This window comes from Triticum dicoccoides, chromosome 4A (genome assembly GCF_002162155.2).
Source record: "Triticum dicoccoides isolate Atlit2015 ecotype Zavitan chromosome 4A, WEW_v2.0, whole genome shotgun sequence".
Taxonomy (NCBI): Eukaryota; Viridiplantae; Streptophyta; class Magnoliopsida; order Poales; family Poaceae; genus Triticum; species Triticum dicoccoides.
The window spans coordinates 220316257-220384164 of NC_041386.1; the positions used below are offsets into that span (position 1 = coordinate 220316257).

The following is a 67908-nucleotide window of genomic DNA, read 5'->3' on the forward strand; positions in this document are numbered from 1 at the left end:
TCCGCCCTGGTGGCGATGCGCTCCATCTCTTGCTCAGTGGTGTCGCGGGTGAGGAGTTTCTTCTCGTCAGCATTGACCGCCACCTCCACTAGGCTGTCAAAGAACTGCTGCACGACGTCATCGGTGGGCTCTTGCCAAGTTGGAGCGATCCCGTGCGAGTCGCACAACGGCATCATTGCGCAGATGCGGTCGCGCGAGGAATTGTTGCACAGAGGAACGACGCCTGCCGGCAACCTGAACCACTCGGGATGCTGTGGGTCGTGCTTGAATATCTCCTTGAGTATCCCGTCCAACTCTAGGACGGTGAAGTTGAAGTTGAGGCCTGGGCGCACCCTCATGATATCTGCCGGGCCTCCAAATTCCCAGGCAGGTCTTCCCCTCGCCTGCAGAGGGGCGATGCGCCGGCGAAGGAAATCTGCGCCGACAGCTCCTACAGTCAGCCCGGCAAGCCTGAGACGCAAGATCCGAGTGGTGGCGATCGTCAGCTTGTCGTTGTCCACGGACAGAGCACTCCAGTCATTGCCACGCACTGCTGGGGCTTGGCGCAGGGCGGTGAACGGCTGTGGGCTCTCTTCTACAACCCAGCACCACTCTGCTCTCCACTCGTCCCACTTGCTGCGGAGCTCCCCCTCCAGATAGGTCTCCTTCTTGCCGGCCCGCGAGATCCAGGCGATCCCGCCGGCAAGAGGTTCCCCTCTCTCGACACGAGGCATAAAGAAATGGCGGAAGAGAGCTACGTTGGGGTGGACTCCGACAAAGTTTTTGCATAGATGGGCGAAAACTGCCATGGTCAGAACGGCGTTGGGGGTGAAGTCAAGGAGGTGGAGTCCGTAGGTGTTCATGATATCACAGAAGAAATCAGAGAATGGCGGGCAGAGCCCGCAATAGAAGAACACGGCAAAGAAAGGATATCCGCCAACTGGAGCTGCTTGTGAGGCGACGGCGGAGAGTACCTTTGTGCGCGGATGCGCCCGCATCTCCGTCGACCAGAAGAGATAGTACCACTCCCTCAGATCCTCCGTGGAGAGCTCGGGGGGGGAAAGTGGCCCGCTCCTTCCGTAGCGCCTCAAGCCGCTGCGCTTCGGTCGACTTCACAGCTTTCGCGGTCGCGGCCTTCGTGGCCTTCCCCTTCCCGGGCTTCGGAGGCATGGCGGAGACGGTGGGGGAGATCGATGGCGCTGGTGGTGGCGACGGCGACAGGAGCGGAGCGCTGCTCTCTTTCGACTTTGGAAGCGGAGGAGGGCGGCGGAGGTTTCTGAGATTGCAACAGCGAATGACGAAGATGGAGGAGGTGCCCATGTTTCCTCTGTTTATAAAGAGGGACGGGGCGGACGTTTCGACCTTCCAAGTAAACAACCTCCCACGATCTCTCCCACGACGCCGCGTTTGGCGCGTGCCGTTCTGGGCGTGCGCGGTGGGAGCGGAGTTAGATTCGGCGTGACCTAGGCCACGCGTGCCCGTGCACTGTTTTGGGCCTGGCCCAACAGCGCTCAGCACCGTGTATGGCCCAGGCCCGGGGGCTCCTATCGGTGTACTAGAGTAGGGGTACCCTAGTATCCCGAACTCGTGCACGGGCAGTTGCAGCGCCCCGCGGCAAGGCTTGCCGGGTGACCGCCAAGACCCTCCGTGGTTCCCTTGAAGACCATTCAAGAACAAAGTACTCAAACCAAGACCCCAGCAAGAGGAGCTTGCCGGGAAGGCCAACCAAGGCCCCGGCAAGAGGAGCTTGCCGGGAAGGCCAACCAAGGCCCCGGCAAGAGGATCTTGCCGGGAAGAGACAAGACCTCGGCAAGAGGAGCTTGCCGGGAAGACCACTCAAGGCATACCAAGAAAGCTTGCCGTGACGCGCCCTGCGTCCCGGCAAGATCCGGCGAGCGACAAGCTTCCGGACGCGACCAGACGATGGCCGCGGCAAGGAGCTTGCCGCGGGAAACCCCCACTTCGTGCCCGCGCTCCAGCACACCTGCTAACGTGTCGCTTTGGGACTCTCCCAAGCACACGTGGCAGGAGGCCGTGCAGCTAGGGGTACGTGGTGGCAAGCGGAGATGAAGAGAAGCCCATCGTGGCAAACGGTGGCGCTCCTAACGGTCACCTTTTGCACTGTTTAGGAGACTCTGACAGGCATTTAATGCCCTTGTCCCCTGCCGTCAGAGTTAGGTAGGGTGCACTGTATCCACAGTAGCGGTAGCTGCACCTACCGCATCCTTTTCCATTTCTACCCTTTTAGTCTACGTTGCCACCTGTGGGTAACCCCTTGAAAGTATAAAAGGAGACCCAAGCGCAACGTAGAGGAGGGTTGGCCAGTTCGGCTCATTCAACACCAGGAACACTCTCACGCTCAGTCTGGCAGCGTCTATCGCTCCTGAGCAAGAATCCAATACAATCAAACAAGCAGCAGTAGGGTTTTACGCATCCGTGCGGCCCGAAGCTGGGTAAAAATCGCCCGCGTGTACCTCCTCGATCCACTCTTTGTGCGCTCTCCGCCCCCCACCGAACCAAAAGGGGCCCTGTCCCCATAGGTGTCGGCGGAATCAGCATCACCCCCGACACAAAACTTCTACATCAGGAGGACTCACCAGAGCGACGAAGGGACTGAGGAGTAAAAAGAATCCTACTCTCCGATATATAAATCCTAAGACTCAAAACATTTTGTTCTAGACTCAACAACGTCAGCGATTCGATCAAGCAAGGGGCTCCTAAGTCGGGGATGGCTCTGGTTACCAACTTGTAACACCCACAATGCGGCTATATCTCCCACGTGTCGGGGCACAACTTAGAGGCATAGCCGCATGGTAGGTTTGTAGCAAGAGGGGTAATCTTCACACAATCCCATGTACTGAATAAGAAAGGGATAAAGAGTTGGCTTACAATCGCCACTTCACACAAATAACAAGTTAAACATACATCATCCAGAATACAAACAAGGTTCGACTACGGAACCAAAATAAAGGAAGACAACCCCAAATGCTAGATCCCCGGTCGTCCCAACTGGGCTCCACTACTGATCATCAGGAAAGGAAACAAAACAACGACCAAGATCTTCATCGAGCTCCCACTTGAGCTTGGTTGCGTCACCTGCACTGGTATCATCGACACCTGCAACTGTTTGGAAGTATCCGTGAGTCACGAGGACTCAGCAATCTCACACCTGCGAGATCAAGACTATTTAAGCTTATGGGTAGGGTAAGGTAGTGAGGTGGAGCTGCAGCAAGCACTAAGCAAATAACGAGGCTAACATACGCAAATAAGAGCGAGAAGAGAAGCAACGCAACGGTCGAGAAGCTAGAAGTGATCAAGAAGTGATCCTGAAACTACTTATGTTCAAGCATAACACAAGAACCATGTTCACTTCCCGGACTCCGCCGAAAAGAGACCATCACGGCTACACACGCGGTTGATGCATTTTAGTTAAGTCAAGTGTCAAGTTCTCTACAACCGGACATTAGCAAATTCCCATCTGCCACATAACCGCGGGCACGGCTCTCGAAAGTTTAAACCCTGCAGGGGTGTCCCAACTTAGCCCATCACAAGGGTCAACGAAGGGTATTCCTTCTCCTAGGAAGACCCGATCAGTCTTGAAATCCCGGTTACAAGACATTTCGACAATGGTAAAACAAGACCAGCGAAGCCACCCGATGTCCCGACAATCCCGATAGGAGTCGCATGTATCTCGTTCTCAGGGCAACACCGGATGAGACTAGCTACGAGTAAAACCAACCCTCAAGTTTCTCCGAGGTGGCCCCGCAGGCAGCTCGGTTCGGACCAACACTTAGAGAAGCACTGGCCCGGGAGGTTAAAATAAAGATGACCCTTGGGTTGGTCGACCCAAGGGAAAGGTATAGATTGTTAGGCAAATGTAAAACTAAGGTTGGGCCTTGCTGGAGGAGTTTTATTCAAAGCGAACTGTCAAGGGGTTCCCATAACACCCAACCGCGTAAGGAATGCAAAATCAAGCAACATAACACCGGTATGACGGAAACTAGGGTGGCAAGAGTGGAACAAAACACCAGGCATAAGGCCGAGACTCCCGCCCTTTACCAAGTATATAGATGCATTAATTAAATAAGATATATTGTGATATCCCAACATATCCATGTTCCAACATGGAACAAACTTCAACTTCACCTGCAACTAGCAATGCTATAAGAGGGGTTGAGCAAAAGCGGTAACATAGCCAAACAATGGTTTGCTAGGAAGGAGGGTTAGAGGCTTGACATGGCAATATTGGAGGCATGATAAACAAGTGGTAGGATAGCGCGACATAACGGTAGACCGAACAACTAGCAAGCAAAGATAGAAGTGATTTAGAGGGTATGGTCATCTTGCCTGAGATCCCGCAAGGAAGAAGAACATGTCCATGAAGTAGACAAGTGGACGTAGTCGAACGGATCCTCACAACTACGGAACGAAACCGAAGCTAACGAGAGAAGCAACCCAGAAAGAAGCAAGCAACATAGTAAATAACCATCACATGAACATGGCATGATGCACAACCAAGTATGATGCATGTCCGGTTTAATGAGGCATGGCATGGCAAAGTGCATAAACAACACAACAAGTTAAGTGGAGCTCAATATGCAACGAGTTGCATATTGACGAAACACCACATGACTTGTTTAGTTCTCTCTCGGTTATGTACCCAACAACATTAAATGTTGTTAAACATGGCAAGAGGTGAAGCATATGAAAACTACCTATCTAGACAATATTAAAAGAGGCCAGAACAACAAACAACAATTCTGGAAAATCCTCATATGCAATTTATGGATTTGGTACTGTTCTACCCTATACACAATTTTAGAGTTATTAAACATGCAAAGTAAATCCACCATGTTAAACTGGGCATATTTCTACCCCATTTACATATAAAGTTTATTAAATTTGGAGCTACGGTTATTTAGTTATGAATTAAATCATTTTAGCATGGCATTTAAGCAAATTTAAACAAACATCATTATAAACATTTTTAACATGGATGAATGTGGCATATTATGAAACTAGATGAAATTCTAGTCATTTTCCATAGATGAAGTTTTTACATGCGATGCACAATTTGTGATTTATGAAATGCATGAACAACAGGGGTTTTTCTGCAAAAATTGCAGTCTGTGGATAAATGGTTAAATTCGCAACAGAGGGGAAAACATATATGGGCCGAATCTGGCCGGCCCAAAAGTGCACAAGGAGCGGGGGCTGCTCACCAGGCCTCATGGGCCGGTCGGTGGAGGAGGCCGGGCAGGCTGGGCGCTGGCTGGGCCATGGGGAAGGCGTGGCCCACATGGGCGGGGCCCGCGGTCAACGGCACTGGAGGCGTTCGTCCTCGTCTCGCACCCGCACGAGCAGAGGGGTCGGCGGCGTGGCTTGTTGCGGTGGAGCTCTGGTGAGGGTGCTGGAGGACGGGGGGGTGACCGGAAACGAGCGGATCCGGGCAAATCCAGCCCCGGGCATCTCGTTCCCGACGTCGGTGGTGAACACCGGCGACGGACGGCGCAACATGGGCAGCGGCAGCTCCCTGCGAAGGAAGAGGTTGACAGGGCGGTTAGCGATGGGGGGAGAGAGAGGAAGAGAGAGGGAGGCGAGGGCAGCACTAGCCTGTTGGCTCTGGCGCCGGCATGCATCTCTGGCGGCTCCGCCCGCCGGCGGTGGACGGAGGCAATGTACGGCGGCGGGGCGCGGGTTGCTCGGGGATGGGTGGACTTCCTGCGGGCGCGGCGGTGAGTTCGGGCTGAGATGGGCTTCCCAGGGCCCCATGCGGATCCTGGCGGGCCCGCGAGCTTCCCGGCGGCGCGAGGAGACCAGGGGGTGAGGTGGAGGCGCGAGAGTGGCCCTGGGCGGTGGCGCAGGTGGCGGTCGGCCCTGTGGGGCGGCGCCAAGTGGCAAGGAGGGGCTGGAGCGGCGCGGAAATTGAGGGGAGAGGGCTAGAGGTAGGTGGAGGGATAGGGGTGCCCAAAAATGGCAGGGGGACTGTTTAAATAGGCAAGTTTAGGGTTATGGAGATTTTGGAGCGTCTCGGAGCACCCGATCGCGATCCGACGGTTCTGACCGAGAGGAGGGGTTTAGTTGTGTTAGATGGGCTGTAGAGAGTGGGTTGGGCTGAGAGGAGAGAGATGGGAATGCAGCCCGGCAACCGTTTTCGGAGACCGAAAACGTCCGATGTTAGACCGGCTATAATGCCGCTATATGTTTAACGGTTGGGCTATCAAACGAGCTCTGAATGCGACGAAAATTGGCAGGCGGCCTACTGACAACATAATTACACCGCATGCCAACTTTCAACCCATTCCGAGAACATTTTCCGGCCACTTATAAAATACAATTACGGACGTGTCGCGGGCGCGTGCAAGTGTGTCTGGGCTCAGAACGGACAACAGATGGAACTGGGGAAACCCGGACGGATGCAAGTTTTGAAAACATGATGATGCAATGCACATGATGACATGGCAAAATGCAACACGCAAGCAAATGACAAGGCAACAACAGCAAAAAACTGGAAGACACCTGGCGCATCGGTCTCGGGGCGTCACATCTATCTCTACGTAGATAGATCTTGTCTACATCATGTCATCGTTCTTATTGGATTACTCTATTTCTCCATGAACTTAATACACTAGATGCATGCTGGATAGCAGTTGATGTGTGGAGTAATAGTAGTAGATGCAGGCTGGAGTCGGTCTACTAATCTTGGACGTGATGCCTATGTAATGATCATTGCCTGGATATCATCATGAGTATTTTAAGTTCTATCAATTGCCCAACAATAATTTGTTCACCCACCGTTTGTTATTTTCTCGAGAGAAGCCACTAGTGAAACCTACGGCCCCCTGGTCTCTTTCTCATATTATTTGCCTTTGCAATCTATTTTCCTTTGCTTTTATTTTCATATCTACTAAACCAAAAACTCAAAAATACCTTTCTGCAATTTATTCTTATTTATTTTATTTGGCATTCAATCTATCAATCTACTACAAATTTACCTTACGTCTGTTTGCCTATCTAGAGGCGTCGTACGCCGGAAGGGATTGACAACCCCTTTAACACGTCGGGTTGTGAGAAGTTGTTGTTTGTGTGCAGGTGTTGTTTATGTTGTGTTGCTTGGTTCTCCTACTGGTTCGATAACATTGGTTTCACATCTGAGGGAAATACCTACCACCGTTGTTCTGCATCATCCCTTCCTCTTTGGGGAAATACCGACGTAGCTTCAAGCAACATCAAAAGGAATTTCTGGTGCCGTTACCGAGGAGGATCTTCAACATATACCAGGTTCCTAATCACAAATCTCATCTCCTCGCAATTTACATTATTTTCCATTTGCCTCTCGTTTTCCACTCCCCTACTTCACAAAATTTTGTCGTTTTATTCGCCCTCTTTTTCGTTCGCCGTTTTCTCGTCAGATCTCATGTTTGCTAGTGTTTCCATGTGTCTTTTATTTACTTGCATCTTCACTTGCTAAAAATCAATTGATATGGATCCTCATCCACTTGCTAATCATTTCAAGAGATCCAATTATGATGAACCCATTGCTAGTGAATTGAGTTCACTAGATTATCTTTATGAAGTTTTGCTTGAGATTCATGAATCTGAAATTTGTGATGAAGTGTTAAAAGAATAAAATTTTAAAGTGATTCATGATAGCTCCTTGAATGAAAAGCATGATTGCAATAATTTTACTATAAATTCTATTAATGTAAATTGTGCTAATAATAGGCAAAACCTCGAGCTTGGGATGCTTGTTTTGTTATGTCCGCTACTTATTGCAATGATCATGATTGGGGTGATAATTGTTCGTATGATCTTGAAAATTTATTTAAGCCTCATGATGAATATGTTTGCGATAATATTGAAAGTGGATTTGGAAGAGTATCAACTTTAGCTAAAAATAATCCCACATATTTGGAGAGTGTTCAATCTTATGAATTTTTTTATGGAAGTGGGTTTCGAGAGGTCATGACTTTATTTGATAATCCCACTATTTTGGAAGAGAGTCAACTTTGCATGCATGTGGATCATAAAGAGAAAATTTTATATGATAGTTATATTATTGAATTTGATTATGATCCTACATATAATTATTATGAGAGAGGAAAATATGGTTGTAGAAATTTTTCATGTTATTAAATTTCCTCCCGTTGTGTTGAGATTTTCAGTGTTTTATTCCTCTCCTTTGCATATGCTACATATTTCTTGTCTTAATAATTTGTTTTCCTATAAAATTCCTATGCATAGAAAGTATGTTAGACTTAAATGTGTTTGTCACATGTTTCATGATGCTCACTTTGTGTTTCAATTCTTATCTGTTGTGTGAGCATTGTTGAAATATTATGCCTAGCTAGGGGCGTAAAACTATAGCGCTTGTTGGGAGGCAACCCAATGAATAAAATTTATTTTTGCTTTTTGCTTCCTGTTTTTGAGTGTTGGAACAATTATGCTACTGTTATGATTATGTTTTTCATGTTTAATTAGTGTTTCTACCAAGTAAAGCCTTTAGGATCTTCTTGGGTGATAGTTGTTTGATCTTGCTGGAAAAACAAAAACTTTTACGCTCACGAACATAATTCTCATTTTTTACCAGAGAGCGATAAAATACCCATTCCTTTTGCAGTAGATAAATATAAAAATTGCTCAGGTCTTCCTAATGTTTCAGAATTTTTGGAGTTACAGAAGTATTCGAAATAGTCAGATTGCTACAGACTATCTGTTTTGACAGATTCTGTTTTCTTTGTTTTATGTGCTTATTTTGATGGCTCTATGATTTTCTTTGATGAGTTTTTGCCATAGAAAAGTTGGAATACAGTATATATAATGCAAGAACAAAATATGAATTGGTTTGATACAACACTTATAGTAGTGATTTATTATTTTCTTATACTAACGGATTTCACGAAGGTTTTTGTTGAGTTTTGTGTGATTGAAGTTTTCAAGTTTTGGTTTATCTTATGATGGATGAAGGAATAAGGAGTAGAAAAGCCTAAGCTTGGGGATGACCCGGCATCCCAAGCTATTATCCAAAAATGAGTAACCAACTAAGCTTGGGGATGCCCCCAAGTGGCATCCCCTCTTTCTTCTAACAACCATCAGTATTTTACTCGAAGTTATATTTTTAATCGTCACATACTATGTGTTTTGCTTGGAGCGTCTTGTATGATATGAGTCTTTGCTTGTTTTATTTTGTGTTTTGAGTCTTGGTCCCTTGCTGGACAAACCTATTTGAGAGAGCCAAAATTATGTCATGACTTGTTAGAATTGCTCTATATGCTTCACTTAAATTTTTATGAGCTATGGACTTGCTCTAGTGCTTCACTTATATCTTTTTTAGCACGGTGTGCTTAGTATTTTTGAAGAAATGCTCTCTTGCTTCACTTAGATTTATTTGAGAGTTAGTAAAATTTTCAAGAAATTCTCTCTTGCTTCACTTAAATTAATTTGAGAGAAAGAAATATTATGCTCATGATCTTCACTTATATTTGTTTGAGTTTATGAAAAGCAACAATTGAAAATTAGTTTGAAAGTGATAGATATCCAAGAAGGATATAATAAAAACTATGAAGATCATTGGACAAAACAAACTTGATTCTTAGTAATAGTTTTGAGATATAATGATGTGATATGTGAGTCATCTTGATGAGTAATTATGCTTTAGTAAGAATGTTGGTGTTAAGGTTTGTGATTCCCTATGCAAGCACGAAAGCCAATAGTTGTGCAATGAAATTACATCCTACTTGTGATGCATTATTCGGTGTTAATTATGCTTAATGCTCGCTTATGAGATTATCTGTTTCTTGGTTGGTCGGTTCTCAATCTTTTGCTAGCCTTCATTTTGCACTAAGTATGATCTCTACTTGTGCATCCAAAATCCTTTAAACCAGTTTTGCCACATGAATCCACTATATCTACCTATATGTGGTATTCTTTTGCCGTTCTAAGCAAATTTGCATGTGCCATCTCTAATTTTCAAAATAAACTTCTCTTTTGTGTGTTTGTTTCGCTCGCAGAGTGGTGAGGGGTGGCTAATAGTTTCCATGCTAAATGTGTTATTCTCACGATGAGTGTTTATTCACTTGTCATTGCATGAGAGTAAGGCAAAGGTATTAGGGATGCCCAGTCCCGAAATGAAAAATGAATTTACTTTATGTTGTCAAATAATAAATTCCTTGGAAAGTGTTAGTATGGAGGGCAACCGTGGATACGGCTAGCCATGGAAAGTGAAAGTATGATGGAAAAAGGAATAAACTTTATTTTTTTTGTTTGGGAACCGCCTATGATATATCTAAGCATGGAAAGTATTGGGAACTCTAAGTCGTTTTCGTTGGTGGGATGGATACACCTCCCAAAATGTTTTTATCTCTAAGTTTTTCGCTTTGAGCTCTAGCACCTCTACAAATCCCTACTTCCCTCTGTGAAGAGCCTTTCTTTGACTTTATGCAATTTTTATTTTGAATTTGAGTCTCCATATTCTCTTATAAAAGCACAAACTAGGAGGCAATATGATTGTACTTGAGTATTGGGTGTAGCTAATATGCGAGTGTGTTTCATGAATGGATCAATGGTTGAGCATGATGGGCTAGGGATAACTTATTTTAGCGTTGATATTTTGAGAGACATGGTTGCTTGTTGATATGCTTGAGTATTTAAATTATCATGTCAAAACTAGACTATTGCTTTGAACGATATAAAAGTCCAAATGTCCATGCTATAAAGAAAGAATGTGATATGACATGTTAGGCAGCATTCCACATCAAAAATTCTGTTTTTATCACTTCCCTACTCGAGGACGAGTAGGAGTTAAGCTTGGGGATGCTGATACGTCTCCAACGTATCTATAATTTTTGATTGTTCCATGCTGTTATATTATCAATCTTGGATGTTTTATAATCATTTTATAGTCATTTTATATCATTTTTTGGTACTAACCTATTGACATAGTGCCAAGTGCCAGTTGTTGTTTTTTCCATGTTTTTTACATCACAGAAAATCAATATCAAATGGAGTCCAAATTCCACGAAACTTTACGGAGATTTTTATGGACCAGAAGGAACATAATGGGCCCTAGCTACGCTTGGGGGTGCCCAGAGGGGAGCACAACTCACCAGGGCGCGCCAGGAGGCCCAGGCGCGCCCTGGTGGGTTGTGCCCACCTCGGGTGCCCCCGGACCGCCTCTTTGCTCTATAAATACCCCAATATTCCCAAAACCCTAGGGGACTCGACAAAATATTGATCCAGCCGCCGCAGAGTCTAGAACCACCAGGTCCAATCTAGACACCATCTCAGATGGGGTTCACCACCTCCATTGGTGCCTCTCCGATGATGCGTGAGTAGTTCTTTGTAGACCTTCAGGTCCATAGTTAGTAGCTAGGTGGCTTCCTCTCTCTCTCTCTCTCTCTCTCTCTCTCTCTCTCTCTCTTGATTCTCAATACAATGGTCTCTTAGAGATCCATATGATGTAACTCTTTTGCAGTGTGTTTGTTGGGATCCGATGAACTTTGAGTTTATGATCAAATATATCTCTTTTTATATCCATGAAAGTATTTGAGTTTCTTTGATCTCTTTTATGCATGATTTCTTATAGCCTCGTATATCTTCTCTGATATTTGGGTTTTTTTTGGCCAACTTGATCTATTTATCTTGCAATGGGAAAAGGTGCCTTGTAGTGGGTTCGATCTTACGGTGCTTGATCCCAGTGACACAAGGGGAACCGACACGTATGTATTGTTGCTACTAAGGATAAAACGATGGGGTCTATCTCTACATAGATAGATCTTGTCTACATCATGTCATCGTTCTTAATGCTTTACTCCATTTCTCCATGAACTTAATACACTAGATGCATGCTGGATAGCGGTCGATGTGTGGAGTAATAGTAGTAAATGCAGGCAGGAGTCGGTCTACTAATGTTGGACGTGATGCCTATGTAATGATCATTGCCTGGATATTGTCATGAGTATTTGAAGTTTTATCAATTTCCCAATAGTAATTTGTTCACCCACTCTTCTGTGAAGTTTCGGGACTTTTGGAGCTGTGCAGAATAGGTCTCTAATATTTGCTCCTTTTCCAGCCCAGAATCCCAGCTGCCGGCATTCTCCCTCTTTATGTACCTTGTAAAATAAGAGAGAATAGGCATAAGTATTGTGACATAATGTGTAATAACAGCTCATAATGCAATAAATATCGATATAAAAGCATGATGCAAAATGGACGTATCAACTCCCCCAAGCTTAGACCTCGCTTGTCCTCAAGGGAAAGCCGAAATCGGAAAATATGTCCACATGTTTAGAGATAGAGGTGTCGATAAAAATAAAATACGGACATGAGGGCATCATGATCATTCTTAGAACAGCAACTTATATAGTTCTCGTGCTAGAGTAACAATTCAATCACAATTTCAAGTATGAATCATAAACTTCATTGAAAACTAACAAACTATAATCTCAGTCATTGGAGCAATTGCAATTTATCATAACATAGGAAAGAGTCAATATAAGAGCTTTTCAGCAAGTCCACATACTCAACTATCATATAGTCTTTCACAATTGCTAACACTCACGCAATACTTATGGGTATGGAGTTTTAATCGGACACAAAGAAAGATTGGGGCTTATAGTTTTGCCTCCCAATATTTTACCTCAAGGGTAATGTCAACAATAATAGTTCATGAAAAATCACATCTAATTAGCCATATATACCAGGATCCTTCCAACATGTTGTGCTTGCCAAAAGATAAAATGTAAAAGGAAGGGTGAAGATCACCATGACTCTTATGTAAGGTAGGAGATAAAGGTAAAAGATAGGCCCTTCGCAGAGGGAAGCAGAGGTTGTCATGCGCTTTTATGGTCGGTTGCACAAAATATTAATGCGAAAGAACGTCACTTTATATTGCCACTTGTGATATGGACCTTTATTATGCAGTCTGTCGCTTTTATTTCTTCCATATCACATGATCGTATAAAGCTTATTTCCTCCACACCAATCAATCATACATATTTAGAGAGCAATTTTTATTGCTTGCACCGATGACAACTTACTTGAAGGATCTTACTCAATCCATAGGTAGGTATGGTGGACTCTCATGGCAAAACTGGTTTAAGGGTGTTTGGAAGCACAAGTAGTATCTCTACTTGGTGCAAAGAATTTGGCTACATGAGGGGGAAAGGCAAGCTAACCATGTTGGATGATCCAAGACAATATAATTTATCTCAGATGTAAGAAAACATAACCCATTATGTTGTCTTCCTTGTCCAACGTCAACTCTTTTAGCATGTCATATTTTAATGAGTGCTCACAATCATAAAAGATGTCCAAGATAGTATATTTATATGTGAAGACCTATCTTTCTTTATTACTTCCTCTTAATTGCAACGATGACCAAAACTATGTTTGTCAACTCTCAAAAGCTTTTATTCATCATACTTTTTCTATGTGAGCTCATTACTCTCCATAAGATCCATATGATCTCTTTTATTTCTTTTTATTCTTTCTCTTTTCTTTTATTCATCCAAGATCATGGCAAAATAATCAAGCCCTTGACTCAAAACTAATCTTTATTATATAGCTCACGGACTCGATTACATAGAAGGATCATAAAGCAAAACTCACAACTAGATCATACTAGGAACTTTTATTCTGCTAGATCAAAATATTATCAAAAGGATCAAACTAAGAAAAACGGTAAAGATAAAAGTGATGGTGATATGATACCGGGGCACTCCCCCAAGCTTGGCAGTTTCCAAGGGGAGTGCCCATACCCATGTGATTATGTTTCCTTTTTTGGGGGTGGTGATGTGATATTCTTGGCGATGATGCCCCTCAGGATACGATTCTCCTCGTCGAGCTTATTGACTTGCTGCTTGAGGTCCATTATTACCTTTCGAAGTTTTCCTATAACAGCCAAAGCTCCCTGCACCCAAGGGTGTTGCATAGCTGTGGGAGAACCAGTGACACTCTTTTTCATATTCTCATAAGAAAGAAATCTAACATTGGAAGGGATAACCGAGTTTGGAATAGTCGAGCTCTGCAGTTCCCCCATTGTGAATCCAGCTCGGAAGCGGGAAGTGACTTCTTGATCCTCCTCCATGGCATCTATCCTCTTCAAATCAGCCTCCATCTCTTCCTCCGTTGCTGGTCCAAAGTGGTCAACATTGTTGTTTGTCATTGATCTCGGTGTCGGATGAGACACCCGGCTCTCCCCGACTGACTCTTGAAAAGACATCTTGCTCTAATCTGCATCAGGAACAGCTCGAAACACAAACAGAGGATAATTGCATGATACAGGAGTCAAAACATCCGGAAGATTAAATAATGAATTTTTACCGACCAAAATACGTGTCGTGTAAGAAAACAGAGTCCAGAGAGCACACGAGGTGCCCACGAGGTAGGGGGCGCGCCCTCCACCCTCGTGGAGCCCTCATGTCCTTCTCGGACTGCTTCTTATTTTTCTATTTTTCTAAATATTCCAAAACAGAAGAAAATTGCCATTAGAACTGTTTTGGAGTCGATTTACTTACCGTACCACATACCTATTCCTTTTCAGAGTCTGAAACGTTCCAGAAAGTGTCCCTTATGTATTCCTCCGGGGTTACAGTTTCAATAACATTGGTTTCAACATTTATAGGATTACCTGAGATATAATGTTTAATTCTTTAACCGTTCACCACCTTCGGATATGTGCCTTCGAAGTTGTTGATTTTTATGGCACCGGAACGATAGACCTCCTCGATAACGTAAGGACCTTCCCATTTAGAGAGAAGTTTTCCTGCAAAAAATCTTAAACGAGAGTTGTATAGCAATACATAATCACCTACATTAAAGTCACGCTTTTGTATCCTTTTGTCATGCCATCTTTTAACTTTTTCTTTAAATAATTTGGCATTCTCATAGGCTTGGGTTCTCCATTCATCAAGTGAGCTAATGTCAAATAACCTTTTCTCACCGGCAAGTTCGAAATCATAATTGAGCTCTTTAATATCCCAATAAGCCTTATGTTCTAGTTCGAGAGGTAAGTGACATGCTTTTCCATAGACCATTTTATACGGGGACATACCCATAGGATTTTTATATGCAGTTCTATAGGCCCATAATGCATCATCAAGTTTCTTGGACCAATTCTTTCTAGATCTATTAACAGTCTTTTGCAAAATTAATTTGAGTTCTCTATTACTCAATTCTACTTGACCACTAGACTGTGGGTGATAAGGAGATGCAATTCTATGATTAACATCATATTTAGCAAGCATTTTACGGAAAGTGCCATGAATAAAATGTGAACCATCATCAGTCATTAAATATCTAGGGACTCCAAACCTTGGAAAAATAACTTCTTTAAGCATTTTAATATAAGTGTTATGATCAGCACTACTAGTTGGAATAGCTTCTACCCACTTAGTAACGTAATCAACAGCAACTAAAATATGTGTATAACCATTAGAGGCAGGAAAAGGTCCCATATAATCAAAGCCCCAAACATCAAATGGTTCAATAACAAGTGAATAATTCATAGGCATTTCTTGACATCTACTAATATTACCAATTCTTTGACATTCATCACAAGACAAGACAAACTTACGGGCATCCTTGAAGAGAGTAGGCCAATAAAAACCGGATTGCAATAACTTGTGTGCAGTTCTATCTCTAGCATGGTGTCCTTCATAAGCCTCAGAGTGACACTTGTGTAGGATATATTCATGTTCATGCTCAGGTACACAACGTCTAATAACACCATCTACTCCTTATTTATAAAGATGTGGGTCATCCCAAAAGTAATGTCTCAAATCATAGAAGAACTTTTTGTTTTATTGGTATGTAAAGCTAGGTGGTATAAATTTAGCAACAATGTAATTAGCTTAATCAGCATACCATGGAGCGGCATGAGAAGCATTTATGACATTTAATTGTTCATCAGGAAAGTTATCATCAATAGGTAGTGGGTCATCAAGAACATTTTCTAACCTAGACAAGTTGTCTGCAACGGGGTTCTCAGCTCCATTTCTATCAATAATATGCAAATCAAATTCTTGTAGCAAGAGAACCCATCTAATAAGTCTAGGTTTAGCATCTTTATTTTCCATAAGGTATTTAATAGCAGCATGATCAGTGTGAATAGTTACTTTAGAATCAACAATATAAGGTCTGAACTTATCACAAGCAAATACAACTGCTAAGAATTCTTTTTCAGTAGTAGCATAATTTTTCTGAGCATTGTCTAGAGTTTTACTAGCATATTGAATAACATTTAATTTCTTATCAACTCTTTGCCCTAGAACAGCACCTACAGCATAATCACTAGCATCGCACATAATTTCAAAAGGTAAATTCCAATTAGGTGGTTGAACAATAGGTGCAGAGATTAATGCTTTCTTAAGTATTTCAAATGCTTCTACACAATCATCATCAAAAACAAATGGTATATATTTTTGTAATAAAGTAGTCAGAGGCCGAGAAATTTTGGAGAAGTCCTTAATGAACCTCCTATAAAGCCCGACATGACCAAGGAAACTTCTTATACCTTTGATGTCCTTGGGACATGGCATCTTTTCAATAGCATCAACCTTGGCTTTATCAACCTCAATACCTCTTTCAGAAACTTTATGCCCTAAGACAATACCTTCATTAACCATAAAGTGGCACTTTTCCCAATTCAAGACAAGATTAGTTTCTTCACATCTCTGCAAAACTCGGTCAAGGTTTCTTAAGCAATCATCAAAATAGGATCCATAAACGAAAAAATCGTCCATGAAAACCTCACAAATCTTTTCACAAAAGTCAGAGAATATAGCCATCATGCATCTTTGAAAGGTAGCAGGTGCAATACATAAACCAAAAGGCATATGTCTATAAGCAGAAGTACCAAAAGAGCAAGTAAAAGTAGTATTTGATTGATCATTGGCCGACACAGGTATTTGAGAGAAACCAGAATAACCATCTAGAAAGCAAAAATGTGTATGTTTGGATAATCTTTCTAGCATTTGATCGATAAAAGGTAAAGGGTAATGATATTTTTTAGTAGCTTTATTTAATTTGTGGAAATCAATTACCATCCTATAACCTGTAATAATTCTTTGCGAGATCAACTCATCTTTATCATTAGGAACGACAGTAATACCTCCCTTCTTAGGGACACAGTGGACAGGACTTACCCACTAACTATCACCAACGGGATAAATTATACCTGCCTCAAGAAGCTTTAGTATTTCCTTTCTTACCACTTCCTTCATCTTAGGATTCAGCCGTCGTTGATGATCACGAACTGGTTTGACATCTTCCTCCAAATTTATTTTGTGTTGACACAGAGTGGGACTAATGCCCTTAAGATCATCAAGAGTATATCCAATAGCAGCACGGTGCTTCTTCAGAGTTTTCAGTAATCTCTCTTCTTCATGCTCTGAAAGGTTAGCACTAATAATAACAGGATATATCTTTTTCTCATCAAGATAAGCATATTTAAGAGTATCGGGTAACGGTTTGAGCTCAAACACGGGATCACCCTTGGGTGGAGGAGGATCCCCTAGGATTTCAACAGGCAAATTGTGTTTCAAGATGGGTTCCTGTTTAAATAATACTTCATCTAATTCCCTTCTTTCATTCATAAACATATCATTTTCATGGTCTACCAAATATTGTTCTAAAGGATCACTAGGAGGTACGGCAATAGAAGCAAGACCAATAATTTCATCTTTACTAGGCAATTCCTCTTCACGGTGTTGTCTATGAAATTTAGAGAAATTAAATTCATGAGACATATCACCTGAACCAATAGTAATAACATCCTTTTTGCAATATATCTTAGCATTAACAGTGTTCAAGAAGGGTCTGCCAAATATAATGGGACAAAAGCTATCTTGTGGGGAACCAAGAACAAGAAAATCAGCAGGATATTTAGTTTTCCCACACAAGACTTCAACATCTCTAACAATTCCCATTGGTGAAATAGTATCTCTATTGGCAAGTTTAATTGTGACATCAATATCTTCTATCTTAGCGGGTGCAATATCATGCATAATTTCTTTGTATAAGTCAAAAGGTATAGCACTAGCACTGGCACCCATATCACATAAGCCATGATAACAATGATCTCCTATTTTAACAAAAATAACAGGCATGCCTACCAAAGATCTAGGTTTATCTTTAGCACAAGGTTTAGCAATTCTAGCAATCTCATCACGGAAATGAATAACTTGCCCATCAATATTATTAGACAAGAGATCTTTAACAATAGCAATATTAGGTTCAACTTTAATTTGCTCAGGAGGTGTATAAGTTCTAATATTGCTTTTACGAACCACAATTGAAGCTTTAGCATGATCTTTTATCCTAACAGGAAAAGGTGGTTTCTCAACATAAGAAGTAGGAACAATAGGATCATTATAAGTGATAGTATTTTCTTCAACTTTAATAGGTGCAGCTACTTTTACTTCTATGGGAGGATGATATTTAAACCACTTCTCCCTAGGGAGATCAACATGAGTAGCAAAAGATTCACAGAAAGAAGCTACTATCTCAGAGTCAAGTCCATATTTAGTGATAAATTTACGAAAAACATCCGTATCCATAAAAGATTTAACACAATCAAATTTAGGTGTCATACCTGACTCCTTACCTTCGTCGAGGTCCCAATCTTCATAGTTGCGTTTAATTCTTTCCAATAAATCCCATTTGAATTCAATAGTATTCATCATAAAAGATCCAGCACAAGAAGTATCGAGCATGGTGCGATTGTTATCAGAGAGCCGAGCATATAAATTTTGAATAATCATTTCTCTTGAGAGCTCATGATTGGGGCATGAATATAACATTGATTTAAGCCTCCCCCAAGCTTGAGCGATGCTTTCTCCTTCGCGAGGCCAAAAATTATATATATAATTGCGATCACGATGAACAAGATGCATAGGATAAAACTTCTGATGAAATTCCAATTTCAATCGTTTGTAGTTCCATGACCCCGTATCATCACATAACCTATACCATGTCAATGCATCTTCCTTCAAAGATAAAGGGAAGACCTTCTTCTTAATAACATCTCTGGGTACACCTGCAAGCTTAAATAATCCACAAACTTCATCCACATATATTAGGTGCTCATCAGGATGTGTTGTTCCGTCTCCTGCAAAAGGATTAGCTAGCAGTTTTTCTATCATACCCGAAGGAATTTCAAAGCAGACATTTTCATTTTCAGTAGGTTCAGTAGGTTGAGGAGAAACTCTTTGCTCTACTGGTCGGAGTGAAGATACCCCGAACAAGCCCCTCAAAGGATTACTTTCCATAGTAACAAGTGACAGTAAATTTCAGCACACTATATAAAATTTTCCTTACCAAATTCCACCTACCAAAGGCGCTTCACTCCTCGGCAACGGCGCCAGAAAAGAGTCTTGATGACCCACAAGTATAGGGGATCTATCGTAGTCCTTTCGATAAGTAAGAGTGTCGAACCCAACGAGGAGCAGAAGGAAATGATAAGCGGTTTTCAGCAAGGTATTCTCTGCAAGCACTGAAATAATAGGTAACATATAGTTTTGTGATAGGATAATTTGTAATGAGTAACAAGTAACAAAAGTAAATGAAGTGCAGCAAGGTGGCCCAATCCTTTTTGTAGCAAAGGACAAGCCTGGACAAACTCTTATATGATGTAAAGCGCTCCCGGGGACACATGGGAATATCGTCAAGCTAGTTTTCATCACGTTCATATGATTCGCGTTCGGTACTTTGATAATTTGGTATGTGGGTGGACCGGTGCTTGGGTACTGCCCTTACTTGGACAAGCATCCCACTTATGATTAACCTCTATTGCAAGCATCCGCAACTACAACAAAGGTATTAAGGTAAACCTAACCATAGCATGAAACATATGGATCCAAATCAGCCCCTTACAAAGCAACGCATAAACTAGGGTTTAAGCTTATGTCACTCTAGCAACCCATCATATACTTATTACTTCCCAATGCCTTCGTCTAGGCCCAAATAATGGTGAAGTGTCATGTAGTCGACGTTCACATAACACCACTAGAGGAGAGACAACATACATCTCATCAAAATATCGAACGAATACCAAATTCACATGACTACTAATAGCAAGACTTCTCACATGTCCTAAGGAACAAATGTAACTACTCACAAAGCATATTCATGTTCATAATCAGAGGGGTATTAATATGCATATAGGATCTGAACATATGATCGTCCACCAAATAAACCAACTAGCATCAACTACAAGGAGTAATTAACACTACTAGCAACCCACAGGTACCAATCCCAGACTTAGAGACAAGAATTGGATACAAGAGATGAACTAGGGTTTTGAGAGGAGATGGCGCTGGTGAAGATGTTGATGGAGATTTCCCTCTCCCGATGAGAGGAGCGTTGGTGATGACGATGGCGATGATTTCCCCCTCCCGGAGGGAAGTTTCCCCGGCAGAACAGCTCCGCCAGAGCCCTAGATTGGTTCCGCAAAGGTTCCGCCTCGTGGTGGCGGAGTCTCGTCCGGAAAGATGGCTTATGATTTTTTTTCCTCATCGAAAGACTCCATATAGCAGAAGATGGCCATCGGAGGGCCACCAGGGGGCCCACGAGGTAGGGGGCGCGCCCAGGGGGGTAGGGCGCGCCCCCACCCTCGTGGGCAGGGTGTGGCCCCCTGGTGAACCTCTTGCGCTCAGTATTTTTTATATATTCTGAAAACGTCTTCCGTGAAGTTTCAGGACTTTTGGAGCTGTGCAGAATAGGTATCTAATATTTGCTCCTTTTCCAGCCCAGAATCCCAGCTGTCGGCATTCTCCCTCTTTATGTAAACCTTGTAAAATAAGAGAGAATAGGCATAAGTATTGTGACATAATGTGTAATAACAGCCCATAATGCAATAAATATCGATATAAAAGCATGATGCAAAATGGACGTATCACCCAGCGTTTGCTATTTTTCTCGAGAGAAGCCACTAGTGAAACCTACGACCCCCGGGTCTCTTTCTCATATTATTTGCCTTTGCAATCTATTTTTCTTTGCTTTATTTTCAGATCTACTAAACCAAAAACCCAAAAATATCTTGCTTCCATTTATTCTTATTTATTGTATTTGGTGTTCGATCTATCAATCTACTACAAATTTACCTCACGTCCATTTGCCTATCTAGAGGCGTCGTACCCCGGAAGGGATTGAAAAGCCCTTTAACACGTTGGGTTGCGAGAAATTGTTATTTGTGTGTAGGTGATGTTTACGTTGTGTTGCTTGGTTCTCCTACCGGTTCGATAACCTTGGTCTCACATCTGAGGGAAATACCTACCGCGTTGTGTTGCATCATCCCTTCCTCTTTGGGGAAATACCGACGTGCTTCAAGCGACATCAATGATGCATTACAGAACGAATAAAGAGACTTGTCGGTAACGAGATTGAACTAGGTATGATGATACCGACGATCGAATCTCGGGCAAGTAACATACCAATGACAAAGGGAATAACGTATGTTGTTATTGCGGTTTGACCGATAAAGATCTTCGTAGAATATGTAGGAACCAATATGAGCATCCAGGTTCCGCTATTGGTTATTGACATGAGATGTGTCTCGGTCATGTCTACATAGTTCTCGAACCCGTAGGGCCCGCACGCTTAACGTTCAATGATGATCTGTATTATGAGTTATGTGTTTTGGTGACCGAAGTTTGTTCGGAGTCCCGGGTGAGATCACGAACATGATGAAGAGTCTTGAAATGGTCGAGAGGTAAAGATTCATATATTGTAAGGAAGTATTCGGACATTGGAATGGTTCCGAGTGATTCAGGTATTTTTTCGGAGTACCGAGGGGTTACCGGAACCCCCCGGGGAAGTGTTGGGCCTACATGGGACTAAGGGAGAGAGAGGGAATCCCGCGGGGGGGTGGCGCATGCCCCCCTCCTAGGGAGTCCGAATAGGACAAGGAGGAGGGGTCGCGGCCCCCCTTTCCTCTCCCTCTCCCTCTCCCTCTCCTCCCTTTTCCCTCCGGTGGAAGAAAGGAAAAGGGTGGCTGAATCCTACTAGGAGTTGAGTCCTAGTAGGATTCCCCCCCATGGTGCGCCCCCTCCTGGACGGCCGCCTCCTCCTACCCTCCTTTAGATACAGGCGTGGGGGCACCCCAAAGGCACATCAATTGTTCTCTTAGACATCTGCGGTGCCCCCCTCCACAGTTTACTCCTCCTGTCATAGTGTCATAGTGCTTATGTGAAGCCCTGCGCGGATCACATCACCACCACCGTCACCATGCCGTCGTGCTGATGGAACTCTCTCTTGACCCTCTACTGGATCAAGAGTTCGAGGGATGTCATCGAGCTGAATGTGTGCTGAACACGGAGGTGTCGTATGTTCGGTACTAAGATCGGTTGGATCGTGAAGACGCTCGACTATATCAACCGTGTTAGCCTAACGCTTCCGCTTTCGGCTACGAGGGTACATGGACACACTCTCCCCCTCTCAATTGAAATTGCATGCTACAATCCCCAACAGACATGCATGTCGCCGTCGAGCGGCACCGTGACGACCACTTCCGGACCAATGGGCGTGACGGCCCCGATGTCGACAAGCCAGCGCTCGATATTGGCGGGGGCCTACCTTTCGAGGTTGGGTGACCTGCCTTTACTCGTGAGCTGCGGCAAGTCTGTTGGTTGTCCGTTCGCACATTCAAGCCAGAGATACCCGAGAAGTACGATGGGAGGCTAAACCCGGCAGAGTTTCTAAGCATCTACACCATCGATGTTCAGGCTGCTCGGGGAAGAGATGAGAAGGTGTTTGCCAAATACTTCCCTTTGGCCCTCAAGTCCAATGTAAGGTCTTGGATGATGCACCTGCCGGAGAACTCCATTTCGTCGTGGGCCGACCTATGTCATGAGTTCATTGGCGCTTTCACTAGCGGCCATCAAGAGCCAGGCCAACCAAGCGACTTGCAGCTTCTCCAACAGAAGGAAGGAAAGTCCCTCCATAAGTATTTATAGAGATTCAGCAAGGTCCATAGGAACATCCCAAACATACATCTGGCAGCTGTGATAGCTACCTTCCAGTCCAATGTGTGCAACCGCCGGATCCATTCCAAGATGAACGTGTGGTTGCCAGGACTGTGAAGGAGCTTTACGCCTTGGTGGATAAGTTTGCTCGAATGGAGGAGGGGAGGAAGTTGCCCAGTGAATATGATTGCACCAACATTGATTCAGAGGATGATGATGAACCTACCAGTCAGAAGAAGAGCAAGAAGCGCAATAAGAAGTGGAAGGATAAGGCAGTGATGACTGTTGAAGGCTCGGGTGCACTTAGTACCGGCAAGAAGACTAAGGCTGAGGTCCCCGGCAAGGATGCTGCCGTGTGCGCTGACTGCTGGGAGGCCGCGGCTGCTGAGAAGGCTGGGAAGGTGATGGGCCGTATTGCAAGATTCATCGAACCAAAGGCCACAACCTTCAAGAGTGCTATCAGGTTGAGCAACTCATCAAGAGATAGAGAGCAGAGTATGAGAAGCATGACAAGGAAAAGGGTCAGAATGTTGCTGGCGGTAAGGGCCGAGGCGGTGAAGTAAATCGCCCCGGCAAACCCCTCAGGAGCAAAGGAAATCCCGCCAGAGGTCGAGAGCCTATGATGATGAGAGTGATGGAGGGATGAAGAGGAAACCAGTGAGCAGGAATTTCAGAAGGCCACTGACGCCCTATGCATTGACGGGGGTGCATCTTTGCACACCTCTCACCGCCAGCTCAAGCGATGGGCACATGAAGTCAATGTCGTGCAACCAGCGCAAGGGGCCCGGAAACCACTCAAATGGTCATGCACGCCCATTATCTTTGACGAAGAGGGTCATCCTGACCGTACCACTGTGATAGGATGTTTGCCATTGTTGGTCTCTCCAACAATTCGCAACCTCAAGGTCACAAAAATGTTGGTGGACGGCGGGGCCGGGTTGAATCTGATCTCCCCGGCAGTTATCAGCAAACTTTAGATAGCAGAGGAAGAGTTAAAGGTTACCGACACATTTCAAGGAGTTAATCCCGGCAGGAGCCATCTTAAGGGAAAGATCACGCTGCCGGTAATGTTTGGGGAGAGCTGAACTACCAGACCAAGAAGATTGTGTTTGATGTGGTCGACCTCCCCCTACCGTACAATGGGATCCTTGGACGCCCAACCCTAGCTAAATTCATGGCGGCATCCCACTATGCCTACAACACCTTGAAGATGCATGGGCATGTGGGAGTCATTACCATCCCATCAGACGAGAAGGATGCTATCATTTGCGTGCACAAGATGTATCAGGACGCAGTCACAGCAGAGGCAGCGACATCAGTAGTTCCCGCCAAGGAGGACAGAGGAAAGAAGAAGGATAGCAGGGATGATGGCAAGGAGTCCGGGAAGCATGTCTCTTCGGAGTGAGCTGCGTCTGTTGATGACTTGCCGGAGAGTTCCAATAGAAAGAAATCCAAGGTCACTTCACCCCAAATGAAGAAGGTCCTGGCAGGGCTGGCTGGCGTTGATGGTACTTTCACTATCAGCTCCACCCTCGATGACAAATAGGAAAGTGTGCTCGTTGCCTTCCTACAGGCGAATATTGATGAGTTTGCTTGGCAACCATCTAATATCCCTGGTGTTCCCAGGGAGGTAATCGAGCACCACCTTGTTGTCTGCCCACACGCCCGACCCGTCAAGTAGAAAGTCCGGAAGAAGGCCTTGGAGAGGCAGCGGTTTATTGTGGAAGAGATCAAGAAACTTGAAGCAGCTGGTTTGGTCAGAGGAGTGCTACACCCCATGTGGTTGGCAAATCCAATGGTAGTCTGGAAGGCTAATGGGAAGTGGAGGCTTTGCATAGATTTCACATATCTCAACAAAGCTTGCCCGAAGGACCCGTTCTCCTTGCCGCGTATTGATCAGATCATGGACTCCACATCAGGCTGTGATTTGCTCTCCTTTCTGGACGCATGCTCTGGGTATCACCAAATCTTCATGTCCAAAGATGACAAATAGAAGACATCGTTCATCACTCCATGTGGTACGTACGGTTTTGTTCGCATGTCGTTCGATTAAAGAGTGCTAGGTACACTTTTGCAAGGGCAGTCCAGATTGGTTTCGAGACATAGCTACATAGAAACATTGAAGCTTATATGGATGATATTGTGGTCAAGACCAAGGATAGAGCCACCCTTATTCAGGATTTTGAGGAGACATTTGCTAATCTGCACAAGATCAACTTGAAGCTCAACCCGAAGAAGTGTGTGTTTGGCATTCCCTCCGGCAAGCTGCTTGGGATCTTTGTGTCCCATCAGGGGATCAAAGCCAACCCTGATAAGATTAAAGCTATCGAGCAGATCCAAGCACCAAGGACAGTCAAGGATGTGAGGCGTCTGACAGGGTGCATTGCCGCGCTAAGCATATTCATTTCCAAGTCTGCCGATCGCGCCCTATCATTCTTCAAAATTTTAAAGAAGGTAGGGCCCATGAAGTGGACCCCAGAGGCAGATGCGGCTTTGCAAGAGTTGAAGGCCTACTTGTCCTCTGTGCCCACCTTGGTTTCTCCCAAGCCATGAGTCGTTGCTTCTATACTTAGCGACAACCAACCAAGTGGTTAGTGCAGCCTTAGTAGCGCAGCAGGAAGTGGATGAAGCAGAAAGTGAGCAAGCATCGGTAGAGTCAGATAAGAATCATTACAGAAGTGAGCACGGCAGCGAGGGAAACCCCAAGGAAACGGTAAGGAAGAAAGGGGTTTAACACCTAGTGTACTTCGTCAACTCCTTACTACAGGGAGCTAGATCGAGGTACTCTGGCATGCAAAAGTTGATCTTTGGTCTCATCATGGCCTCAAGGAAACTGCGCCACTACTTCCAATCCCATGAGATCACGGTTGTCACTCGTTTCCCGTTGCAAAGGATACTCCGAAACCCTGAGGCTACCGGTAGAATAGTGGAGTGGGCTTTGGAGTTATCCAGTTTTGGTTTGAAATTTGAGAGCACATCGACAATCCAGAGCAGGGCATTGGCAGAGTTTATATATTACAGAATGGACGCCAACCCCTGACGAGGAAGTGCCAAAGACAGTTATCCCCGGCAAGGAATCGCCCCAAGAATGGATTATGTATTTCAATGGCGCCTTTTCCATGCAAGGTTTAGGAGCTGGCGTGCTTCTTGTCGCCCCCTCCGGGGAGCACTTGAAGTACGTCGTCCAGATGCATTTTTCCGGGAAGAGGCAACCAACAATAAAGCGGAGTATGAAGGGCTCCTTGCCAGGCTCAGGATTGCCGCAGAATTGGGAATTAAGAAGCTGGTCGTTCAAGGAGATTCACAGCTTCTGGTGAGACAAGACAACAAGGATTACCAAAGCCCATTGATGGAGGCATACATCAAGGAAGTGAGGAGATTGGAGGAACACTTTGATGGATTGCAAATAGAGCACGTACCCCGTGCGGAAAACAGCATAGCTGATCATCTGTCAAAGTGTGCTGCACAAAAGCTTCGTGTGGAACGAGGGACTTTGTTCTTCATCTTACTCAACCCTCCGTATCCCCAACAACAATGGCCTGGAAAAGGATAAAATTGGACTCCGGTAAGCCTCTCTCGGTAGAGCCGCCCGCTCCTGGCAGAGACCCTGTCGGCAACAACTCCTCACCACCTGCCGGACCGCACCCTCCAGCTGGGCCCATGGACCCCGCGAACGAGGAATGTGCCCCCGCAGCTGAGGAGGTGCCACTAGTCATCGTTGTCGAGCCCTAGGCTCCAACTTGGGCAAGGCACATAGTCCACTTCCTCCGAACCGGAGAGCTTCCCGGTGACCAAGATGAAGATGAAAGAGTAGCCCGGAGGGCCAGTATGTATCAATTTGTCGATGACACTATGTACAGAAGGAGGCCCAATGGTGTGAAACTGAAGTACGTCTGCCGAGAAGAAGGAAAGGAACTGCTGGCTGAGATACACAAAGGCATGTGTGACTCCCACATTGGATCAAGGGCACTAGTTGGGAAAGCATTCCGGCAAGGATTCTATTGGCCCATAGCCCTCCAAGATGTGGTCGAGCTAGTCACCAAGTGTGAAGCCTGCCAGTTCCATTCCAAGAACATCCACCTGCCTGCCAAAGCTCTTCAAACAATCCCTTTATCATGGCCATTTTCGGTCTGGGGGCTCGATATCCTCGGCCCTTTCCCCCGAGCAATCGGGGGCTTTGAATTCTTGTTTGTTGCCATCGAGAAAATTACAAAGTGGCCGGAAGTGACCGTTGTGAGAAAGATGATTGCTCAGTCAGCTATCAAGTTCTTGAAAGAATTGGTGTGCCATTTTGGAGTTTCGACAAGAATTATTATCGACAACGGCACCCAGTTCACGAGTCGCGCCTTCATGTAATATGTTCATGCCCTCAGATGCAAGATCTCATTTGCCTCTGTTGCACATCCTAGGAGCAATGGGCAAGCTGAGAGGGCGAACATTGAAGTGATGTGAGGACTCAAGACAAGAACCATTGATACGCTGTGGAAGCACGGCAGGCGGTGGATCGATGAGTTGCTGGTAGTTCTCTGGTCCCTCAGAATGACACCAAATCGAGCTACTGGGCAGACTCCCTTCTCCCTGGTCTACGGGGCAGAAGCAATTATCCCCACGGAACTCATTTACGGGTCGCCTCAAGTGGTTGCCTACGACGAAGTAGCGCAAGATCAGCACCGGCGTGACAATGCTATGCTACTCGAGGAGAACCCTCTCCGGGCTGCTACACGTGTTACACGCTCTCAGCAGGCCCTGCGTCGCTATCATAGACGCAGGGTTCATGCCCGGTGTTTTGATGAAGGCGGCCTTGTCCTTAGACGCGTTCAGTCCGCCAAGGGTACAAACAAGTTGATGCCGAAGTGGGAAGGCCCTTACTGGGTAGTACGAGTCACCAGACCTGGCATTCAATTGCAAAACTCATGGAATATTGAGCATCTCCGCAGGTTCTACCCATAAGGCGCGGTTGTCGGGCCCTGCCCGGCAGCCACCCTTTTGTACAGGCCTTGCCTCAGTTGCATGTAACCCCTTGTACAAAGCCAGGTGATGACCCTGAGTAGCAGAGAAATAAACAAAGCGATGGGGGCGACCAAGTTGCATGCATGCATGAGCATTCCAAGAGCATTGCATAAAGCAGTTCATGAGCATTTGCGTATGCATATAGATAGGATCGCATCTTTCATCACTCCCATCTGCATGAAGTTGTGGGTTCCTGCCGTGAACTTGGACTCTACAAGGAGTTGGGAAGATGGACCAACATTACGATCTCCGGCAAGCCAAATAGATAAGTCCTACCTCTTATCCGTTAGTGTTCTGTAAGTTATAACTTGTGCATGAGAAAACCTCGCCACTCTTTTGAGACTTAGGTGCTCCCATCCTTGACTCGAACATTGCTTCGGTCAGGATGGTCACAGTGGCCTTTGGTAAAGGAAGTTCGCAGGGGGGGGGCTGGTCCCTTTATTTTTTGCCCGGTAGACACAGTTCTCCGGCAAACAAAAGGGTGTCGGCAGGGTAGCCTGCCGGGGAAAATTCGTATGTTTACACTAAGGAGGCATCCCACCTCTGCATGGACATATACATGCATGGGTTCCTGGTAAGGTTCCTCTTTTTCATTAATATGCTGATAATACAAGTACAAGCATTACAGAACACAAACATGGACTCGAGAGATTACATTATTTGAATTAAAATTTGGCAAATGCCTACAGATTTAAGATTGAAAAAAGATAAGTGCCCCGTAATGCCCTTTCTTGTCCCTCTCCTCCTATGCACGGTCGTCGAAGGCGAGGACGATGAAAGGAGCGCCTGGGCAAAAGCCCAGCCCGCCCCCCTCGGGCTCCATGAGAGGTAGCCCAACGGGAGCAGGAGAGCACCGGGGAACGTGTCGATGGAGAGCATGCCGGGGGCGACTCGTCGACCATCGCCACCAGGGCCAGCAGGACACGGCAAGGCTAATGGAGCTGCAGCCCGAGAGGAAGCCTGGTGGGGTCCAGCTGGGGGACTGCTGGAGGAGCCAGGGAGCACCATCCCCACCTCTGCATCCAACTCCCCAGCAAATCACATTGCCGGGAAGGAGATGCAGATGCAGATGATGGTGCTGCCGCCTGATGAAGATGGTGCGGGCGGCGCTCAGCCGGAGTCAGAGTCGTCGCCCTCCCACCCGCTACCGTCATCATCACCGTCACTGTCCTCCTTGTCGCTTTCTCTCAAGGAGGAGCGTTCATCATCGGTCGAGCTCTTTGCGCGGCACCCTAAGCGACCTCCTGAGCGCCCGAAGATCTTGACGGAGAGCAGGCCGCTCTCCATTAATTTTAACTGGAGAACATGCCCCTCCGAGAACCCGCGGGCGCGAGCAAAAGTCTTCCAACCACAGCGGAGGTACATCACGTGAGGGGCAGGGAAGTCGACGTCAACCCACATGCCGTCATTCCCACAACCCCTCATGTGCAACCTCAGAGCACGTGGTTGTTCGAACTCCATTTCCCATACAAAGGGAGTTGGGAGGCGAAGGTGGCCGCACATAGGTTTATACAGCCTGACGATGAACTCTCGGGGTTGGTCCCTGACATGGCCTTCCATTGGGGGAAGGGCCGCCGGTGGGGGCATAGACGAAGCACCGCCCCGCCCCCCTCTTCCTCGGGCGCCGCGGCGACCTCGGCCTCGCCCCCTCCCTCCTCCCCTCACGGTGGGCTCCGCCATTGCAGGATCCGGATGAGGAGGGATGCGCTGTCGAGTAGAAGCCCTCGTCGCCGCTACTGGGACACCGCCGCCCCCTCGCCCTCTCACCATGACTAAAAGGGAAGGATTGCAGAGGGGAAGAAGAAGAAGCATGTGCGGAGAAGCACTGCCCCTGCCCCCTTTTATAGGAAGATGAGGCAGGGCACTGGCTTCTCACATAAGAAATGGCCGCCCCGCTCCTCCAATACGGCCTCTTTGCGCCCTCTGTGGCTCTAAGAATTAAGGCCGACCCTGTGCTCCAACCACCGGTGTCCGGTTTCTGACCATGGTACTCCTCCCCGCGACCTCTGCATACACCACCGACACGCCCAATGCACGCAGAACACGTGATAGGTGCGTCGAAACAGGAGGCAAGTGGAATGGCAGTTTCCGCCCCGTGGTCGTGGGGCGTGGGCAATCCGCGGGACACGACCGAAGTTTTTTCACAGCATTGCGCACGACGTGCGGGAAGATCGAAAACTGACCCAAGCCCAAGATTGATGAAGAAGCAAAAAAAAGAGACCTCAAGAGGCCAGCCTCTTCAGCGCCCTCGCCTGTGCACTTATTAGGCCCTACACAGGCCCGGGGGCTTCTGTCGGTGCAACAAACCCTGGGTCTGTTGCCCATACTGTGCACAGGCACGGGAACAGGATTGAGGCACCGGCCCAACTCAAGGTGCAAGAGACCAAGAGCTTCGAAGGACCAACATGCAAACCAGGAGGACCAAAATCAGGCCAAAGAAGCAAGATGCCACCAGGTGAAAAGCCCCCCTTGCCGGGCAAGTGGGATCGGCAGGGGCGGGGCCGCTCCCGGAAGAAGATGCCCAAGACGTCCCGGCAAGGCTTGCCGGGACTCACGAGGGCAAAACCACCTCACCCAACTACTCCACCACGACCCACGTCGTTAATCAGTGCGGTGTCAAGCCGCAAAGTGACTAAGTGGCAGCCATTCGCCACATGGCAGCCTTTCTCTACAGAAGATGCCCTAGAACGACACCCGTCCTACGACGTGTCAAGCGAGCAGGTGTGAAGCTGGCAAAATAGCCCGACAAGGCTTGTCGGGCAACCAACGACGTGACGTTAAGCAGTGCATTTAATGCACCCTGTCAGCTTGCAGAGTTAGGTATGATAGCACTGTTTGTTATCTTATTAGTGCATAATGATTACTTTGCCATTGTGGTAGTCCCTTAATCTATAAAAGGAGGCCCATGGCAACCGTAGAGAGGGTTAGAAGGTTGCATAACAAACACGCCCATACGCACGTAGCCACTTTCGCCCTTCCCGGGGCAAGTGTACTACGCTCCGCTACCACTCTTCCACCATCAATCCTCCAAAGCAGGAGTAGGGTTTTACGCCTCACGGCGGCCCGAACCTGGGTAAAATTGCATGTGTGATCTCTGTCGTGCTGCCCCACGCTCATCTGCTCTTTGTGCAATGCGACGTCCCCTTGCCGAACCAGCAAGGAGCCCTCTGGTCCCATAGGTGGTCGTGGTTTCCCGCGACACTAGGTGCATACATTCAATTGATTTCTAGATTTTAAATGCTCCCCTCCTGTTGCTAAGAACATATAGCCATGTAATCTTTCTTGCTAATTTTTTGAACATTTTTTTTAGCTAATTAGATGATTGTTTGCCGAGATTCACTTAATTATGGCATACAAACAATATAGCCACCACCACATCGATGAACTCTGAAGCTGAATTGTTTTTGTTTGGTTTCACATTTCATTTGGAAGAACGAGATGTCCAGGATCAACTAACAAAAAACACAAAGAATAAGGTATGTAGTCGTTGTGATGCTTTCTTCTTTTTCTATTTACATGTATAAGCTACACTAGAATGGACCCTTTATGGCCCTCGTTGTTGTTTCGAAACAGTTGTAATCTTTGCTATAACAATTCACACTTTTCTTTGAGAAGAAGAATGTGCTCATTGATGTTGTTTAGTCTGTGCTAAATTTTATGCATGGTGTCCTAAAGGAGTAGTATACTGAACCGTAATTAGCACCACTGAATAATTCCCATGAGTACTTACCAATTAACATGTCTGTGCTACACTCATCATGCTACTTATTTATATATGTCACGATTGAACATGACTCTCTAGCCTCTATTCTTATCATACTTTCCATTTCACATTCTTAGTTGTTTACTATTTCCAAACTTTCTGGTGAATGACAACTACTAATTATTAAGCGATACTGTATATAATGTGCTCTTTAGTATAGCGTCAGAACAACTAAATTTGTTGTCATGAACTATTTTCTTTATTATATTTGTCTACTTGCTCACTAAACAATGCATTCACGTCCAGTTTCTTTCCCAGTTTTGTCAATTTGTCGTTGATCCTTGGATTATTTTGTGCGTTGTATTGTACAAGTTTGGCAATGTCCATTTTCTGTCATTTAAGAGTTCTATTTTGCTCTGTTCCTATAGTAACCATTTGGGACTTGGATACAAAGTTGTGTCCTAGGCGGTTGAATTTATAAGGACATGATATCTTGCCATTATGCAGCCTATACCATGCTTGTGCCATGGCAGTATTAACCCCTCCATCAACTCTTTGTTGCTGAAGAAACCAGTAGTTGTATTCATTGCATGTCAGCTGGTCTACGACTTCCATAAGTTTGCATCATTTATTTTGAGTACTTTGTTGTTAGTAACTTCAACAAGACTGTAAAAATATGTTGGATCTACAGGGGGCAACGCCTGACCAGCGATACTGAGGTGTCGTTGGCCATGGGTGCAGCTGTCCACGGCTAGGGGTGGGATTGTTAGTTTGTTACAACATATGGATGATATGCACATAGAAGGTGCTCTAATAATCCCCACTATTATTTATTTGTATCATCTGCTAATGGTTTTGTATTTGAAAAAGAATATTATCCTTGTTTCTTATATACGCAGGCTGGTATAAACAAGCTACGATTGTTTGGGCTATGATTCGCAACATAGATTGGGGATTTAAAAATGTTAGACAAGAAAGTTATCGGCATGGTAGGTTCAGATTCAGTTCTATTTTTTTATTTTATTTTCTGTTACAAAATCAGTTTTTGATACTTTTCTCCCTTTTATGTCCTAAATCAGATAAGTATCTCAGTGTTTTATATGCAATGTTACACATTTGTTCGAGACAAAAAAAACATATATTGAGTTTACTTACGAACCTTTGGTTGAGATGAAAGTTTACATCTGATGTCATTCCACTAGGACTGGAAATAGTCCCAAAAAATGTTGTATTACCTCTCTCTTGGTAACTAATATTTGTATGGCGTGATTTCTGGAATTCACGGTCTAAGATCTAAATAGTCTGATTCATGTTGTCAAAATCTTATCGAGGTCTTGGCTAACTATGCAACATAATCTTGAATATGATTTGTATTGTTTGGTGTTTATATTATGTAGTGCTCAAGTCTTTCACCTGGAAATATTATTAATTGATCAAATTAATCTAAGTTTAGTTCTTGATGATTATTTTGTGGGACTAGAAAATGAAGTTTTTATGTTTGTACTTTGTAGGAATTATTATAATGGAGTATTCTTTCTTCGTATCTCTCTTGTTGGTTTGCTTGTTAGAACCACAACTGTCATTACAAAGCATCTCTATGTCTCTTTCTGACTGTTACTATTTCCATTGTCTTGGCTTGCAGGTCGCCGCTTGAGTCGGATGAGGTCATGGTTACTTTACTTGGTGAGTTACTGCCCAGGAAGAGCACAATCCACCACCGCTATATATCAGATGGTGCCATCAAGGACGTCGTCATATTGACCGCCGATGACCTACATCCTTTCGCTTTCCCTCATGTTTTGCAGAATGGAAGTGGCCTGAAAGCCACTTGAATGAAATCTTATGTCTTGCGATGTGCCAATGCCATGAACTAGATGTCTGTAGTATATTTTTTTAATTTGAAATGTTTACCTGTGATATTGAGCCCGGTACTTTAGTGCATGGATCAGCATTGCAGTTGCAATTGTTTTGATGTATGGTGATCTTTGTTTTGTGCAGATTAAGAAGGCTTTGTACTGATTTTTTATAGGTCACATGCGACAAGTTGCCCGTCCTATGTTAATCTACATACTTTGTACTGAATTTTTATGTGAACCAGTTATTTGTCCGGATTGTCTTATATCGTAAATCTTGATGTCTTCTGGTAAATCTTGATGCTCTTTGTCGAACCACTCATGGATTTTAATGCTTTCTATTGATCCATATCCTGCTTTGTACTTTACTCTGTATATTGGATTACATCCTTGATAAATACCAGATGCTGGATCATTGGATCACTTCTTTAGAAAGGCGCACTCTGCGCCCAAACATAAATTGGCTCCTTTTGTCTATATTGAGCACTGTGAATTGGACCATTGTTGTAATGACCAAATGTGTCATGTTTGCCTAGCTTATATATGTTGCCTTACCCTTTGGCGTTACTCCGACAAAATCCTCTGCTGAAACAAACGTCCCGAGCTTTACCAATGCCCTGTTTCTGATGTAAATCTACTGTGTTGGACTAATCCATCCTGAAAATCACTCTAATTCCCTTTTGCAACACAAAATGTTATGTTTAAGCGTTGGGAAAATGCAATGAGTAAAGCACCATGCGCCAAAAGCTTTTTACCGGATTGGATATCGCTTTTTACCAGATTGTATATCGCTGCCGGGTGCAGCAAGCCACACTTTCTATCTAGTTTAGATCACTAAAGTAGTGATCTAAACGCTCTTATATTTCTTCCTCATAAAGACTAGATAACTTATTCTTATTCGTTCCAGCCTGACCTTGCAGTATACACATTACAACAGGATCTAAAGGAGCAAGGACTACAGATCCTCCGACCTCAACCTGGGTATCAAAACTCAAATCTCGGACCAAAATCATTCACAGAAGCACTCTCATTGCAAGCTCTACAACTAACCGAAAATGAGACATAGACCAAGGAAATGCGGAGAGAAATTCCACATCAAGCGCTGTCAGTCTGCCAACACCAGCTACTATTATCCCTAACAAGGAATTTCAGTCTCTAGAAATCCTATTCCTAACTGCGAACCTCGGTGTGTGCTTGAAAGTCCTCAAGATTCTCTCCATAACGGATATCTGAAGATAAGACTACCTTGGTTGTAACCAGAAGAAAAGGGGACGACACAGTTCACTCATACTGTCGCTGCATATCAGCTCCTGCCAAAAATGTATATCTAATAAGAAGCTAGAGTAAAAGCAACCTAAACTTGATAGACCCTAAGCGAACAACTGCAACATTAATCCCAGGCACTGGGAGCTCCAGCACCACCATAGCCACCACCCCCGTAGCTGCTGCCTCCAGCATAGTCACTGGCGCCACCACCCTTGCCAAAGGAAGAAGATTCCCTACGGAAGTCACGGCCACCAAAGCGGCTCCCACCTCCGGCACCACGTCTGTTCCTTCCACCACCACCACCATAGGATGGGCGAGCTGCATAGCGAGTAAGCCATGCAGGTACCTCCTGATTAGATTCTTGCATTAGGTCAGCTAGAGACTTTGCCATCGAAGAGTTGTTGTCATTAAAGAAAGCAGTCGCAATTCCACTTTTTCCTGCCCTCCCTGTACGACCAATCCTGTGTACGTAGTCATCAATATCATTGGGGAGATCAAAGTTCACAACATGAGCAACATGAGGAATGTCGAGGCCCCGGGCCGCCACATCAGTTGCAACTAGAATTGGAGTTTGACCACTCTTGAAGGATCTCAAAGCATATTCTCTTTCCTGTAAGGATCGGTACACCAATATGTCAGAAAAAAACAGCCCTGATAAGACAAACATCTTTAGTTTCAGAAGAAAAAACGTCCAGTATTTATCCACAAGTAACAAGATTCAAGACTACAGGAATTTTCAAGCAAATCAGTAAATAAGTATCTGCTGTGTGATAGCAATAGCTGAAAGTACAAAACCTACAATAATCTGCCAAACAAACCAAACAGACAGTAAATTGGCGATATTTATTTGATGGCAGCAACTGACCGACTATTACATCATTCCAGAGAACAAACAGAAATAAATATGCTCCAAGCAAAAATGGGAGGTTCCGAAGGAAAAAATAAAGAATAAACCTGCTGGTTTCTATCACCATGAATAGAAGTCGCTGGAAATCCATTCGTACACAACCAGTTCTCCAGTGAGTCGGCACCCCTTTTGGTCTCCACAAAGACAAGTGTGAGAGCTTGCTGCAGCAAAGGACAGGAGAAAAATGAGCACTAGGATTAAAGATCTGCATTATCTACTGATCTTAAGAGAAACTAAAGAACAACAAAACATCAGGGTAAGTGATTGAATAATAAAAATAACGGACAGTCAAAATATTACCTTCCCTTGTTCTGAACTGTCTCTTTGCGCATGGAGCAGATCCATCAAGTGACTTCTTTTATCTGCCTCCTGTACAAACTCAACTCTCTGGGCAATCAACTCAGTACTTGACCCGACCCTTCCAACAGCCAGGAATATGTAGTTCTCCAGAAAGTCAGATGCCATTCTCTGTGTTCATTAAGAATAGCCTTGATGTCATTAAGAATGCAAACTAAAAACTTTTGACATAATAAAATAATTAGAAATCATCCGACATGACAAAGGTATTCACAACAAACCCAATTGAAAACTCAATAAGTCAGCACCAGGACACAACTTGCCTAGTTACATCAATGCCAGATCAGTCAGGAAAAGATATTTCAGTAAGGTGGGCAAAATGCAGTCAGGAAAAGATAATTTAACCAGAAAAAAAATAAGAACAAACTTTCCAGCCTATCATGCACATAAAACTTCTCCCATAAAAAAATATGACGCTGATATCTACCAATACTTTCACAGTTCAGCATCTTTTGAACAGACATTCCTGAAATATGTAAATATATTCATGGAGTTGGCATAACTTTCTCTTCAGAGAGCATGTGCATGTTACTAATTTCCATTCACACATACAGAAATAGAACACCCTAGTGCCGAGTGCCGTCACAGAATGAGATTTATATGATGCTAGCGATACTGCATAAAAGAATCTCCGGTGCACGTAGTAACATATAGGCATATGAGAATCATTGTTACTGTTGGACTACAAGCCGAAGATTTTCTACAATATTGGTTTTTTGATGTTCATATAGTTCACTAACAACACATGGCATGTAAATCTAACTACTTTCCCTAAGCTCATCCAGCATAGATCTAAGGTTAACACCATTCATGGAAAAGACTAGAGGGATACGCGCGCTTGCGCTGCGCCCATTTTTCCGTTGGTTCGTTTTGCTTTTTCTGTTTTGTAGTAGTTTGCTGCTCTGGTGGATTTTTTGTTTTATTTTTTGGTATGGTGTGGCAAGGCGGTTGAGCATTGTTCTGGGGCGTTCGGTGCTCTTAGGAACGGGTGTTTTTTCGAGGTCTGCAGTCAGATGACACTTTCTTGTCAAGTAGTCAGTTCGTGTTGTTGTTGCTGGATGCCTGCTCCGGTGGTTGGGTCCTCATAGTGGAGGCGCGGGGCGTGTCGATCCCATGGCTGGCGGCGACTACAGGGTAGCAGCTGGCCGCAGCACTCTGCGGCGTTGTCATCCCTCCAATCACGCCGTCCTGGTCTCGTCCTCATGGTCGAGCGTGCTTCCTCGTCAGGTATGGCGTTGTCGCTGCCTGCCGTACCCATCGCAGAGCACCAAGGAAATCAGGAAGATTTATCAATTGGATAACACCATCCAGTATAAGATTATCACCTAGCTACTACACACATCTAGCCACCACACGCAACAGCACATAAGCCGTGCAAGCACGCGACGAAGCAACAACCTGAGCAAGCAGGAAGCAAGGGGCAGCAGGACTCACGGCCAAAAGAGTGAGGAGAAGACACAGCCGTCGTGTGCACCGTCATGTAGTTCACGTCGAGGCAGATCAATAGGATGATGAGCAACTCCTTGCGAGGGCTTCGGCGCTGGCCGACCCAAGGTGACGGGACGTAGCCGACGCGGCGGCTGCAGCCTCGAGGCAAGGACGGGGCCGGCATGCTGCTGCGGCCCGAGTTCCACATCCCACATAGACACAACCTCCGCCCTCCTGCATGCGCCACCACCCCCTGTGACCGAGCACAGGTGAAGGAGATGGGAGGGGGGCGGGGACGGGATTGCGGCGGAAGGAGACGGCGGCGTGGAGCGTTGTTTGTTCAACAAAAAGAAATAACATGAACTATATATACGAATAGGAAGAGACAGTCAGATCTTTTTCCCTAAAGAGAAGATCCGCCTAACAAGAAGCATCGTGGCTAGCGTAGAAGGAACAAAAAACGAACAGATGAACAAGCAGACCAAACCCCACGAGCAGCCGCCGCCCCCCACACCTCCACCAACCCAGCAGATCAGAGAGGCCGGTGCAGAAAGGAAGACGGCAGCAACAGGACCCCAGCGACAGGAGCAGCTCACCCTCCGGAAAGAACAGCACACGCAGCAGCCAACAAGAACAGGGCCGCCCTCCACCGCGAATGGAAGAAAAGGGCAAGACACCCAGCCGCCACCGCCTATGCTATCGGGAGAGACAACGCTAGACCAGAAGGGGGAATGTATCCGGTGCACCCGCATTTGTGGTGCTACCGGTGCACCGGATGCCATAGAATATTTTTAAAAATCTGAAAAAAATTCTAGCATGTTTCATGTTAACATAATAATATCAATGTATGATGTCACAAAGTTTCATATAAAAAGTTGAAATATTTTTTGAGATACCAAAATAACAAATTTGACACCAGTGCAATAATGAGCCAAATCTAAAGCCCAAGTTATGTTATGTACTATTCAGTGTTGAATTTGTCATTTTTGTTTTTGGAGTAATGTTTCGAATTTTGACTTGAATTTTTGTGACAATCTACATTGATGTTGTGCAAGTGTGCTAAATTTTTTTCAGAATTTTTGAACATTTTAAAAGCACAATATGAGTTCGGTGCACCGGTAGCACCACAAGCTCCGGTGCACCAGATATTTTCCCGACCAGAAGGAACCAGCTACACAGGGTAAAAAGGCCTCGCACGCCCCAGTTAAAAGCCCATTTATAAACCGACCATAGGCTAAACTGGGCCCACATACCGCCTAAACCACCCCCGATCAACCAGAGGCTCCCATTTCGTGGGAGCTTAGTATCTGTACCGATGCCATACTACCTAAAGAGTAAAGCATCAGACAAATATATGATATATATCAATAGGGGGAAACATATTAACATAGCAACAATAAAATACGGAAGTATAATCAAGGGCTCAGATTTAATAGCAAGAACCAATCATTTAAATAGAGTGGAGATGCTTCTTAAAATATTTATATATCATCAATATAACTGCAGAAATGTGGAATAAAAAGCTAACCTGTATTTCTCCCGGGAATGTAGCGCTAAACAATAACGTCTGCCTGACACCTCGTGGAGGCATGTCCATTTGCTCAACAATTCTCCGAACTTGCGGCTCAAACCCCATATCCAGCATTCTATCCGCCTCATCAAGGGCAAGGTATCTAATCGACTGTAAGGATACTCTTGCCCTTTCCAGTAAATCAACCAAACGACCAGGAGTAGCCACAAGAATGTCAACACCCCTCTCAAGATCTCTCAACTGGAAAATAATGAAAATCGAGTTTATGGTACAATAGAAATTTAAGTAACTAAGATTACTGCCAAGTATACGGAAGCAAATATGCCGCCACGTTAACTAGCTATAATAACACATCAGAGGGATCATGTGTTACCAAAGGATGCCTAGCACCTCATCGCTAGTTGAAAACTCACCCAGATTGACTAGTCCAATTCTTCAACTTCTACTTTGAGTAGACTTTGTGGTGCATGAATCACAAGATCCAGGACCACTGTTATCATGAGTGATGTTTTGAATTAAACTATCAGCATCATCCTTCACATAAAGCCCATTTTCCCAACGTTGTTTCACTAGTAATGCTGAGAGAACTTTGTGGCAACAACAAAAGGTAATACAGCAGACAAGCAGCACCTGTGCCATCTAACACAAAGTCCGACAAAACTATGGGGAACAATGGGATATCGACAAAACAACCCATAATCAGGTAGGTAACAGACTTGTGATCAGGATGACGAACAAAAAGAGAAATAGAAAGATAACTCAGTGCTGGCACTAATGAACATAACAGGAGGCATGTTGCTACAGAAAGAAAACAGATTTTGGACGAAGAAAGAATTGCATTTCGAAAACATACGATCAAGCACTAAACCGTCACCTTGCATAGAATAAAGGACCATGTCTTTCTAAATATACAAATGGACCTGCCAAAGGACATACTGTGTAATATGCTCAGCAACGAAGGATGCAGGCACATGTTCAGTTGTTATTTGCTAACACGAAATTGTTGGATACAGTATGAACAAATTATAAACATACCTAACAATTTTATCAGTTTATGGGAATCACCTTTGCATTGCAGCAAAATTAACTGTAACCATATGCAATGCATGCACCCAGCAATTCCACAGAGACCATTAACATCAGAAGACTTGCACAGCCTCTGTGAAGAACTGACTGCATATCCTACTATGCATATACAGATATACTACACTCATACTGAAATGAGTTCCAGGGCAGAAATTTTATAAGAAACAGACAATTTTCAGAACTTGAGCTATTAGGGCCAACGACAGACAGAACCTGACCTGCTGGGTAATAGGGGCCCCGCCATACGCAACCACTACCCTGACACCTGTCTGATATGAAAATTTTCTCGCCTCTTCATGAATCTGCAGCACAAGGCAAGCACAACGAAACAACTATCACACACATGGCGCAGGAGATTAACTGGGCGTAATATCAAACGCCAAACAAGATATATACACGACCATCACCTGCATTGACAGCTCTCTTGTGGGCGACAAGATGAGGGCAAGAGGGCAGGCGGTCCTACTCCCGCCCCGCTGTGACCGCTGCATGGGCGGGCCCCGCATGATGCCGCTGATGATGGGGAAGCAGAAGGCGGCCGTTTTCCCCGATCCAGTCTGCGCGCAAGCCATGAGATCTCGCCCAGCCAGCGAGATCGGGATGGCATGGCGCTGCACGGGCGTGGGCCGCACGTACTTGCACCGGCGAATGTTGTCGTTCAGCGCGGCGCCGAGGTCGATCTCCGCGAACGTGCCCACGGCGGGCGGAACCTCCCGGCCGCTGGTCTCGACGGGGATGTCCTCGTACGCTTCAAAGTTGATCCCCGTGTTCTGGTGCTCGTCGAAAGGCACGGGCTCCGCCGGCACCTCCTCCTCGTCCCCGAAAGGGTTGGGCTCCCGGTCCCACCTACGAGGTGGGGCCCCGCCTCCCCCGAACCTCCCACCGACGCCGCCGGTGGGGCGGCCGAGGAGGCCGGGCGCGGCGCGCGGGGGTGGAGCGGAGGACACCGGAGGCGCGTTGGAGGAGCGATTGCGGAGGTGGGGAGGGACGTAAGAGGAGCGGTCGGCACGCGCGGGGCCGTTGGATGTGGCAGGCGCCGCCGCTGGAACGGGAGCAGGAGGGGCCGGTTCAGCGTCGGCAACGTCGGCCCAGGAGGTGCGGGAGGGGGCCGCCATGGTTAGATGGGATCTGCGCGGAGGTGGAGGTGGGAGGAGGCGAGGTGGGCACTGTTTTTTTTTCAGGGAACGGCTTTCTGCGGTATTTCGATCGGTGGTGGTTGGGTGGAGTTTGCGGCTAAAACGAAGTGTGCGAGACGGAAAACCTAAAGAGCATGTCCATTCCATAGACGCTTGTATAGGCGCTTAAGGATTAAAAATTAAAAAACACTGTCTAGTGCGTGCACAAGTGCCTCACCTTCCAACGCTGAGATGTTGCGGGATGCTAGTTCTCTCACGTAAAATCAATACCATATCAACTGGAGCGCCCGCTGTCAGATTTGGGCAGCGCTGCCGAGCAGGCGCCAGGAAAATTCTCCTGACGAGTGAAAAGGCTGGGATTATGATCCCTAGCGCTTATCCTTAGCACCGCATTGTATATGCCCTAAGGCACGTCCGGTGCACATATCAGACACACTAAACTAAACCGTCTGTGAACACAAATAACAGAGCCGACTATTTTACCGCATGCATCAAAGGTATCACTACAAAACAGTAAAATCTACTTGGTAGTCTCCGTTCCACGGTTTATTTTCGTCCCACCTTTATCTGGTTTATTTTCGTCCCTCACACCTCCTAGGTAGTCCCCTTCACGTCAAAAATATCGAACCAACCCATGTTACGAGAGAGCGATACTCCCCTCCATGCCAAAAAAATCAAACGAAAATAAATGGACGAAAGAAAACCAGCGGAAAAAATTGGACGAACCAGGCTCCTTCGCAGGGAAAAAAACCAAACGAGGCCGCCAATCCCCGGCCTACCTCTCCCAACTCCCTAGCACTCCCGGATCTCAAAATAAACTCCCTAGCACTCCCTCCCTGCGCCGCCGCCCATCGATCTACCACCTATTACGGATCAGTCGGCCACCACAACCTCCCTTCCCAGTCGGCCGCCACAGCGCCACCACCCCCTCCCCCGGCAGCCATGCACATCGGGAGGCGACCACACGCTTGGTGGGTCTCGGCCTCCCTCCTCTCATCGTCCAAGGCCAGGAGCTCCCTTCCCTGACCGATCTGACGGAGAGAGGGCTAGGCCTTGCCACTCAGATGGTCGATGTGGCCAGATCCGATCGGGGGAGCCGCCATAGAGCCGACACCTCGGCGGCACAGCATCAACCCGACAGAAGGTGGGTGCTCGAGCTCATCCAGCAGCTCGTCATCGACCAGGAGGCCTCTACCTCGACTGCAACCGTCCGTGGATCTCTATTGCAAGCACCTTGTATCTATTGATGTTCTTCCGCCCATCTAAAATCCACATGTTTTTTACGGGACCTAAATTCCACATGTTATATGAGTGGTACAGCTGCATGGATTGGCGATATTATTTTGGCTTGGATTCAAAGTGGCAATCTGGCGATATGAGTATTTGTACAAACCGCCGAGGACCTCAAATTCACATGGTTCGTGCTTCTTTACTTACGAACTCTACATATGACAACCAGCAGATCAATTGGTACCATCTCTGATTTCTATCATCATGTTGCTTCATTTATCTGCATATAAGTTTCACTGGATACATGGATTTAACATACTACTTTTTTTAGTCGGCATCAAACTTGGTTCAGGTGGCTTTTTATTAAAGAAAGTTATGTTTCTAATATGTACTCTGATCCTAGATCTCATACTTGCTTTTTTGGCATAATAGTTTCAGGCCTGATGAGTATCAAATGTCATGAGAAATTCAAGAATTGCATGGGAAGGGTAAAGGCGACTAGCAGATTGGGTTCTCCAAGGAACGCCAATACGAACTCACTTTTTTGCAACACACATGCTCAGCCAATTGGGCAGCCAGCTGGGAGGTAGACAATACATTTTTCCTCTTTCACAAATAAAATATTTTGATGCTCAAGATTGGATATTAAGGCATTATTTTAAATCAATTTATTGATCCAAGGTCATGGAAAGAACTATTTTTTTCTCTTGTTGCAACACACAGGCTCAAAGGTACAGGTGCGCGAACCCCTACTTATATATAGGCATTTTCACGTGTGTGTTGGAGCTTTGTCTGATCGTATATGCTGATTAGTGCATGGGTCCTTGATTGAGAATGCTTCGATGGATAGGGGATTCCATGAAAGAGTTGGTGTGGATTAATATCCTTCGGGTTTTTGCGTGGCGTGGCCCTGACATTTATCAGGGACTAGAATATATCTGAATTGTGTGTAGCGATTGTCCATCTACTTAGTTATTGTAGGCATTCTGTTTCACATAAATATAGATATATTTGAATCATGAATAACTACATGTCCACTCTTCGTCCAAAGTTTTTGCTTATGCAATATGATTGGACTATTTAGTTCGCATCCTTCTCCCTTTGCAGATTATAATGCATTTTGAAATTGTTCATGTGCTTCATTTTTGCACTCTTGCTACTCTCTGGAGAAATTATTTGCTCTACCTAAAGCATGGCTCCTATGTTGGTATTCATGGCCAATCTAGCTATTTTATGTTTAGTAAATTGTTTGCACTAATGTACAGAGCCTTCTAATTTTTTTGATCCGTCCCAGTATCCTGACCCATTGTTTGCATTTTACTTACACATGCTCTAGAAATTACACAGTATGTAGCACAAGATTATACTGCTGAATTGTTGATGATATTAGTGGGCTCAATCTTGTGGTGTCCTTACTCTGAAAACAACATCCGACATCGATGATTATTGTTACCCCTACAGATGGTTAGATTTTGAAGGCTCTGTACTCGAAATCATATGGGAATTTCATGTTGTTGCATCCAGGTGCTGGAATTCCTCACATTGGAGTGAAAACAATTATGTCTATGCATGTAGCAGCAAGGTGAGCGCTTGTAATTATTGCAAGACTTATTTTCTAGCAAGTTAATCATGGCCCTACCAACATGCTCGGTGATTTGGACAATATTGTTTTTTTGGGGAGGTTGGTACAATATCACACTCACCCTAATTGGAATGATTAAATATTCATGATCCTTTAAAGTTTCCAGGATACTTCAATCCTTATTTTTTACTGAACACTTTAATTCAGTCACAAAATTACACACTAAATTGTGAGGGTTTCAGAAATTTGTAGCACTTATCACCTTTTGGAAAACTGGAAGTGGGTCATCAGTAGGGATTTTGTTGAGGTACTATCATGAATTAACAGATGATATATTTTTTCTATTGATTTTTTTGTGTAAGAAATTCTGGACCTTATATATTATGGATACATAGAGTTTTGCGGGTAACCTGAATTACTATTTTTGTCCTTTCCGAGCTCTTTGTTAGGACTTAATATTTGGGTACATCCGTCGTTGAAGTATAAAGCAAAGAAGCACACAACAACTTCTGAAGCCTTCTTATATTTTCGGATCCTTGTCGAGTCTGTTCAGTCATATAATGATACACCACTGACAGGGGATGAGGCAGGGGAGGGGTGCCGTTATTGCATACAAGACATGACTTCCACTACAAGAAACACTTAAGAAGAATGAGTGCCTTTTAGGCCCAGGTCATATTCAAACAACAATTTGCTATCATGCTCTCGCCATTGCATTCAGCTGTATGAGTGCATACAAGCTTTCAATTCAGGTTAGCTCTAACAAAAAATTGGCAGAATACATTTTGACACATTTAACTGACTTCTTGATTTTGGTGGCAGCATGAAACACAGACACATGATATACTGGTAAAATAGTTAGGGTCTGATGATTCATGAACAAAAGATTCATAAAATTGGTTGAATCATTTAAGGAGCGAGAACAGCAAGTATGTGATGAAAAATTATTTCCCATGGTTGTTTCACTCTTGGTTCAGGGATTCTTGCACATTATCAAAGTAGCAACTTGTCAAGGTGATGTTCCTATCTTGTTTATGCTAGACGTAGTTGTTTATTTGTGACATCAAACAGTTTACAACATTAGAGATTTTTACAAAATGTGGTAATTGTTCTTTCACAAATTTCTCAAGAACAATAATAATTGGTTGCCATTTTTAATCCTTTGTAATTTGTAGTTTATTTGAATATTACAGAAACGGTTGACATCTAATTTGCCATCATGTTGTTTTACACATAATTTATTTATCTCCTTTCTAATGTGTAAATGGTTAATACTGAAGACTCATTTTGTGAATTAAGGATCATTTAGAGAATTTAATGACTATAGTTTTCATGTATGGTGTGCCTCCCTTGAGTTGGAGAATATTTACTATTTCATCAACATGCAGCTATAGTGTTTGACCAACACAGTTTTGCCCGCAAAACTTTTATTCTTTCCTTGTTCTGGTTAGTACCGGTGTAGATTTTCTTCTTATAAAAAATAATAAAATATAAATATATTTTCATTGTTACGAGAAAATTAGATTGGTCACAAAAACATGTTACTTCAGCAACAGTTATTTTTCAACTGAAATCAACTTTGCTTACCAGGCGCTAGCTATCCCCGACAACATATTTGCACTCTGATTATACTTGAGCAGTAATATCACGCAATGGTTTTGTTCCCTCCTTGCATTTACCTCTCCTTTCTTGATTTTGTCCTTAAATGATGACTAGATATGTCCATGGATAAAGTGATCTGATGTACATGAGGATCGTAAAGTTATATGTTCCACATGATTGGTGTTTAATCACCAAAATGTGTATACCCTTGTTTTCCTGACATGGATGAACCTGATATGGGTGTGTTGTCTGTTGCAGGTCATTGCCAAATGCCAACCAATGTGCCAGCATGGGACCGGGGAAAGGGAAAGACCATGGAGGTGCAAGTCTGAGATGAAGAGATGGCGACACATAATTGAGCTAGAGGCAACAACACTCAGGCCAACAGAGGAAGGAGATGGAAGGAGGAAGAAAAAGTCATGGCCGTGGGGATAAGAATGAGTGGCTCACACCATTAGTACTAGGGATAAGGTTGGTAAAAAAGAAAGGAAACATCGGCATTGTGTGAGCCAACATGAAACGAGCGCGGTGTGATTGGGGTTGGCCGTTTTGAATCGTTTTCCATTCAACTACTGGTTGCTCGGTTTCAGCAAAAAAAAATTGAGTTGCCAATAACATATTTTTGTATTTGATAGTATGATGTGTGTTAGTTGATTGTCAAAAAATATGCATTATTTAAGATGTGCATTGTTCTCAGTTTTTTTAGCTCCTGTCATTTTACCTTTTAAAAAGCCCGTGGCAACGCCCGGGCATTCTACTAGTTGAGCTAGTTAGAGCCTCTCACAGTGATTTGACGTTTTCAACCGTTAGATCGGATGTCCAACGCTCCAGATTTTTGTATCCCCACCGAGCAACAGCATGGTTGCCTCCTTTCTACCACGGGCCAACCCATAGTAAAAGCGTTGCTGCTCCGGAAATATATCTGGGAAGCTTATCGTTAATCGGGCCACATGAGCGAGTGACAGTTTTGGGCTTGTAAGCCCAGTTCGTCCTAATTATACTCATCACATTCGTGCAGGGTTGGCCCTTTGGAGAGATGGAGTAGTATGTCATCCTAAAAAAAGATAGAGCAGTGAACAATAGTCATAGCGGCGGCAGAGGGAGACCACACGACGGAGAGGAGATATGATGTGGTTGCCCGGACTCCATACCCTCTGTCCCGTCCCCGTGTCGTGAAACAGTTGAATCTGAAGAAGCAAGAGGGAGGCGGCGAAGAGTGTTGTATCCCTCGATGCCATAGTTTGGAGCATGGCAATGCCTCGAGTCTCACATGTCTTCTACTTCCACCTCTGTGCCGATCAACATCATTCTATAGGTTAGGTCGATCCCCTATTACCTATACAATTTATCCCCTTGTCATTATTTTCGAGCTCCAATTAAATCATTGGTTTATGCTTTGATTTTTGTTCTTTTTTCCTATTGCAGATTGTACGTTGATTTAGATTGTTAATTACGTCGTAAACTAATATAAGAGCATTTAGATCACTACTTCAGTGATCTAAATGCTCTTATATTAGTTTATAGAGGGAGTGGATTTCATTTGGTGGCAGTCCTGCTGGCTTTGTGGTGGAAACCTATTTTATTTTCAAAGTGTTTGTTGGTGGATCCACAAGAGGTAGATAGAAAGGTGCATCTGTTGGTTCTGGTAGACCAGTGCAAGGACTTCCAATCATCATTCAAGCTATGTGATCATTCAGGATATTACAGTTCCAACTTTCAACTGATAAATTGTTAACCATTGAATTACTTGGCTTTTGTTATTTAGTATATATAGATGATGTGAAAGGTAATAAGTTCAAACTACAATGTGTCGTTGAGGATCGCTGAGAGGGTAAGTTGATCAAACTTATATAATGTTGCACTTTAATAGTTACAATATAGAAATTCTAATTTATAGTGACTTTGTTAATGGAGGTTGAAAAGATAAACTGTCATAATGGGAAGCTTTCAATGTGTCACTCTGCAAACAACAAGAATGGAGCCATTAAACCATGGGAGTTTCTAAAAATTGTTTTTACTAATTACTATAGTACAAGAGCCAATAAAAAAAATCATATAACCATATAAAAGCTAAAATAAAAAACAAACTGCATGGTGACAGTCTGACTGAAAAATGACAGCAAGCAAGGGCTCATCATGCTTGCGTCCCACATGGTAAATGAAAAAAAGTAGAGAGATAATACAGATGCACTTTGCAAAAAAAAGTGTCTAACTTGGAAAATTGGCTCATCTTTTGATTTGTTAGTAAAGCACTATATGAAAAAGGGAGTACGCTCGAGATAATGATGCATTGATCTTAAGAGTTTGAAGACATTCTGTCAAGAACACCTACTGAGATTTTTCTCTCAAGAAAACGCAAAGAATTTTTTGCTTTTCATTTGTTACAATCCTCCAACGAGGTACATAACTGATGATGATAAACGGGTAATTAGTGCACGTCCCATGCCTGGGGGATGATGTCGCGAAGGCCAGCAGCTCCCGCCTTGGCCCAGAGCGACGCCTCCTCCTTGATCCTCACAACAAGGTCTTGCGCCGAAGGCAGGGCGCCCTCAAAGACACAACTATTGCGGTGTTTCCAGATCATCCAGGGGGTTAACAAGGCCATGGAGGCAAGGCATTTACGCATGGACTATGGCGTCCCCTGCTTGGCAGTGTGCCACCAGTCCAGGAGGGAAGGTTCATGGCTTGGTGGCGTGCATGGCATGCGCAGCCAAGCGATGATGTCCTGCCAAACTTGCCTGGAGAAGGGGCATCGAAGGAGCAGATGGTCCATAGTCTCGAGGTCCTGGCAGCATAGGAGGCAAGGGTCGTGGTGCTGCAGCCCACGGCGTTCCAAGCGGTCGGCGGTCCAGCATCGGTCTTGGTCAGCGAGCCGGTGGAAGAAGCGTACCCGGGGCGGCGCCCAACTCTTCCATATGAATTTCCAAGACACGCAGTGGATTGATCCCTGGAAGGTAGCCTTGTAGCAGGATTTCGTGGTGTATGATCTGCTCGTGGTCCACTTCTAATGGAGTTGGTCAGGTGATAACCCACAAGTATAGGGGATCACAACAGTTTTTGAGGGTAGAGTATTCAACCCAAATTTATTAGTTCGACACAAGGGGAGCCAAAGAATATTCACGAGTATTAGCAGTTGAGTTGTCAATTCAACCACACATGTAAGACTTAATATCTGCAGTAAAGTATTTAGTAGCAAACTAGTATGACAGTAATGGTAATAGTAGCAAAAGTAACAGTAGTAGTTTTGTAGTGATTGTAACAGCAGTAGCAACAGAAGTAACTTAGCAAAGATCAATATGTGAAAAGTTCATAGGCATTGGATCGGCAATGATAATTGTGTTGGATGATATTCATCATGTAGCAGTCATAACCTAGGTGTTGGTGTCAAAACCGGCAGATCTCAGGTAGGGGGTCCCGAACTGTGCGCCTAAGGATCGATGGTAACAGGAGACAGGGGACACGATGTTTACCCAGGTTCGGGCCCTCTTGATGGAGGTAATACCCTACGTCCTGCTTGATTGACTTTGATGAGTATAGGGGTTACAAGAGTTGATCTACCACAAGATCGTAATGGCTAAACCCTGATTGTCTAGCGTGTATAATTATGATTGTGATTGCCTCTACAGACTAAACCCTCCGGTTTATATAGACACCGAAGGGGGCTAGGTTTGTACAAAGTCGGTTTACAGAGAAATGAATACTCATATCCGCACGCCAAGCTTGCCTTCCACGCAAAGGAGAATCCCATCTGGACACGGAGGAAAGTCTTCTATCTTGTATCTTCACGACCCATTAGTCCGGCCCACGTTGCATAGCTCGGATGCCCAAGGACCCCGTAATCCAGGACTCCCTCAGTAGCCCCTGAACCAGTCTTCGATGATGACGTGTCCGGTGCGCAAATTATCTTCGACATTGCAAGGCGGGTTCCTCCTCCGCAGATCTCCAAGCATCTGAACCAAAGGACTGTATTCGGATCTACATCTTCGGTCTTCGGTCTTCAGCTTTACATTAAATGTTATATCCTTCGGCTTCTGAGCCATCGCCGCTCCAGCTATAGGCATGTATTCTGTATATAGTCATACGTGCTTATAGAAAAGAACTTGCATGACATCTTTTGTCCTACCCTCCCGTGGCAACGGGGTCCTAATGGAAACTAAGGGATATTAAGTCCTCCTTTTAATAGAGAACCGAGACAAAACATTAGCACTTAGTGAATATATAACTCCTCAAACTATGGTAATCACTTGAAGGAATCCCAATTATTTTCACCTTGAGGGATGCGGATCATAACTCGTAATAGGTGTCTACAACTTGTGAGATAGGATCAGGGACACATATATTCATGAAAACATAATAGGTCCAGATCTAGAATCATGGCACTCGGGCCCTAGTGACAAGCATTAAGCATAGCAAAAGTCACAACAACATCAATCTCAGAACATAGTGGATACTGGGGATCAAACCCTAACAAAACTAACTCTCTTAGATGATAATTCATCCAACCCATCACCGTCTAGCAAGCCTATGATGGAATTACTCACTCCCAACGGTGAGCATCATGGAATTGGTGATGGAGGAAGGTTGATGATGACGACGGCGTCGAATTCCCCTCTCCGAAGCCCCAAACGAACTCATCAGCCCTCCAAATGAAAAACAGGAGGTGACGGTGGGTCCATATCGTAAAACATGATGAATCCTTCTCTCTGATTGTCTCTCTCTGTGAATAGGTATATATAAAGTTGGAGTTAGGGTTGCTGGAGCTCCAGGGGCCCCACAAGCCTGGGTGGCACGCCCTAGGGGGTAGGCGCACCCCCAGGGCTTGTGGCCCATGGGTGACCCCCCTCTGGTATATTTTTCCTCCGGTATTTTTTATATATTCCACAAAAATTCTCCGTAAATTTCAGGTCAATCCGAGAACTTTGATTTCTGCACAAAAATAACACCATGGCAATTCTGCTGAAAACAGCGTCAGTCCGGGTTAGTTCCATTCAAATCATGCAAATTAGAGTCCAAAATAAGGGCAAAAGAGTTTGGAAAAGTAGATACGATGGAGACGTATCAACTCCCCCAAGCTTAACCAATTGCTTGTCCTCAAGCAATTCAGTTGACAAACTGAGAGTGACAAAGAAAAACTTTTACAAACTCTGTTTGATCTTGTTGTTGTAAATATGTCTAGCCAATATTCAGGTTTTCAACAATGATTATGAACTAGCCATATTCACAATAGCATTTAGGTCTCACATTTACCCATATCAATAACATAATCAACTAGCGAGCAATAATAACATATCTCGGATGGCAACACTTTTTCAGAACAATCATGATGTAATATGACAAAATGGTATCTCGCTAGCCCTTTCTGAGACCACAAAACATAAATGCAGAGCACCCCTGAAGATCAAGCACTGACTAGACATTATAATTCATGGCAAAGAAGATCCAGTCACACTCATACTCAACATCAATTAAAAACAAAGCATAAAAATGACAATAGTGCTCTCCAGCTGGTGCTTTTAATAAGAGCATGATGACTCGACAATAAAAGTAAATAGATAGGTCCTTCGTAGAGGGAAGCAGGGATTTGCTGAGGTGCCAAAGCTCGAAGCTTTTTAAAATAGAGATGAATATAATTTTGAGAGGCATGCTTTCATTGTCAACATAACAACCAAGAGATCTCACTATCTTCCATGCTAGACACATTATAGGCGGTTCCCAAACAGAATGGTAAAGTTTTACTCCCCATCCATCAACAAACACACTCCACGGCTAGCTGAATTCACGGGTACCGTCCATACCAACAATAGTCCGGGGGGGAGTTTTGTTTCGTTATTATATTTTGATTTGGATTTTGATCATGGAACTGGGCATCCCAATGACAAGTGAATAAAGACTCATCGTGAGAATAACCTACCTAGCATGGAAGAGACTGCCAGTCCCCAGCCGCTACATGAGCGATTCGGGCATACAAAACAGGTTATTATTTGAAGGTTTAGAGTTTGGCACATGCAAATTTACTTGGAACGGAGGTAACCACCACATATAGGTAGGTATGGTGGACTCATATGGAACAACTTTGGGTTTAAGTAAGTGGATGCAGAAGCAGTATTCCCGCTTAGTACAAGTGAAGGCTAGCAAAAAGATGGAGAAGCGACCAATTAGAGAGCGACAATGGTCATAAACATGCATTGAGGTTAATCAACATTGAATACATGCATGAGTAGGATATAAATCCCCATGAACATAAATATCATGGAGACTATGTTGTTTTTGATTCAACTACATGTGTGAACATGTGCCAAGTTAAGCCACTCGAATCATTCAGAGGAGGATGAAGGAAATACGCCCTAGAGGCAATAATAAAGTTGTTATTTATATTTCCTTATATCATGATAAATGTTTATTATTCATGCTAGAATTGTATTAACCGGAAACTTAGTACATGTGTGAATACATAGACAAACAAAGTGTCCCTAGTATGCCTCTACTTGACTAGCTCGTTAATCAAAGATGGTTAAGTTTCCTAGCCATAGACGTGTGTTGTCATTTGATGAACGGGATCACATCATTAGAGAATGATGTGATGGACAAGACCCATCCGTTAGCTTAGCACTATGACCGTTTAGTTTATTGTTATTGCTTTCTTCATAACTTATATATGTTCCTATGACTATGAGATTATGTAACTCCCGAATACCGAAGGAACACTTTGTGTGCTATCAAACATCACAATGTAACTGGGTGACTATAAAGATGCTCTACAGGTGTCTCCGATGGTGTTTGTTGAGTTGGCATAGATCAAGATTAGGATTTGTCACTCCGTGTATCGGAGAGGTATCTCTGGGCCCTCTCGATAATGCACATCACTATAAGCCTTGCAAGCAATGTGACTAATGAGTTAGTTATGAGATGTTGCATTAGGGAACGAGTAAAGACACTTGCCGGTAACGAGATTAAACTAGGTATTGAGATACCGACGATCGAATCTCAGGCAAGTAACATACCGATGACAAAGGGAACAACGTATGATGTTATGTGGTTTGACCATTAAATATCTTCGTAGAATATGTAGGAACCAATATGATCATCTAGGTTCCGCTATTGGTTATTGACCGAAGATGAGTCTTGGTCATGTCTACATAGTTTTCGAACCCGTAGGGTCCGCACGCTTAACGTTTGATGATGATCGGTATTATGAGTTTATGTGTTTTGATGTACCGAAGGTAGTTTGGAATCCCGGATGTGACCACGGACATGACGAGGAGTCTCGAAATAGCCAAGACATAAAGATCGATATATTGGAAGGCTATGTTTGGACATCAGAATGGTTCCGGATGAGTTCGGGCATTTACTGGAGTACCGGGGGTTATCGGAACCCACCAGGGAGTAAATAGGCCTTATTGGGCCTTAGTGGGAGAGAGGAGGAGGCGACCAAGGTGCCCCCCAAGCCCAATCCGAATTGGGAGGGGGGTTGTCCCCCCTTTCCTTCTCTCCCTCTCCCTTCCTTCTTCTCCTACTCCAACTAGGGAAAGGGGGGAAACCTACTCCTACTGGGAGTAGGACTCCCCCCTTCGGCGCGCCATGAGAGGGCCGACCCTCCCCTCCTCACCTCCTTTATATACGGGGGATGGGGGCACCCCATAGACACACAAGTTGATTGTTTAGCCGTGTGCGGTGCCCCCCTCCACAGATTTCCACGTCGGTCATATCGTTGTAGAGCTTAAGCGAAGCCCTGCGTCGGTAACTTCATCATCACCGTCATCACGCCGTCGTGCTGATGAAACTCTCCCTCGACTTCAGCTGGATCTAGAGTTTGTGGGACATCACCGAGCTGAACGTGTGCAGATCGCGGAGGTGCCGTACCTTCGATGGTAGGATCAGTCAGACCGTGAAGACGTACGACTACATCAACCGCGTTATCATAACGCTTCCGCTTACGGTTGTGATGCCCCCGATTCAATCGTACACTAATCATACACGCAAATGTGCACGATCAAGATCAGGGACTCACGAGAAGATATCACAACACAACTTTAGACACAAATGAAAATAAAACAGCCTTTATATTACAAGCCAGGGGCCTTAAGGGCTCGAATACACAAGAGTCAGCGAAAGCACATCTGAGTACAGACATAAGTTGAACAGAGATGCCATAAAAGGCTAGCACAAAAGCAACACGATTGAAGAGGCAAGGCCTCCTGCCTAGGAGCCCCCTAACTACTCCTGGTCGTCGGCGGCCTTCATGTAGTAGTAGGCACCCTCGGGGTAGTAGTAGTCGTCCATGGTATCGTCTGGATCATGGGCTCCACCATCTGGTTGCGACATCCGAGAAGAATGGAAAAGGGGGGAGAGGAAGTAAAGCAACCGTGAGTACTCATCCAAAGTACTCGCAAGCAAGGATCTACACTACATATGCATCGGTGTCAACGAAATGGGTAGTATATGTGGACTGAACTGTAGAATACCAGAAGAGAAGGGGAAAGCCTAGCCTATCGAAGACTAGCATCTTCAAGCATTCTTGCAACATCAGAAGAGATAAGAGTGGCATAAAGTAAAGTAATAACAGTGTTATCAACCTCGGACATAGATCCTTTCTCAACTCCCTGCGAGAAAGCAATCCCAGAGCCATACTATCCAGTTATCACCTCAAGTATCCAGTTCTAGTTGTATCAACCGGGATACAACTCCAAGTGTCCGTTACCGTAGGACAGGCTATTGATAGATGTTTTCTTCCCTGCAGGGGTGCACCAACTTACCCACCACGCTCGATTAACTCCGTCCGGACACACTTTCCTGGGTCATGCCTGGCCTCGGCCAAATGATACGCCGCAACCCGACCTAGGCTTAATAGAGAGGTCAACACACCGGACTAAACCAATGCCCCCAGGGGTCTTGGGCCATCTCCATGGGAACTCCTACATGTTGCGTGGGCGGCCGGTGAGCAGACCTAGCTACCTCCTTAAAAGGCAGGAGCTTACTAGTCCAACCCGACGCGCGCCGCTCAGTCGCTGACGTCTAATAAGCTTCGGCTGATGCATACGACGCAGAACGCCCATACAATGCCCACGTGATGGTTAGTGCTATCAGGCCAGAGGCCCCTCGGATCAAATATCCAAACCGTTAGTGTGTTGGTAGTGCGGTCACGAACAGAGACTCACGAAAGATGTGACCCCGTTGCCCCGTCTCGAGGACTCATGACAAGGGCTAAGAGTGCCCGGCCACGCCTCGTATTCAACTCCCGGGTACCCTCCAGGTCAACCCGTCTCCACATCACTCGCGGGTACCCCTCAAGGTCGATCCGCCTTTCCAAGTAACAGTTGTAGAGTCCAAGTATCCGTGTGTCCAAATACCAGGGGGGAACCCGAGGAATCACCCTCGGTGAATTCCACTCGATGTAATCATCAAGGTGAACATAAGAGGAACCACCCTCGAGGTTCACACTTGAGGGGTTGCACGACAGAGTCGTATTAGGAGTGGCCAAGGAGGAATCACCCTCGATGACCACGACCGAATAGCTACACTACAGAGATCTCATCAGGAGTGATGTATGAGGTACCACCCTCGGCACTCGATGGTAACTCTGTAGAGTCGAGCAACAAAAGGGGCGTGATGTGATGTGAGGTGTTGGGCTCTGGTCATCGATCACGTTGCTCGAGTCATCGATGATGAAGCAGGGGCAACAAGGACAAGGTGGGGATCACTGATGGATCACTAACCAACCTATACTAAGCAGTTTAGGATAAGCAGGTAAGGTAACAATAAGCAGGTTACAAAAGCAGGCTATGCATTAGAATAGGAGCAAACAATAACAGTAGCAAAATCTAATGCAAGCATGAGAGAATGGGATGGGCGATATCGGGATGATCAAAGGGGGGGCTTGCCTGGAAGCTCCATTGAAAAGGAAGAAGTGTCGTTGTCGACGTAGTCGATCACCGGGGCATCATCGGCCTCGGGGTCTACCGGAGAGAAGAGGGGGGAGAAACAATAAATATAAGAAAACAGGTGCAACACTAAGCATGACATGACAAAAAGTAGAACTAGGATCGACCTAACGTAGTACTACACGTTGCAGACGAAGGGGATAAACATCTGAGGATGAATTCCCGCCATTAGGTGGGTTCCGGACAGAGGAAAAGAGGGGGGAAATTCCATGTTTAGGATGATAGGGGCATGTGACAGATGAACGGACCACATATTCGGATTTATTGAATTTTTCTGAGCAACTTTCATGTAGAAAACCTTTTCATCCGAGATACAGTTTATTTTCTATGAATTTTCAAAGTTTTAAAACATTTTCTAGATTTCTGGAATATATCTAAATTCGAATTTAAACAGTGTATTACTTTTTATACACACACGCAGCTAGCCTATTAGAATGACAGGTGGGGTCCAATGGCTGAGTCAGCATACATAGTCAGCAAGTCCATAGTCAAAGTGTGAATAGTGGCCATCGGGCCTACTTGTCATTGACTACTATTTTAACTAAAGGGTTATTTAGTGTGAGGGACCACCTGTCACAAACACATTAGGCTATTTAACATAAAAAGTAGCTGCCCTAAACTAAACTAATTAGTACTAACTAATCTGGATAGGGCCGGCCTCATACCCAGAGTACACGCACGCACACCACACAACACACTCGGCCATGGCAGTGGCCATGGCCTGTAGCAACAGCAACCGGCGGTAGCAGTACCTAGCAGCAGCGCATAGCAGGAGCAGCTAGTGGGAGCAGGACATCACGATGACAAGTAGTAGCGGCAATAGTCGAGTAGCAACAACAACAAGAAGTAGCAGGGCGAGTGCGAGAGCCGCGAGTGGCGCGGGCGCTCGGCCAGGGTGCAGTGGGTGCACGCACGCGTGGACGGACACAACCAGGGGTGAACGAGGGCGCGGGCTGCAGCAGGCATGTGACGGCGGGCACGGGCGTACACATGCGGCAGGGGCATGCGGGCGCGTGCGTGGACGCGATGCTTCAGCAATGGCGGCCTCAGCGAGCGCAGGCAACATACGGCGACGGATCGACGGGGCAAAACAGGGGAATCAAGGGAGGAGCTCACAGTGAGCACGAAGGCGAGGTCGGGGAGGCCGGAGGTGGACCAGAGCAGCGGTAATCGACGCCGGACGCCAGCGATGTACGCGTTGAAGACGAGGTCGATGGCGAGTGTACGGGCCATCCTTGCTCGATTCAGTGCTCGGGGTAGACGAAGTAGACCGCGACAGTTCTCCTGGACCTCTTGGCGCGACGAGGGGAGGCCAGTGGCCGCGACATCGACGACGACATGGGGACGGCGGCGCTCGGGCGCGCTTCCGATTGAGATAAAAGAGATGGAGCAATAAAGAGGGGATTAGGGTTCGGTGAAGGGGGCGTGCGGCGGTGTTTTGTAGGGCACCGGGGAGGTCGGCGATGGCCGGCACGTGGCCCTGGCCGTGGGATGACCGCCACGGCCACCCCCTGCATCCAACCCTCCACTGTAGCATAAGGAAGGAGACTCTTGGGAGGTTGGGCTGGGCCTCTACTTTTTTCTTCATAGTGAGCCAAAAGTGCATAGAGCAATTTCAGTTTTACATTTCTGAAAAAAGGATAACTACTGTTTTGTATTTGAATAAGCTTTCAAACCATTTTTGTTGCACATGGAATTTGTCACACAATTACCACGGAATAATTTTAAGCTAGGACAAAAAAGTTTGGGGGCAAAAGGAGTTCAATAATTAATTTTTTATTTTGAAAAGGTCAATTTATTTCCTGTTCGACCACTTATAATATTTCTAGGGGCATCTTAGTGATTCAAACAGATTTGATTTCTCCAAGAAAAATACTTGGGGATTATTTGCAACATCACGGACATTTTTTTTGCATGATAGAAGAAGTAAACATTTGATTTGTATTTCAAATGGAATTTGGCTTTGATTTTCATCAAGTGGCAATTTAGTTTGAAAAACATGATGATGTGGCATCATTAAAGGGGAGATCACTATAGCATGATTCTCGGGGTGTTACAAATCTCCTCCACTACAAGAAATCTCGTCCCGAGATTTAGGAGGGGAAGTAAGGGGGAAGCTATACGGACGGATGTCTGAAAGGTTCGGCATCCGATAGTTATCTCAAGGAAGGAGATTTTAGTAGCACCACGAAACACATCGAGAGTGATATAATGAGGTTCAACAAGTTTCCATCAGGTAGGCATCCAGTTGATGCCTAAAACAGGTGATGAAGGGGTTTAGAGCAATGAAGAATAATGTTGCCTCTGATAGCAGAGTGAAACATGGTGAGAAGGTTAGCTCGTGAATTACGTACGAACCCAAGTGCAAAGAATATTTCAACATCAAGGTTGTACAGGAGAGTTAGGTTTCGATCCCATGGAATTGTGGGTTATGGGCCCACCATGTGGTTAAAAGTAGGAAGGGTGCTAACATTCTGCACAGTCATGATAATAAGGCTGGTCAGAGGGTAGCCTGTCAGTTATGTTGGCAACAACTTTGGTACCAAGGGCGAGGGACGAAGAGAACCATTTTCCCGCTCGTTGAAACAAGACGGACCAATAGGCAAAGTTCTCGTCCATCGGTAGTTACTGGAATGTCATCAACAGTAGTAACAGGGTCTTTCTGACAGAGTTGTACACCGAGGTGCTTACATAAGCAGGGAATTTTCTCTGCTCAGATAAGTTAGATTACTAGAAAGGTTAAACAAAACAATGGAAAGAAAAAGGTGATTATTAATTTAACTAGAACAATGTAAAGGAAAATGTGTTTAAACACAAATATCAGGAGAATATCCTTCCCATGGACAAGCAAAGAATGATATCCATGACAGGAGAGTAAGTAGATTACCATTTAGGTACTGGGGAGAGGAATGTTCATGACGTTACCCATACAACAGTGTTTGGACAAGTGATCAAGAAACATTTAGCATTGCGCCTCAATGTTCTTAATGATGTTCGGAGTACCACAATCATGCTTAGGGGTAGCATTAACATGGCTATCAGGTAAAGGTCGGACCTTGGGAACACAAAGGACCCATCAGGAATTTCGAGAACATCTCATGTAATTTTTATTGGGAAAAGATAAGGATGTGGCCGATGGGCTCAACAGCAATCCATTGACATGTCAAAAAGGGTGTATTTCCAAAGATTATCTGCTCAAGTTTGGTGTTGGGGGAAAGGCAAGAATGTTTTTGATGATAACACAAATCATTGAGGGGCAAAGATGGTACTTCTCATCATGAATTCAATAGATATCTTGGAAGAGCTTAGAACGTTGATGATGATCATGACACATTTGTCAAGAGATTTCATGAAGATGTAATCGATCGGCGATGACATCAAGGCAATGGAATGGTGAATCAAAGGTTATTGGAACCACGACACAAACTCAGAATCAGGCTTGCTGTTCGAGGTGAAACAATATGACGAGGAAGATCGACGTAAGCTTAGCTCATCATCGAAAATTATGCTCTGAGAAGGACTAGGTAGCACAATTAAAACTTAGCACGATAATGATATAGCCGACCAAGCTAGGAATGACTCGAAGGATTATTGAACTCATAAGCAACGAAAATTACTTAGAGTTATTGAATCGAAGTGCGGGATCGATTCACTTATCGGTGTTTTCGGTTGACAAACAACCCAGAACCCATGAAGTGACAATGACAGGGAAAGGTAGTCCTGATGAAAAGTTTATAAGATGTGGTGCAGTGGCTTGATATCCTCGAGATACCAGGGGTACTACTCGAAGGTAGATGATAATAGAGGTTGGACACATGTATTGATATGCAGAAGGCAAGTACTTCAACTTGTCCAAGAAATGGGATCAAATAAGAACAATCTTGGTTGGAACCACGATTGCAAAGGTCAAAATCACAGATACAGGATCAAATTATACCAAGGGAATAATTATTGTTATGAGAAGCTTCTATGATAAGATCTACATCATTTCCATGGGCATGAACACAAAGTTCAAGGTCGACTCCCACTTATCCAATGCAAAACTTCTCATTCACTCCCCGCTTTTGATGAAGCTGTAGTATTGAAATTTTATCTGATGAAAAGCCAGTAGAGTATAATCCGCATAACTTTCTAGTTCACACAGATTAGGGAAGGCATAGGTTCAACCCATCGGGGCATCTTAGGAACATATACCACAATTTCAGGAGTAATTAACACAAGCTCGAAAGCAGAGCATGGTTGACAAAAGGACAGGATACAATCTACCAAGGGAATTATGTAACAGCAAAACAACTCACAAGGTGATTCAACGTGATGGACACTTTCCGATAATAATTCAACAATGGATCTGGCGATTCACGACAGAGTTGATGTGAGTATCGGTAATCAATCAGATGAAGAAGGGGATGCAAAGGCATCGACTTATAGAAACTTCTGAATGATTCGATGCTTGGGTACAAAGGAATTATGATTTCAAGACGAAGGATCAGAATCGAGGCTCTGATCAAAAGATGAGTAAGTTGAATAGACTTAGAGGTGCACCCAATCAAATCTGGATTGGGCAAGAACCAGCTCATATCTGGAAGGATGTCTGAGCCGGAAAGAAAATTTGCAAGGATTAATTGATGATTGCGAGTATTCGCACACACGCTGAACCCATAGGAACATAAAGACAATCACAAAGAATTTTAAAGAATATTGCTAGACATATGGAATTAATCCTAATGCAATCAAGAAAGGAGAATCAAGAGAAATAGGCTACACAGGATTTTGAAAGATCAGATAGCATTTTCAGTTATTTTGGAAACCATATGAACAACTGGGGACGAACGAACCCCGGTTAAATGAATTATCCGCAGTCCAAAAAGAAGCTGCAAAGCAGAAGGCACAAAGGATTCTCAGAACAACGGATAATACTAGGGGTATCTTGTAATAACAGGAGCAACTGGGGATGAAGGTACAAGCGGCAAGGATGTTATTCACGGAGATTATCGGTGGTCAGGAACTGCAAGGCAGTTGGCACAGTGTCTCGAGAAACATCGAGGAGTATCTGTAGAATCTTCTAGCGAAGCAAGCGATCATCGATAATGTCGGGGCTCTCCGGGAGGAAGTGGGTACGAGAGCCTAATGTCAGAGTTAGTAAAATGTTTAACCCGAATAGATGAGAGATCAGAGTCCCAGAGTATAGACGAGGATTAAAAGATCCTAATACCACCCAATGGCGACGTGGACCCGTAAGCCACACAGCCAAGTTAGTAAAACAGTTTTGGACGACTAGACTCAACTTCGACCAAGGAGTTGGAAGGGGGGATACCTACAGGCAGTCGGCTCTGATACCAACTTGCGACGCCCCCGATTCAATCGTACACTAATCATACACATAAATGTGTACGATTAAGATCAGGGACTCAAAGGAAGATATCACAACACAACTCTAGACACAAATCAAAATAAAACAAGCTTTATATTATAAGCCAAGGGCCTCAAGGGCTCGAATACATAAGCTCGAATACACAAGAGTCAGAGAAAGCACATCTGAGTACAGATGTAAGTTGAACATAGATGCCTTAAGAAGGCTAGCACAAAAGCAACACGATCGAAGAGGCAAGGCCTCCTATCTAGGAGCCCCCTAACTAATCCTGGTCGTCGGCGGCCTCCATGTAGTAGTAGGCACCCTCGGGGTAGTAGTAGTCGTCCGTGGTATCGTCTGGATCATGGGCCCCACCATCTGGTTGCGACATCCGAGAAGAATGGAAAAGGGGGAAAAAGAGGAAGCAAAGCAACCGTGAGTACTCACAAGCAAGGATCTACACTACATATGCATCGGTGTCAATGAAATGGGTAGTATCTGTGGACTGAACTTCAAAGTGCCAGAAGAGAAGGGGAAAGCCTAGCCTATCGAAGACTAGCATCTTCAAGTAGCTTCAAGCATTCTTGCAACATTAGAAAAGATAAGAGTGGCATAAAGTAAAGTAGTAGCACTGTTATCAACCTCAACTAGAGATCCTTTCTCGACTCCCTGCGAGATAGCAATCCCAGAGCCATACTATCCAGTTATCACCTCAAGTATCCAGTTCTAGTTGTATCGACCGGGATACAACTCCAAGTGTCCGTTACCATAGGACAGGCTATCGATAGATGGTTTCTTCCCTGCAGGGGTGCACCAACTTACCCACCACGCTCAATTAACACCGGCAGGACACACTTTCCTAGGCCATGCCCGGCCTCGGCCAAATGATACGCCGCAACCCGACCTAGGCTTAACAGAGAGGTCAACATGCCAGACTAAACCTATGCCCCCAGGGGTCTTGGGCCATCGCCTCGGGTACTCCTGCATGTTGCGTGGGCGGCCGGTGAGCAGACCTAGCTAGCTACCTCCTTAAAAAGGCAGGAGCTTACCAGTCCAACCCGGCGCGCGCCGCTCAGTCGCTGATGTCTAATAAGCTTCGGCTGATGCATAGGACGCAGAACACCCATACAATGCCCACGTGGTGGTTAGTGCTATCAGGCCAGAGGCCCCTTGGATCAAATATCCAAACCATTAGCGTGTTGGTAGTGCGGTCCCGAGTAGAGACTCACGAAAGATGTGACTCCGTCGCCCCGTCTCGAGGACTTGCGGCAAGGGCTAAGAGTGCCCGGCCATGCCTCGTATTCAACTCCCGGGTACCCTCCAGGTCAACCCGTCTCCACATCACTCGCGGGTACCCCTCAAGGTCGATCCACCTTTCGAAGTAACAGTTGTAAAGTCCAAGTATCAGTGTGTCCAAACACCAGGGGGAAAACCCGAGGAATCACCCTTGGTGAATTCCACTCGATGTAATCATCAAGGTGAACATAAGAGGAACCACCCTCGAGGTTCACACTTGAGGGGTTGCACGACAGAGTCGTATCGGGGGTGGTCAAGGAGGAATCACCCTTGATGACCACGACCGAATAGCTACAGTACATAGATCTCACCAGGAGTGATGTATGAGGTACCACCCTCAGCACTCGATGGTAACTCTGCGGAGTCGAGCAACAAAAGGGGCGTGATGTGATGTGAGGTGTCGGGCTCTGGTCGTCGATCACGTTGCTCGAGTCGTCGATGATGAAGCAGGGGCAACAAGGACAAGGTGGGGGTCACTGATGGATCACTAACCAACCTATACTAAGCAGTTTAGGATAAGCAGGTAAGGTAACAATAAGCAGGTTACAAAAGCAGGCTATGCATCAAAATAGGAGCAAACAATAATAGTAGCAAAATCTAATGCAAACATGAGAGAATGGAATGGGCGATATCGGGATGATCAAAGGGGGGCTTGCCTGGAAGCTCTGTCGAAAAGGAAGAATTGTCGTTGTCGATGTAGTCGATCACCAGGGCATCATTGGCCTCGGGGTCTACCAGAGAGAAGATGGGGAAGAAACAATAAATATAAGCAAACAGGTGCGACACTAAGCATGACATGACAAAAAGCAGAACTAGGATCGACCTAACATAGTACTACATGTTGCAGACGGAGGGGATAAACATCCAAGGATGAATTCCCGGCGTTAGGCGGATTCCGGACAGGGGAAAAGAGGGGGAAAGTTCCATGTTCAGCATGCTAGGGGCATGTGACAAATGAACATGCTGCGTATTCAGATTCATTGGATTTTTCTGAACAACTTTCATGTAGAAAACCTTTTCATCCGAGATACGGTTTATTTTATATGAATTTTCAAAGTTTTAAAACATTTTCTAGATTTCTAGAATATATCTAAATTCGAATTTAAACAGTGTATTATTTTTTATACACACACACGCAGCTAGCCTATTAGAATGACAGGTGGGATCCAATGGCTGAGTTAGCATACACAGTGAGCAAGTCCATAGTCAATGTTTGACCTAGTCAAAGTGTGAATAGTGGCCATGGGGCCTACTTGTCATTGACTACTATTTTAACTAAATGGTTATTTAGTGTGAGGGACCACCTATCACAAACACATTAGGCCATTTAACATAAAAGTAGCAGCCCTAATCTAATCTAATTAGTAGTAACTAATCTGCATAGGGCCGGCCTCATACCCAGAGTACACGCACGCACACCACACAACACACTCGACCATGGCAGTGGCCATGGCCTGTAGCAGCAGCAACCGGCGGTAGCAGTACCTAGCAGCAGCGCATAGCAGGAGCAGCTAGTGGGAGCAGGACAACACGACAACAAGTAGTAGCGGCAATAGCCGAGCAGCAACATCACCAAGAAGTAGCAGGGCGAGCGCGGGAGTCTCGAGCGGCGCGGGCGCTCGGCCAGGGTGCAGCGGGTGCACGCACACGTGGACGGACACAACCAGGGGTGAACGAGGGTGCGGGCTGCAGCAGACATGCGACGACGGGCATGGGCGCACACAGGCGACAGGGGCATGCGGGCGTGTGTGCGGACGCGATGCTTCGGCCATGGCGGCCTGTAAGACAATAAGTTTTGGGGAACCAGCGCAACCCTCTAGGGGTGGCTTATCTCATTATATATAATGGTTGTGTTACAATACGTACATAAGTACAGAAGCTATACATAGTCTAACACCCTCCCTCAATCTTAGCCACTTTCTAAAGAACTGAGAAGGGTAAGATTGCGCCTACAAGCCTCAAACTGTGGCAGCGGTAAAGGCTTAGTGAAGATGTCTGCAAGTTGATCCTTAGATGAGATAAACTTGATCTGGAGTTGCTTCTGCGATACACGTTCCCGTACAAAGTGATAGTCAACTTCAATGTGTTTCGTTCGGGCATGAAATACTGGATTTGCAGAAAGGTATGTAGCATCGATGTTATCACACCAAAGAATAGGAGGCTGTGGTTGAGACAAACCCAACTCCTGAAGCAAAGACAGCACCCAAATAATCTCTGCAGTAGCATTAGCCACAGCCTTGTACTCAGCTTCAGTACTGCTACGTGACACAGTAGCCTGTTTCCGAGCACTCCAGGCGATCAAATTAGAGCCAAAGAATACTGCATAACCCCCCGTGGATCGCCTGTCATCTGGGCTACCAGCCCAATCTGCATCAGAGAAGGCCGAAAGGACCCGAGAGGAAGTCGGCCGAATATGCATACCAAATGTCAGGGTGAACTGAACATAACGAAGAATGCGTTTAACAGCAGCCCAATGAGTATCTCTGGGAGCCTGAAGATACTGACAAACCCTGTTAACAGCATAAGAGATATCTGGTCTCGTGATCGTCAAGTACTGAAGTCCACCAACAATGCTCCTGTACTCTGTGGCATCCGCAGGAGACAAAAGCTCACCATCAACAGCTGTTATCTTGTCGGTAGACGACATGGGTGTGGTGGTCGGTTTGCACTTCAGCATGCCAGCTCTTTGTAACAACTCCAAGGAGTACTTCTTCTGCGTAAGGACAAGACCAGTAGCACGAGAAGTGACCTCAACTCCAAGAAAGTAGTGAAGCTTCCCAAGATCTTTGACCGCAAAATCAGCACCAAGAGAGCAGACAAGAGCATTAGCAGCATACTGAGAAGAGCTGACAAGGATAATATCATCGACATATACCAAAAGATACATAGTGACTTCTGGCTTCTATAGAAGAAATAATGAAGTGTCAGTAGTGGACGGCACAAACCCATGAGCACGAAGGGCAGAGGCAAGGCGGGCATGCCAGGCACGAGGAGCTTGCTTCAAACCATATAGTGCTTTGGAAAGATGACAGATATAGTCAGGACGATCAGGATCAGAGAAACCAGGCGGCTGTTTCATATAAACCTCTTCCTCCAAAAATCCATGTAGAAAAGCATTCTGCACATCAAGTTGACGAAGTGACCAACCACGAGAAACAGCAATGGAGAGAAGAAGCCGAATAGTGGTAGGCTTGACGACAGGACTGAAGGTGTCCTCATAGTCAAGACCATGACGCTGCCGAAAACCGCGAGCAACAAGTCGCGCTTTGTAACGCTCAATAGATCCATCCGAATGCTTCTTCACTTTGAATACCCATTTTGAGTCAATAACATTTACCCGTGGTGGTGGAGGAACGAGAGTCCATGTCTTGTTACGAAGAAGAGAATGAAACTCCTGCTCCATAGCCTCTCGCCAATGTGGAATGCGCAGGGCAGCCTGATATGAGCGAGGCTCAGAAGATGGATCCGCAACAGCAGCAGCCAAACAAGCAGCCAACCAAGCAACCGTACCATCCTTACGTTCCTTAGGTTTGAAAATGCCACTGCGACTGCGTGTATGTGGTCGGGACACAGGAACCACCGAGGTCGACGGAGCAGCCTGCAACGGGATGGAGGACAGCGACGTTGACGAGTCAGCCGGTGACGAGGAGCCAGTCACGGTAGCCTCGGACTCGGTCGACGAAGAAGGCCGGCCCACCGGCGAAACCGGCAGAGCAGACGAAGCAGCTGGCGACTCCGGCATCACAGACCGGGCCGTTGGCGAGCTCGGCATAGTGGGCCATGGCGCGGCCGGTGTCGCAGGCCGATCCGCGGATGAAGGCGACGTGAGGACCCGAGCCGCGGGCGAAGACGGCGTGACGGGCCGAGCCGCAGGCGAAGACGGCGTGACGGGCCGAGCCGCGGACGACTCGGCTGCCGCTGGCGAAAAAGGCCGAGCCGCTGGAAACTCGGCGATCGCTGGCGTAGCGGACCGAGCAGTGGAGATGCTCGGCGCGACGGGCTCGTCGGGTGACCATGCATGAGCACGCGAATCGACACCATGCAACATAGGGCGATCGACGTGCCCACCAGAAGACGACGATGATGATGGTGAATCCTCCAACAGCTCCAACCGAGCTCCACGTCCGGTTCCTGCACCATGGTTAGGTAACAGCAAAGGAGAGTATGCAACATCATCAAATTGGTCAGAAGCAACAGAGGATGAATGCAGGGATGGTGGTTCGACAGTAGACACAGGAAGGTTGGCAAAGGGAAAAACATGCTCATCAAACACGACGTCCCGAGATATATAGACACGATTAGTGGGAACATGAAGACATTTGTAACCTTTATGAAGAGAGCTATAGCCAAGAAAAACACACTTCTTAGAACGAAACTCAAGCTTGCGCTTGTTATATGGACGAAGATGCGGCCAGCAAGCACACCCAAATACCTTGAGAAAGGTATAATCAGGTTGTTCATTAAGGAGAACCTCAATGGGAGTCTTCATGTTTAAAACACGAGTAGGAGTACGGTTGATGAGAAAGCATGCAGTGGTGAAAGCATCACTCCAAAACCGAAACGGAACAGATGCATGGGCCAAAAGAGTAAGACCAGCTTCAACAATATGATGATGCTTACGTTCGACTGAACCATTCTGCTGATGTGTATGTGGACATGCTAAACGATGAGCTATCCCAAGCGACTGAAAGAAAGAGTTGAGGTTGCGATACTCGCCCCCCCAATCCGACTGGACATGAACAATTTTGTGCTTGAGAAGACATTCAACATGTTTTTGAAACTGAACAAAAATATCAAACACATCAGATTTGCGTTTAATAAGGTAAAGCCAGGTAAAGCGACTATAAGCATCAACGAAACTGATATAGTAATTATGACCACTGACAGAAGTCTGAGCAGGACCCCATACATCTGAAAACACAAGTTCTAAAGGATGTTTCACCTCACGACTGGACTCCGAAAAAGGAAGTTGATGACTCTTCCCCTGCTGACAAGCATCACACACTGCTACATCTTTAATACTAGACAAACTAGGAAGCTCATGACGACGCAAAATATGACGGACAATAGGTGTGGCCGGGTGACCAAGACGAGCATGCCACTGTGACGGAGAGACCCGAACTCCACTGAAAACGCGAGCGACGCCAGGATGCTCCAGACGGTAGAGGCCCTGGCACAACCGCCCACTAAGAAGAATGTCCCTCGTGCCCCGATCCTTAATAAAAAGATCAAAAGGGTGAAATTCACAAAGCACATTATTATCACGTGTGAGTTTAGGAACTGAGAGAAGATTATGGGTCACAGATGGAACTCGAAGAACATTGCGAAGCTGAAGATTCCTATTGGCATGTCTAGTGAGAAGAGATGCTTGACCAATATGAGAGATGTGCATACCTGCTCCATTGGCGGTGTGGATCTTGTCGGAGCCATGATAGGGTTCACGAGTGTGAAGCTTCCCCATCTCGCTGGTCAGATGCTCTGTCGCCCCAGAGTCCATGTACCAGTGTGGATCGATGGAGTAGGACTGAGTGTGTCCCTGTTGCTTCTGCGGCGCGGGACGATCAGCCATGGCGACCTGACGGGCATTGTTGCTTGTATCTTTGCCGTCATTGCCAAGACCAAGGAAGCTTCGCTGGAAGCGCTTATGACACTTGGAGGCCCAGTGCCCATCGCGGCCACAAAGCTGACACACA

The 67908-nt window shown here is 45.3% G+C and overlaps 1 protein-coding gene and 1 long non-coding RNA gene across 25 annotated transcripts; one reads left to right on the forward strand and one right to left on the reverse strand.

The window, feature by feature from the left end:
- Positions 1 to 34507: 34507 nt before the first annotated feature.
- On the reverse strand, positions 34508 to 41333 carry LOC119285680 (DEAD-box ATP-dependent RNA helicase 52C-like). Its single transcript, XM_037565019.1, has 6 exons — positions 40489 to 41333; positions 40300 to 40383; positions 38993 to 39235; positions 35980 to 36147; positions 35727 to 35840; positions 34508 to 35382 (listed from the first exon to the last, which is right to left on the reverse strand). The coding sequence occupies exons 1-6, from the start codon at positions 41194 to 41196 to the stop codon at positions 34897 to 34899; spliced, it is 1803 nt and encodes a 600-aa protein (XP_037420916.1). The 5' UTR covers positions 41197 to 41333; the 3' UTR covers positions 34508 to 34896.
- Positions 41334 to 41988: 655 nt separating this feature from the next.
- Positions 41989 to 46327, forward strand: LOC119285681. Of its 24 annotated transcripts, none has more exons than XR_005139660.1 (7): positions 41991 to 42634; positions 42880 to 43033; positions 43129 to 43184; positions 43972 to 44029; positions 44479 to 44781; positions 44852 to 45043; positions 45890 to 46327. It is a non-coding gene; the product is annotated as an uncharacterized LOC119285681 (long non-coding RNA). The 24 variants fall into 24 exon arrangements; XR_005139664.1 differs by having other exon boundaries at positions 43129 to 43178; XR_005139671.1 differs by having other exon boundaries at positions 43171 to 43184.
- The last annotated feature ends 21581 nt before the right edge of the window (positions 46328 to 67908 follow it).

Coding starts and splice junctions, on each gene's coding strand:
- LOC119285680 (XM_037565019.1), bottom strand. CDS start 41,196: ATGGCGGCCCCCTCCCGCACCTCCTGGGCCGACGTTGCCGACGCTGAA. Junction 40,384..40,488: donor CAAGAGAGCTGTCAATGCAG/GTGATGGTCGTG, acceptor CTTGTGCTGCAG/ATTCATGAAGAGGCGAGAAA. Junction 39,236..40,299: donor GGGCCCCTATTACCCAGCAG/GTCAGGTTCTGT, acceptor ATTATTTTCCAG/TTGAGAGATCTTGAGAGGGG.